General features: G+C 43.8%; 1 protein-coding gene across 1 annotated transcript; it reads right to left on the minus strand.

Moving 5' to 3' along the window:
- Positions 1–27,936: 27,936 nt before the first annotated feature.
- Positions 27,937–39,416, minus strand: LOC123121964 (uncharacterized). Its single transcript, XM_044542067.1, has 8 exons — positions 39,144–39,416; positions 38,219–38,638; positions 37,717–37,769; positions 37,165–37,572; positions 34,985–36,668; positions 34,402–34,490; positions 31,515–31,656; positions 27,937–28,788 (listed from the first exon to the last, which is right to left on the minus strand). Exons 1-8 carry the CDS (start codon positions 39,331–39,333, stop codon positions 28,181–28,183), a joined length of 3,594 nt encoding a protein of 1,197 aa, XP_044398002.1. The 5' UTR covers positions 39,334–39,416; the 3' UTR covers positions 27,937–28,180.
- Positions 39,417–72,089: the final 32,673 nt, after the last annotated feature.

Here is a 72,089-nt window from a genome sequence, read left to right on the forward strand (position 1 = left end):
AATAAATGCAAAGAAAAATAGATGAGAAAGCAATATGATAAAAGATAGACCCGGGGGCCGTAGATTTCACTAGTGGCTTCTCTCGACAAAATAGCATACAGGGGGTAAACAAACTACTCTTAGGCAATTGATAGAAGATCAAACAATCATGACGATATCCAAGGTAATGATCATTATATAGGAATCACGTCCAAGATAAGTAGACTGAAACGATTCTGCATCTACTACTATTACTCCACACACTGACCGCTATCCAGCATGCATCTAGTGTATTAAGTTCATGGGGAAATGGAGTAATGCAATAAGAATGGTGACATGATGTAGACAAGATCTATTCATGTAGGAATAGACCCCATATTGTTATTCTTAATAGCAACGATACATACGTACCTTGCTACCCCTTCTGTCACTGGGTGAGGACACCGTAAGAGCGAACCCATCACAAATCACCTCTTCCCATGGAAAGAAAAATCGATCTAGTTGGCCTAACTAAACCAAAGATTCGAAGAAGAAATACTAGGCTATAAGTAACCATGCATATAAGAGGTCAAAAGAAGACTCAAATAATATTCATGGATAGAAGTTGATCATAAACTCGATGTTCATGGGATCCCAACAAACACACCGCAAAAAGTCATTACATCAAATAGATCTCCAAGAGACCATTGTATTGAGAATCAAAAGAGAGAGAGGAAGCCATCTAGCTACTGTCTACGGACCCATAGGTCTATGGTGGACTACTACTGCATCATCAAAGAGGCACCAATGAGGATGATGAAGCCCTCCGTGATGGTGTAGATTGGATCTCGTGGTTCTGGAAATTGCGGCGATTGGAATTGTGTTTCGTCTGCTCCCCTAGTGTTTCTAGAATTTCTGAGGATTTATAGAGAAAAGAGGCGGTGGAGGAGGTCCCCATGGGCCCCACAACCCACCAGGGCATGTCTGGGCTCCTAGGCATGCCCTGGTGTCTTGTGGGTCCCACGGGCCTCCCCTGGGTGCTTGCTTGAGTCCCAAGTTGTCTTCTAGTCCAAAAAATCACCAAAAAGTTTTGCTGCATTTGGACTCCATTTTGTACTGATATTCTACGAAGTAAAAAACAACAACTGGCACTAGGCACTATGTCAATAGGTTAGTCCCAAAAAATGATATAAAGTTGCTATAATATGATTGTAAAACATCCAAGAATGATAATATAACAGCATGGAACAATCAAAAATTATAGATAGTTGGAGACGTATCACCACGTAGTTCTGATTTTGATCAACCTCTTCCTCGTAATCGCCCTCGTAAACGTCCTCCTCCTCGCAGCAGCAGGAGCCACATAAGCATCAACAGTAGGTGCAGCGGCACCAGAAGTTTGACCAAGCTCAAGGGGAACGCGCAGTGCTCATCCCACTTGATTTGGAAGGCGACATTGTTGTTGTTGGTGGTGGTGGTGGTGTCGTTGTTGTAGAGGTGCACAGGTGTAGCCGGCGGTGGTTGTGGAAGATGCGCGAGCAATTCATTAAACTTGTTATCGAGCTTTGTTTCAAACGTCTTCTCAATGTCGTATATCTTCTCCATGGCCTCTTCAAATCTATTTAGCACATCTTCCACCTGTCCACTCATCATTTGTAGAAACTTATCATGTAACTCTTTGTTCGTCATGTTCTCCCAGTCAGTCTCGTCGGCTTGTGATCCTGCCATGGTTAGCAGCAATAGAAACACACAAGGATATGATCCTACATACTACTAGGAAGTGGTGGTGGTGGTGGTAGTGGCATGTCACAAATCCATCAAGCAAATCTCAAAGTCTTACCAGTTCTTACCAAGCAGCAGGCGGTGATCCGCAATCGTTGTAGTCAAAACTCTCAAAAGCTTGGATAGAGCTATTGCCGGGTGGTGTCAAAAGCACAATGTAGATGTATGTGGAGCTGGGAAGGCTTAATATATGATAGCAAAAAGGGTCAACAATAATCAATTCAGAGATACAACATTGAATAAACGCTCAACGGCGATACTGTGCTGGTCCTAGGCTAGACCGTGCTAGAGACACGAGCCTAGAACACTAACCAAATCATGGTGCTACACGTAAACAAGGGAGGAGCACACTCTGAATCACTTTTGTTTCTTTTTTCACTTTTTTTTCTCCACAACAATTTTTTTGAAAAAGTCTACAAATGGTCTAAAAACTGCCTAGCCAGAATTTTTTCCAGACTTAGTTTTTTTTAAAACTGGAACTATTTTTCTTCTGTGGGTGGCACGAAAGTCAGGGAGTCCTAATCTGTCATGACACGCATGCTGGAAAGGCGCTGCGCGCCGTTGGCCCGCCAGATCTGGCCGAGCCCAGACTAGGTTGCTGAAGGAAATATGTTCTAGAGGCAATAATAAAGTTGTTATTTATATTTCCTTATTCATGATAAAGGTTTATTATTCATGCTAGAATTGTATTGATTGGAAACTTAAATACATGTGTGTATACATAAACAAATACCGTGTCCCTAGTGAGCCTCTACTAGACTAGCTCATTGATCAAAGATGGTTAAGGTTTCCAAACCATGAACATGAGTTGTCATTTGATAACGGGATCACATCATTACGATAATGATGTGATGGACAAGACCCATCCGTTAGCTAAGCATAATGATTGTTCAGTTTTATTACTATGCTTTCAGCTTTCTTCATGTCAAATACATATTACTTCGACTATGAGATTATGCAACTCCCGGATACCGGAGGAATACCTTGCGTGCTATCAAATGTCACAACATAATTGGTGATTATAAAGATGCTCTATAGGTATCTTCGAAGGTATTTATTGAGTTGGCATAGATCGAGATTAGGATTTGTCACTCCGAGTATCGGAGAGGTATCTCTGGGCCCTCTCGGTAATACATGTCATAATCTTGCAAACAAACAACTAAGGAGTTAGTCACGAGGTGATGTATTACGGAACGAGTAAAGAGACTTGCCGGCAACGAGATTGAACTAGCTATGAAGATACCGATGATCGAATCTCGGGCAAGAAACATACCGATGGACAAAGGGAATTACGTATGTTGTCATAACGGTTTGACCGATAAAGATCTTCATAGAATATATAGGAGGCAATATGAGCATCCAGGTTCCGCTATTGGTTATTTACCGGAGAGGTGTCTCGGTCATGTCTACATAGTTCTTGAACTCGTAGGGTCCGCACGCTTAACGTTCGATGACGATATAGTATTATACGAGTTATGTGATTTGGTGACCGAATGTTGTTTGGAGTCCGTATGAGATCACAGACATGACGAGGAGTCTCTAAATGGTCGTGACGTAAAGATTTATATATAGAACGATGGTATTAGGACAACGGGAGTGTTCCGGAGGGTACCGGGTACATATCTGGTCATCGGAAGGGGTTTCGGGCACTCCTGGCAAAAGATATGGGCCTTATGGGCCAAGAGGGGAAATGCACCAGCCACAAGGGGCTGGTGCACCCCCCATATGGGTTGGCCAAGGTGGAGAATTAAAGCTGGAAAGGGGAAAGGCAAGTGTGGATTAGGATTCCCACTTCCTTCTCTCTCCCATCCTCTTTCCTTCCCCCTCCGAAAAACATGGCATGGAGATTAGGTCCTACTTGGGGCACCCCTAGGCCTCTCCCTATCCCCTCCCACCTATATATATGAGGAGGGGGCGCCTAGCACACACCAGATAATTGCCTAGCCATGTGCGGCGCCCCCCTCCATAGTTTACACCCCGGGTCATATTCTCACGGTGCTTAGGCGAAGCCCTGCGAGGATCACTTCACCATCACTGTCACCACACCATCATGCTGACGGAACTCATCTACTACCTCGACGTCTTGCTGGATCAAGAAGACGAGGGACGTCACCGAGCTGAATGTATGCAGAACTCGGAGGTGTCATACGTTCGGTACTCGATCGGTAGAGCGCGAAGAAAGTTCGACTACATCAACCACGTTGTGAAATGCTTCCATTTATAGTCTACGAGGGTATGTAGACACACTCTCCCCCTCGTTGCTATGCATCTCCATGGATAGATCATTGCGTGTGCGTAGAATTCTTTTGTTTTCCATGCAATGTTTCCCAACAGTGGCATCATGAGCCAAGTCTATGCATAGATTATTAATACGTCTCCAACGTATCTATAATTTTTTATTTTTCCATGCTATTATATTATATGTTTTGGATGTTTTATATGCATTTATATGCTATTTTATATGATTTTTGGGACTAACATATTAACCTAGAGCCCAGTGCCAGTTTCCGTTTTTCCCTTGTTTTTGAGTTCTACAGAAAAGGAATACCAAACGGAGTCCAGTTCACCTGAAAATTACAAAGATTATTTTTGGACCAGAAAAAGCCCACGGAGCATCGGAGATGGACCAGAAGAGTCCCGAGGCCACCACGAGGGTGGAGGGCGCGCTCCCCTAACTCGTGGCTACCTTGTGGACCCCCTGACTTGTTCCCGACGCCAACACCTCTTATATATCCACAAACTTCCAGAACAGAACCAAGATCGGGAGTTCCGCCACCACAAGCCTCTATAGCCACCAAAAACCAAGCAGGACCCTGTTCCGACACCCTGTCAGAGGGGGGAATCATCACCGGGGCAATCTTCATCATCCGGGCGCTCTACATAACGAGGAGGGAGTAGTTCACCCTTGGGGTTGGGGGTATGTACCAGTAGCTATGTGTTTGATCTCTCTCTCTCGTGTTCTTGATTTGGCACGATCTTGCTGTATCGCGAGCTTTTCTATTATAGTTGGATCTTATGATGTTTCTCCCCCTCTACCTCTTGTAATGGATTGAGTTTTACCTTTGAAGTTATCTTATCGGATTGAGTCTTTAAGATTTGAGAACACTTGATGTATGTCTTGCATGTGCTTATCTGTGGTGACAATGGGACATTCACGTGATCCACTTGATGTATGTTTTGGTGGTCAACTTGCGGGTTATGTGACCTTGTGAACTTATGCATAGGGGTTGGCACACGTTGTCGTCTTAACTCTCCGGTAGAAACTCTAGGGCACTCTTTGAAGTTCTTTGTGTTGGTTTGAATAGATGAATCTGAGATTGAGTGATGCATATCGTATAATCAAACTCGCGGATACTTGTGGTGACATTGGAGTATCTAGGTGACATTAGGGTTTTGGTTGATGTGTGTCTTAAGGTGTTATTTTAGTATGAACTCTAGGGTTGTTTGTGACACTTATTGGAATATCCCAATAGATTGATCAGAAAGGATAACTTTGAGGTGGTTTCATACCCTACAATAATCTCTTCGTTTGTTCTCCGCTATTAGTGACTTTGGAGTGAATCTTTGTTGCACGTTGAGGGATTGTTATATGATCCAAATATGTTATTATTGTTGAGAGAACTTGCACTAGTGAAAGTATGAACCCTAGGCCTTGTTTCGAAGCATTGCAATACCGTTTTCACTCACTTTTGTTACTTGCTACCTTGCTGTTTTTATATTTTTAGATTACAAAAACCTATATATATATATATATATATATATATATATATATATATATATATACCATCCATATTGCACTTGTATCACCATCTCTTCGCCGAACTAGTGCACCTATACAATTTACCATTGTATTGGGTGTGTTGGGGACACAAGAGACTCTTTGTTATTTGGTTGCAGGGTTGTTTGAGAGAGACCATCTTCATCCTACGCCTCCCACAGATTGGTAAACTTTAGGTCATCCACTTGAGGGAAATTTGCTATTGTCCTACAAAACCCTGCGCTTGGAGGCCCAACACAAGTCTACAAGAAGAAGGTTGCATAGTAGACATCAAGCTCTTTTCTGGCACCGGTGCCGGGGAGGTGAGTGCTTGAAGGTATATCTTTAGATCTTGCAATTGAATCTTTTAGTTTCTTGTTTTATCACCAGTTTATTCTATAAAAGAAAACTCCAAAAAATGGAATTGGGGTTGCCTCATATGCTTCATCTTTTTAATGTCTTTCATGAAAATAAGGATTCTGATAATTGTGCTCAATTGCTAGAGGAAGAATGCGATAGAATGTTTGGCATAGAATATGTGGATGATGAGCATGATTGCAATGTTGTTAGTATGAATTCCTTGAATATCCATGATGCTAATGATATGCAAAGCTACAAGCTTGGGGATGCTATGTTTGATGAATATGATATTTTTAGTCCGATGAGCACTTTTATTATGATGATAGCATGCCTCCTATTTACGATGATTATAATTATTAAAGTGGATTTGGAGAGGTCAAGACTTTATTTAGTGATGCATCCACTATTTCGGAAGAGGTTCCAATTGATTATGAGAACAAAGTGGCTATCTAGGATGATTATTGTGATGACATGTATGCTATAAAGAATAATGATAACCATGAAACTTGTCATCTTGATTTTAATTTTTAATTGGATTATGCCTCACATGATAGTTATTTTGTTGAGTTTGCTCCCATTACTATGAATAAGAATAAATTTTCTTATGTGGAGAGTACAAAAATGTCTATGCATGTAGATCATGCAAAAAAATGCTTTATGTGATGGTTATATTTTTGAATTCATTCATGATGTTACTGAAAATTATTATGAGGGAGGAATATATGCTTGTAGGAATTGCAATAATATCAAGTTTCCTCTCTATGTGTTGAAAATCTTGAAGTTATGCTTGTTTTGCCTTCCTATGCTAGTTGGTTCTTGCTCCCATAAATTGTTTGCTCACAAAATCCCTATGCATAGGAAGTGGGTTAGACTTAAATGTGCTAGTTATATTCTTAATGATTCTCTCTTTGTGTTTCAATTCTTATCTTTTATGTGAGCATCATTGAAATCATCATGCCTAGCTAGAAAGGCATTAAAGAAAAGCGCTTGTTGGGAGACAACCCAATATTTACCCTTACTGTTTTTATGTGTTCACAAGATTATGCTACTGTATTAATCATGTTTTATAGCTTTTGTTTCAGTAAAGTGCCAAGTAAAGCCTTTGGGATAGTGTGGATGATAGTTGACTTGATTCTGTGCAAAAAACAGAAACTTTTGTGCTCCGCCTAGGAAATTTGAAAATTCACTGGAATGTGCTTTTGATCTGAATTTTTTACAAAAGATTTATATAAAAAATTCCTAAATTTTCCTATTTTTCAGAATTTTTTGGAGTTACAGAGGTACGGGAAGTTTCCAGATTGCTGCAGACTGTTCTGTTTTTGACGGATTCTGTTTTCTATGTGTTGTTTGCTTATTTTGATGAATCCATGAGTAGTATCGGAGGGTATGAACCATGGAGAAGTTGGAATACAGTAGATATAACACCAATATGAATTTAGAATGAGTTCACAACAGTACCAAAGTGGTGATTTTATTTTCTTATACTAACAGAGCTTACGAGTTTTCTGTTGAGTTTTGTGTTGTGAAGTTTTCAAGTTTTGGGTGAAGTTTCGATGGACTACGGAATAAGAAGTGGCAAGAGCCTAAGCTCGGGGATGCCCAAGGTAATATTCAAGGACAACCAAGCACCTAAGCTTGGGGATGCCCCGGATGGAATCCCCTCTTTCGTCTTCGTTCATCGATAACTTTACTTGGAGCTATATTTCTATTCGCCACGTGATATGTGTTTTGCTTGGAGCGTCATTTTATTTTATTTGTTTTGCTTGCTGTTTTAATAATATCCCAAGATCTGAAATTCTTAAATGTTAGAGAGTCTTCACATAGTTACACAATTATTCGACTACTCATTGATCTTACTTATATCTTTTGGAGTAGTTTGTCATTTTCTCTAGTGCTTCACTTATATCTTTTTAGAGCATGACGGTGGTTTTATTTTGAAGAAACTGATGAACTATCATGCTTCACTTATATTATTTTGAGAGTCTTAAACAGCATGGTAATTTGCTTTGGTTATGAATTTAGTCCTGATATGATGGGCATCCAAGAGGGGTATAATAAAAACTTGCATATAAAGTGGATTGAATACTATGAGAAGTTTGATTCCTTATGATTGTTTTGAGATATGAGGATTGTGATATTAGAGTCATTCTAGTGAGTAATTGTGAATTGTAGAAATACTTGTGTTGAAGTTTGTGATTCCCGTAGGATGCACGTATGGTGAACCGTTATGTGATGAAGTCGGAGCATGATTTATTTATTGATTGTCTTCCTTATGAGTGGCGGTCGGGGACAAGCAATGGTCTTTTCCTACCAATCTACCCTCCTAGGAGCATGCGCGTAGTACTTCGTTTCGATAACTAATAGATTTTTGCAATAAGTATGTGAGTTATTTATGACTAATGTTGAGTCCATGGATTATATGCACTCTCACCCCTCCACCATTGCTAGCCTCTCTTGAGCCGCGCAACTTTCGCCGGTACCATACACCCGCCATATACCCTCCTCAAAACAGCCACCATACCTACCTATCATGGCATTTCCATGGCCATTCCGAGATATATTGCCATGCAACTTGCCAACATTCCGTTTATTATGACAGGCTTCATCATTGTCATATTGCTTTGCCTAATCATGTATTTGACATCGTATTTGTGGCAAAGCCACCGTTCATATTTCTTTCATACATGTCACTCTTGATTCATTGCACATCCTGGTACACTATCGGAGGCATTCATATGAGTCATATTTTGTTCTAAGTATCGAGTTGTAATTCTTGAGTTGTAAGTAAATAAAAGTGTGATGATCTTCATTATTAGAGCATTGTTCCAGTGAGGAAAGGATGATGGAGACTATGATTCCCCCACAAGTCGGGATGAGACTCCGGACGAAAAATAAAATAAAAATAAAAATAAAATAGGCCAAAAAAAGAGAGGGCCCAAAAAATGAGAAAAGGAGAGAAGGGGCAATGCTACTATCCTTTTACCACACTTGTGATTCAAAGTAGCACCATGATCTTCATGATAGAGTGTCTCCTATGTTGTCACTTTCATATACTAGTGGAAATTTTTCATTATAGAACTTGGCTTGTATATTCCAATGATGGGCTTCCTCAAATTGCCCTAGTTCTTCGTGAGCAAGCGAGTTGGATGCACACCCACTTAGTTTCTTTTTGAGCTTTCATAAACTTATAGCTCTAGTGCATCTGTTGCATGGCAATCCCTACTCACTCACATTGATATCTATTGATGGGCATCTCCATAGCTCGTTGATACGCCTAGTTGATGTGAGACTATCTCCTTCTTTTTGTCTTCTCCACAACCACCATATTCTATTTCACCTATAGTGCTATGTCCATGGCTCACGCTCATGTATTGCGTGAAAGTTGACAAGGTTTGAGAACATCAAAAGTATGAAACAATTGCTTGGCTTGTCATTGGGGTTGTGCATGATTTAAATATTTTGTGTGATGAAGACAGAGCATAGCCAGAATATATGATTTTGTAGGGTTAGCTTTCTTTGGCCATGTTATTTTGAGAAGACATTATTGCTTTATTAGTATGCTTGAAGTATTATCATTTTTATGTCAATATTAAACTTTTGTTTTGAATCTTATGGATCTGAACATTCATGCCACAATAAATAAAATTACATTGATAAATATGTTAGGTAGCATTCCACATCAAAAAAACTGTTTTTATCATTTACCTACTCGAGGATGAGCATGAATTAAGCTTGGGGATGCTTGATATGTCTCCAATGTATCTATAATTTTTTATTATTCCATGCTATTGTATTATCTGTCTTGGATGTTTTATATGCATTTATGTGTTATTTTATATGATTTTTGGGACTAACCTATTAACCTAGAGCCTAGTGCCAGTTTATGTTTTTCCCTTGTTTTTGAGTTCTACAGAAAAGGAATACCAAACGGAGTCCAATTGACCTAAAAATTTACGGAGATTATTTTTGGACAGAAGAAGCCCACAGAGCATCGGAGATGGACCAGAAGAGTCCCGAGGCCACCACAAGGGTGGAGGGCGTGCCCTACCTCCCTGGGCGCGCCCCCCTACCTCGTGGCTGCCTTGTGGACCCCCTGACTTATTCCCGACACCAACACCTCTTATATATCCCCAAACTTCCAGAACATAAACAAGATTGGGAGTTCCACCGCCGCAAGCCTCTATAGCCACCAAAAAGCAAGCGGGACCCTGTTCCGGCACCCTGTCAGAGGGGGGAATCATCACCGGGGGCAATCTTCATCATCCCGGCGCTCTCCATGACAAGGAGGGAGTAGTTCACCCTTGGGGCTGAGGAATGTACCAATAGCTATGTGTTTGATCTCTCTCTCTCTCGTGTTCTTGATTTGGCATGATCTTGATGTATCGCGAGCTTTGCTATTATAGTTGGATCTTATGATGTTTCTCCCCCTCTACCTATTGTAATGGATTGAGTTTTTCCTTTGAAGTTATCTTATCGGATTGAGCCTTTATGATTTGAGAACACTTGATGTATGTCTTGCATGTGCTTATCTATGGTGACAATGGGATATTCATGTGATCCACTTGATGTATGTTTTGGTGATCAACTTGCGGGTTATGTGACCTTGTGAACTTATGCATAGGGGTTGGCACACGTTTCTGTCTTGACTCAAAGATAGAAACTTTGGGGCACTCTTTGAAGTTCTTTGTGTTGGTTTGAATAGATGAATCTGAGATTGTGTGATGCATATCGTATAATCAAACACGCGGATACTTGTGGTAACATTGGAGTATCTAGGTGACATAGGGTTTTGGTTGATGTGTGTCTTAAGGTGTTATTTTAGTACGAACTCTAGGGCTGTTTGTGACACTTATAGGAATAGCCCAATAGATCGATCAGAAAGAATAACTTTGAGGTGGTTTCATACCCTACAATAATCTCTTCGTTTGTTCTCTGCTATTAGTGACTTTGAAGTGACTCTTTGTTGCATGTTGAGGGATTGTTATATGATCCAAATATGTTATCATTGTTGAGAGAACTTGCACTAGTGAAAGTATGAACCCTAGGCCTTGTTTCAAAGCATTGCAATACCGTTTTTTCTCACTTTTGTTACTTGCTACCTTGCTTTTTTATATTTTCATATTACAAAAACCTATATCTACCATCCATATTGCACTTGTATCACCATCTCTTCGTCAAACTAGTGCACCTATACAATTTACCATTGTATTGGGTGTGTTGGGGACACAAGAGACTCTTTGTTATTTGGTTGCAGGGTTGTTTGAGAGAGACCATCTTCATCCTACGCCTCCCACAGATTGGTAAACTTTAGGTCATCCACTTGAGGGAAATTTGCTATTGTCCTACAAAACCCTGCGCTTGGAGGCCCAACACAAGTCTACAAGAAGAAGGTTGCATAGTAGACATCAAGCTCTTTTCTGGCACCGGTGCCGGGGAGGTGAGTGCTTGAAGGTATATCTTTAGATCTTGCAATTGAATCTTTTAGTTTCTTGTTTTATCACCAGTTTATTCTATAAAAGAAAACTCCAAAAAATGGAATTGGGGTTGCCTCATATGCTTCATCTTTTTAATGTCTTTCATGAAAATAAGGATTCTGATAATTGTGCTCAATTGCTAGAGGAAGAATGCGATAGAATGTTTGGCATAGAATATGTGGATGATGAGCATGATTGCAATGTTGTTAGTATGAATTCCTTGAATATCCATGATGCTAATGATATGCAAAGCTACAAGCTTGGGGATGCTATGTTTGATGAATATGATATTTTTAGTCCGATGAGCACTTTTATTATGATGATAGCATGCCTCCTATTTACGATGATTATAATTATTAAAGTGGATTTGGAGAGGTCAAGACTTTATTTAGTGATGCATCCACTATTTCGGAAGAGGTTCCAATTGATTATGAGAACAAAGTGGCTATCTAGGATGATTATTGTGATGACATGTATGCTATAAAGAATAATGATAACCATGAAACTTGTCATCTTGATTTTAATTTTTAATTGGATTATGCCTCACATGATAGTTATTTTGTTGAGTTTGCTCCCATTACTATGAATAAGAATAAATTTTCTTATGTGGAGAGTACAAAAATGTCTATGCATGTAGATCATGCAAAAAAATGCTTTATGTGATGGTTATATTTTTGAATTCATTCATGATGTTACTGAAAATTATTATGAGGGAGGAATATATGCTTGTAGGAATTGCAATAATATCAAGTTTCCTCTCTATGTGTTGAAAATCTTGAAGTTATGCTTGTTTTGCCTTCCTATGCTAGTTGGTTCTTGCTCCCATAAATTGTTTGCTCACAAAATCCCTATGCATAGGAAGTGGGTTAGACTTAAATGTGCTAGTTATATTCTTAATGATTCTCTCTTTGTGTTTCAATTCTTATCTTTTATGTGAGCATCATTGAAATCATCATGCCTAGCTAGAAAGGCATTAAAGAAAAGCGCTTGTTGGGAGACAACCCAATATTTACCCTTACTGTTTTTATGTGTTCACAAGATTATGCTACTGTATTAATCATGTTTTATAGCTTTTGTTTCAGTAAAGTGCCAAGTAAAGCCTTTGGGATAGTGTGGATGATAGTTGACTTGATTCTGTGCAAAAAACAGAAACTTTTGTGCTCCGCCTAGGAAATTTGAAAATTCACTGGAATGTGCTTTTGATCTGAATTTTTTACAAAAGATTTATATAAAAAATTCCTAAATTTTCCTATTTTTCAGAATTTTTTGGAGTTACAGAGGTACGGGAAGTTTCCAGATTGCTGCAGACTGTTCTGTTTTTGACGGATTCTGTTTTCTATGTGTTGTTTGCTTATTTTGATGAATCCATGAGTAGTATCGGAGGGTATGAACCATGGAGAAGTTGGAATACAGTAGATATAACACCAATATGAATTTAGAATGAGTTCACAACAGTACCAAAGTGGTGATTTTATTTTCTTATACTAACAGAGCTTACGAGTTTTCTGTTGAGTTTTGTGTTGTGAAGTTTTCAAGTTTTGGGTGAAGTTTCGATGGACTACGGAATAAGAAGTGGCAAGAGCCTAAGCTCGGGGATGCCCAAGGTAATATTCAAGGACAACCAAGCACCTAAGCTTGGGGATGCCCCGGATGGAATCCCCTCTTTCGTCTTCGTTCATCGATAACTTTACTTGGAGCTATATTTCTATTCGCCACGTGATATGTGTTTTGCTTGGAGCGTCATTTTATTTTATTTGTTTTGCTTGCTGTTTTAATAATATCCCAAGATCTGAAATTCTTAAATGTTAGAGAGTCTTCACATAGTTACACAATTATTCGACTACTCATTGATCTTACTTATATCTTTTGGAGTAGTTTGTCATTTTCTCTAGTGCTTCACTTATATCTTTTTAGAGCATGACGGTGGTTTTATTTTGAAGAAACTGATGAACTATCATGCTTCACTTATATTATTTTGAGAGTCTTAAACAGCATGGTAATTTGCTTTGGTTATGAATTTAGTCCTGATATGATGGGCATCCAAGAGGGGTATAATAAAAACTTGCATATAAAGTGGATTGAATACTATGAGAAGTTTGATTCCTTATGATTGTTTTGAGATATGAGGATTGTGATATTAGAGTCATTCTAGTGAGTAATTGTGAATTGTAGAAATACTTGTGTTGAAGTTTGTGATTCCCGTAGGATGCACGTATGGTGAACCGTTATGTGATGAAGTCGGAGCATGATTTATTTATTGATTGTCTTCCTTATGAGTGGCGGTCGGGGACAAGCAATGGTCTTTTCCTACCAATCTACCCTCCTAGGAGCATGCGCGTAGTACTTCGTTTCGATAACTAATAGATTTTTGCAATAAGTATGTGAGTTATTTATGACTAATGTTGAGTCCATGGATTATATGCACTCTCACCCCTCCACCATTGCTAGCCTCTCTTGAGCCGCGCAACTTTCGCCGGTACCATACACCCGCCATATACCCTCCTCAAAACAGCCACCATACCTACCTATCATGGCATTTCCATGGCCATTCCGAGATATATTGCCATGCAACTTGCCAACATTCCGTTTATTATGACAGGCTTCATCATTGTCATATTGCTTTGCCTAATCATGTATTTGACATCGTATTTGTGGCAAAGCCACCGTTCATATTTCTTTCATACATGTCACTCTTGATTCATTGCACATCCTGGTACACTATCGGAGGCATTCATATGAGTCATATTTTGTTCTAAGTATCGAGTTGTAATTCTTGAGTTGTAAGTAAATAAAAGTGTGATGATCTTCATTATTAGAGCATTGTTCCAGTGAGGAAAGGATGATGGAGACTATGATTCCCCCACAAGTCGGGATGAGACTCCGGACGAAAAATAAAATAAAAATAAAAATAAAATAGGCCAAAAAAAGAGAGGGCCCAAAAAATGAGAAAAGGAGAGAAGGGGCAATGCTACTATCCTTTTACCACACTTGTGATTCAAAGTAGCACCATGATCTTCATGATAGAGTGTCTCCTATGTTGTCACTTTCATATACTAGTGGAAATTTTTCATTATAGAACTTGGCTTGTATATTCCAATGATGGGCTTCCTCAAATTGCCCTAGTTCTTCGTGAGCAAGCGAGTTGGATGCACACCCACTTAGTTTCTTTTTGAGCTTTCATAAACTTATAGCTCTAGTGCATCTGTTGCATGGCAATCCCTACTCACTCACATTGATATCTATTGATGGGCATCTCCATAGCTCGTTGATACGCCTAGTTGATGTGAGACTATCTCCTTCTTTTTGTCTTCTCCACAACCACCATATTCTATTTCACCTATAGTGCTATGTCCATGGCTCACGCTCATGTATTGCGTGAAAGTTGACAAGGTTTGAGAACATCAAAAGTATGAAACAATTGCTTGGCTTGTCATTGGGGTTGTGCATGATTTAAATATTTTGTGTGATGAAGACAGAGCATAGCCAGAATATATGATTTTGTAGGGTTAGCTTTCTTTGGCCATGTTATTTTGAGAAGACATTATTGCTTTATTAGTATGCTTGAAGTATTATCATTTTTATGTCAATATTAAACTTTTGTTTTGAATCTTATGGATCTGAACATTCATGCCACAATAAATAAAATTACATTGATAAATATGTTAGGTAGCATTCCACATCAAAAAAACTGTTTTTATCATTTACCTACTCGAGGATGAGCATGAATTAAGCTTGGGGATGCTTGATATGTCTCCAATGTATCTATAATTTTTTATTATTCCATGCTATTGTATTATCTGTCTTGGATGTTTTATATGCATTTATGTGTTATTTTATATGATTTTTGGGACTAACCTATTAACCTAGAGCCTAGTGCCAGTTTATGTTTTTCCCTTGTTTTTGAGTTCTACAGAAAAGGAATACCAAACGGAGTCCAATTGACCTAAAAATTTACGGAGATTATTTTTGGACAGAAGAAGCCCACAGAGCATCGGAGATGGACCAGAAGAGTCCCGAGGCCACCACAAGGGTGGAGGGCGTGCCCTACCTCCCTGGGCGCGCCCCCCTACCTCGTGGCTGCCTTGTGGACCCCCTGACTTATTCCCGACACCAACACCTCTTATATATCCCCAAACTTCCAGAACATAAACAAGATTGGGAGTTCCACCGCCGCAAGCCTCTATAGCCACCAAAAAGCAAGCGGGACCCTGTTCCGGCACCCTGTCAGAGGGGGGAATCATCACCGGGGGCAATCTTCATCATCCCGGCGCTCTCCATGACAAGGAGGGAGTAGTTCACCCTTGGGGCTGAGGAATGTACCAATAGCTATGTGTTTGATCTCTCTCTCTCTCGTGTTCTTGATTTGGCATGATCTTGATGTATCGCGAGCTTTGCTATTATAGTTGGATCTTATGATGTTTCTCCCCCTCTACCTATTGTAATGGATTGAGTTTTTCCTTTGAAGTTATCTTATCGGATTGAGCCTTTATGATTTGAGAACACTTGATGTATGTCTTGCATGTGCTTATCTATGGTGACAATGGGATATTCATGTGATCCACTTGATGTATGTTTTGGTGATCAACTTGCGGGTTATGTGACCTTGTGAACTTATGCATAGGGGTTGGCACACGTTTCTGTCTTGACTCAAAGATAGAAACTTTGGGGCACTCTTTGAAGTTCTTTGTGTTGGTTTGAATAGATGAATCTGAGATTGTGTGATGCATATCGTATAATCAAACACGCGGATACTTGTGGTAACATTGGAGTATCTAGGTGACATAGGGTTTTGGTTGATGTGTGTCTTAAGGTGTTATTTTAGTACGAACTCTAGGGCTGTTTGTGACACTTATAGGAATAGCCCAATAGATCGATCAGAAAGAATAACTTTGAGGTGGTTTCATACCCTACAATAATCTCTTCGTTTGTTCTCTGCTATTAGTGACTTTGAAGTGACTCTTTGTTGCATGTTGAGGGATTGTTATATGATCCAAATATGTTATCATTGTTGAGAGAACTTGCACTAGTGAAAGTATGAACCCTAGGCCTTGTTTCAAAGCATTGCAATACCGTTTTTTCTCACTTTTGTTACTTGCTACCTTGCTTTTTTATATTTTCATATTACAAAAACCTATATCTACCATCCATATTGCACTTGTATCACCATCTCTTCGTCAAACTAGTGCACCTATACAATTTACCATTGTATTGGGTGTGTTGGGGACACAAGAGACTCTTTGTTATTTGGTTGCAGGGTTCTTTTGATGCAGACCATCTTCATCCTATGCCTCCAACGGATTGATAAACCTTAGGTCATCCACTTGAGGGAAATTTGCTACTGTCCTACAAAACTCTGCGCTTGGAGGCCCAACACGAATCTACAAGAAGAAGGTTGCGTAGTAGACATCAATTATATGCACGAGTAGAACACAAAGAGTTGTGGGCAGTGATAGTCATATTGCTTACCACCAACATCTTATTTTGATTCGGCGGTATTGTGGGATGAAGCAGCCCGGACCAACCTTACATGTCCACGCACATGAGAATGTTCCACCGACAGACATGCAACTAGTTTTGCATAAAGGTGGCTAGCGGGTGTTTGTTTCTCCTACTTCAGTAGAATCGAATTTGACTGCGGCCGGTCCTTGAAGAAGGTTAAAACAACAAACTTGAAGAAACACCGTTGTGGATTGATGCGTACGTAAGAACGGTTCTTGCTAGAAGCCCGTAGCAGCCACGTAAAACTTGCAACAACAAAGTAGAGGAAGTCTAACTTGTTTTTGCAGGGCATGTTGTGATGTGATATGGTCAAGACATGATGTGATATATGTTATTGTATGAGATGATCATTTTTTCTAAAAGTTATCGGCAACCGGCAGGAGCCTTATGGTTGTCTCTTTATTGTATGAAATGCAAACGTCATGTAATTGCTTTACTTCATCACTATGCGTTAGCGATAGTTGTAGAAGCAATGGTTGGCGAGACGACCACGATGCAACGATGGAGATCAAGGTGTCGAGCCGGTGACGATGGAGATCATGATGATGCTTTGGAGATGGAGATCAAAAGCACAAGATGGTGATGGTCATATCATGTCACATATTTTGATTGCATGTGATGTTTATCTTTTATGCATCCTATTTTGCTTAGTACGGCGGTAGCACTATAAGATGATCTCTTAACTAAATTTCAAGGTAAAAGTGTTCTCCCTGAGTATGCACATTGCTACAGTTCGTCGTTTTGAGACACCACATGATGATCGGGTGTGACAGACTCTGCGTTCACATACAACGGGTGCAAGACAGTTTTGCACATGCGGAATACTTGGGTTAAACTTGACGAGCCTAGCATGTATAGACATGACCTCGGAACACTGGAGACCGAAAGGTCGAACGTGAATCATATACTAGATATGATCAACATAGAGATGTCCACCATTGATGACTACCCCATCTCACATGATGACCAGACATTGGTTAGTTGATTTGGATCACGTATAACTTAGATGACTTGAGGGATGTCTATTTAAATGGGAGTTCTTAAGTAATTTGATTAATTGAACTTAATTTATCATGAACTTAGTCCTGATAGTATTTGCAAATCAATGTTGTAGATCAATAGCTCGCGATATAGTTCCCCTATATTTTTGATATGTTCCTAGAGAAAACTAAGTTGAAAGATGATAGTAGCAATGATGCGAACTAGGTCCGTGATCTAAGGATTATCCTCATTGCTACACAGAAGTATTATGTCCTTGATGCACCGCTAGGTGACAGACCTATTGCAGGAGCAGATGCAGACATTATGAACATTTGGCAAGCTCGATATGATGACTACATAGTTTAGTGTGCCATGCTTTACGGCTTAGAACCGGGACTTCAAAAACACTTTGAACACCACAGAGCATATGAGATGTTCCAAGAGCTGAAATTGGTATTTCAGACTCATGCCCGTGTCAGGAGGTATGAGACCTCTAACAAGTACTTTGACTACAAGATAGAAGAGAATAGCTCAACTGGTGAGCATGTGCTCAGAATGTCTGGGTACTACAATCACTTGAATCAAGTGGGAGTTAATCTTCCAGATAAGATAGTGATTGACAAAATTCTCTAGTCATTGTCACCAAGCTACTAGAACTTTGTGATAAACTATAATATGCAAGGGATGACGAAAATGATTCCCGAGCTCTTCGCAATGCTGAAATCGGCGAAGGTAGAAATCAAGAAAGAGCATCAAGTGTTGATGATTAACAAGACCACTGGTTTCAAGAAAAAGGGAAAGGGAAAGAAAGGAAACTTCAAGAAGAATGGCAAGCAAGTTGTCGCTCCCATGATGAATCCCAAAGCTGGACACAAGCCTAAAACTGAGTGCATCTACTACAAAGGAAATGGTCACTGGAAGTAGAACTACCCAAAATACTTAGCGGATAAGAAGGATGGCAAAGTAAACAAAGGTACATTTGATATACATGTTATTGATGTGTACCTTACTAGTCTTCATAGTAGCCCTTGGGTATTTGATACTGGTTCAGTTATTAAGATTAGTAACTCGAAACAGGAGTTGCAGAATAAACAGAGACTAGTTAATGGCGAGATGATGATGTGTGTTGGAAGTGATTCCAAGGTTGTTATGATCACCATCGCACACTTCCTCTACCTTCAGGATTAGTGTTGAACCTAAATAAATGTTATTTGGTGTTTGCGTTGAGCATGAATATGATTAGATCATGTTTATTGCAATACGATTATTCATTTAAGTCAGAGAATAATTGTTGTTCTGTTTACATGTATAAAACCTTCTATGGTCATACACTCAATGTGAATGGTTTATTGAATCTCGATCGTAGTCATACACATATTCATAATATTGATGCCAAAAGATGCAAAGTTGATAATGATAGTGCAACATACTTGTGGCACTCCCGTTTAGGTCATATTGGTATAAAGCGCATGAAGAAACTCCATGCAGATGGACTTTTGGAATCACTTGATTATGAATCATTTGATACTTGCGAACCATGCCTCATGGGCAAGATGACTAAAACTCCGTTCTCCGGAACAATGGAGCGAGCTAATGACTTATTGGAAATAATACATACCGATGTATGAGGTCTGATGAGTATTAAAGAACGCGGTGGATATCATTATTTTCTAACCTTCACAGATTATTTGAATAGGTATGGGTATATCTACTTGATGAAACACAAGTCTGAAACATTTGAAAAGTTCAAAGAATTTCAGAGTGAAGTGGAGAATCATCGCAACAAGAAAATAAAGTTTCTACGATCTGATCATGGAGGCGAATATTTGAGTTACAAGTTTGGCCTTCATTTTAAACAATGTGGAATTGTTTCACAACTCACGCCACCTGGAATACCACGGCGTAATGGTGTGTCCGAACGTCATAACCCTACTTTATTAGATACTAGGAAAAATGCTCGTGCGTTTCAATGGAGGAAAGAAAATTAGTATGCACACATATTTCAATATTACACAAAACCAAATGAAGCATCTAGTTAGTTTTATTCTCGACATGAATGGTGTAAAGAAGGGAAAGCATGTGAAGAAACACATAAGAGTTATTACATAATATAATAAAAATGTCGTATAATTTTTAGACCGTGCATCATATATGCTTCTATCGTGTATATGCTAACCGTGAAGTCGTTGTTGTATAGATGTACTAACTTTCTCTTCTGTTCTGGCATATGTTGGGTTCTCCATCACAATTTATTCTTTGCATGGTGTGTTGCGCTTCAATCCACGGTTAGATGTGATTTGTCTTACTCTAGCTTTCTTTTGCTCTGGTTGCATATTTGCATATTTCTGCTTTCTCTTGCGCATTTTTTTGTCTTTTGTGCTAGCTCCATATTTACATATTTCTTTCTCCCTTTTGTACATTTCCTTTGCAATTGGGTTGAATCCTTCATTGTTTTGTTTTGCTGATAGGCTTGGCGTCGTTTTTTCAATTTTTCCTGCTTTTCTTCATTGGTCATCCGTGCATACCACTCTTTATATCTTTTATTTCTTTGTTCCTTGGCATCCAGGACTGGAGATAGCGACCCAAATTTCTTCAATGCATGTGAGTTTTGTATATGGTATCAATATGTTGTGTTTATTAAAAAGAAGAAACTGATTATATTTTCCATCATATTATAGAACATATGTAGTTACTTGTAAGTTACTTTAATTACATTGGACATTAACATTAGAATGTATGTGTTGTTTCTACATCAAAAATTGCTTTTGGAGGCCGAGCTCCATGGAGGCCTCCATTTGCTAAATCCAAAATTCATATTTTTGCTTTACAGAAAATTCTAAAAAAATATGCATCTACATGGAGGCATAATTACCCAATCTATTTTTTTCATTTATTATATCCTTTTGTTTAAATAATATACTTTTTAGTGCGGTATCCCTAAACAAAATTTGAAATAAGCATGCATGAGTCAACTGGATGTGTTGATAGAGCATTAGGTTTTTTTAATGCAATTTAGGAAACAAAATAATTATATTGAAGTAAGAGCACTGATATACACACAATATTTGTCATCCGACTTCACTACGTTGTTGAAGGTCGGCCCATAGATACATAGTAATGAAGCATATCACACTGACAACGGACAATAAAAATGTCCTACACACAACACTTTTATATTAAAGTAAAACAAATTTACCTCGATGCAACTGTTCCTCCATACCACCTCCAGGGACCTTAAGCATGTCATCTTCTTTTTGATCCAGAACAACAGCTTCATTGAGATCAGACTCTTTGACCATGACTTCTAGAATATTTTTTCCGGACGGAGGGAGTATTTGCTTCTGTGTATAAATTGTCCAGCCATATGTGATGCTAACCTATGTATATATATATTGTGTAATCCTAATTGAGCTATGGATGATGTTTGTTCTTTTTTCGGCTTTCACGTCGTAGTTGAGTCCATGAAGGACACAAACCAGGCAAGAATTCATGCTCGCCTTCCTTCGGTCGCTCTCGTATTGCGGTGCCTAGCTATTCGGACGTCGCCTTCCTCCCTTGCCGATGTCCATTGCTCTTGCCTGAGACAGGATGAGCTGCTCCAAGGTCATCAGGCTAAGCTCCTCCTCCAGCCATGGGAGGGACACCGACAATGTACCCTCCTTCCGCCACAGTGCGCCAAGCTCCGCAGTGACCCGGAGGATCTTGGCCTCATCCTTTGCCTAGCATCCTGGTGTTCTGGCCCTTTTGAAGGCGCAGCCAACATTTCGGCGTCGGGTTCCCTCTCATGAATCCTGTGTGTGCATGAGCTGATCGGTTCTTCTCTCTCTCTCTCTTTGATTCACACCATAATGAATAACCCGCTTAATTAGCTCATTAAGCTCATGCGTGCGTTTGCTCCCGTCATTTTCTCATGTCGCCTCATGAATGCTTGCTTTTCCTCTTGCTATTTTCGCACGTCTCGGGTGCCACATGAGTGTAGTTTCCTAGAGGTATATTAACTGGTCTAGGTGGATGTGAAAGACTGAGGTGGTACTTTTAAATACATGAAGCCATTGATGCGACTCAGACATAGGAAGGTATTTAGCAAGGGCCAGGATGGATTAAACGTTGTGTATGCTTCTTGGGCCAAGGCCTAGCCGGACGTACAAGTATTGGGAGGGAACAAAACGTTTTATTAACAACGTATGGGCAGGATATATAGAGATATATTAGTACCACCTCGAATATATAGAAAATAATATGAGCGACGTGGACGGACGTCGGACGAAAAACGGATGAAATTGCGGTGGTAAGAAGCAATGGCCGCTTTATTATTAGGGAAAGATGGTGCGATCTATGATGTCTCTTACCGATTTACCACTATCGTTTTGCTGTTATGCATTAGAGACAGTTGCATTCACGTTAAATAGGGCACCGTCTAAGTCCGTTGAGACGACACCGTATGAACTATGGTTTGGCAAAAAAAACTAAGTTGTCGTTTCCTAAAGTTTTGGGTTGCGACACTTATGTCAAAAGGCTTCACCCTGATAAGCTCGAAGCCAAATCGGAGAAGTGTGTCTTCATGGATACTCTAAGGAAACAATTGGGTACACCTTCTACCACAGATCCGAAGGCAAGATTTTTGTTGCCAAGAATGGAACCTTTCTATAGAAGGAGTTTCTCTCGAAAGAAGTGAGTGGGAGGAAAGTAGAACTTGATGAGGTAATCATACCTTCTCTCGAATTGGAAAGTAGCACATCAGTGAAATCCGTTCCCGTGATGCCTACACCAACTAGAGACGAAGAAAATGATAATGATCATGAAACTTCATATCAAGTTGTTACTGAACCTCATTGGTCATCTAGAGCACGATCCGCACCAGAGTGGTACGATAATCCTGGAAGTCATGTTACTAGACTATGGCGAACCTACAAATTATGAAGAAGCTATGATGATCCCAGATTTCGACAAATGACTTGAGGCCATGAAATCTGAGATAGGATCCATGTATGAGAACAAAGTGTGGACTTTGGTGGACTTGCCCGATGATCGACAAGCCATAGAGAATAAATGGATCTTCAAGAAGAAGACTGACGTTGATGGTAATGTTACTATCTACAAAGCTCGACTTGTTGCAAAAGGTTTTCAAAAAGTTCAAGGGGTTGACTACGCTGAGACCTTCTCACCGGTAGCGATGCTTAAGTCTGTCTGAATCATGTTAGCAGTTGCCGCATTTTATGATTATGAAATCTGGCAAATGGACGTCAAAACTACATTCCTCAATGGATTTCATAAAGAAGAGTTGTATATGATACAACCAGAATGTTTTGTCGATCCTAAAGGTGCTAACAAAGTGTGCAAGCTCCAACGATCCATCTATGGACTGGTGCAAGCATCTTGGAGTTGGAATATACGCTTTGATGAGGTGATCAAAGCATATGGTTTTATACAGACTTTCGGTGAAGCCTGTATTTACAAGAAAGTGAGTGGGAGCTCTGTAAGCATTTCTGATATTATGTGTGGATGACATATTGTTGATTGGAAATGATATAGAATTTCTGGATAGCATAAAAGGATACTTGAATAAGAATCTTTCAATGAAAGACCTCGGTGAAGCTGCTTACATATTGGGCATCAAGATCTATAGAGATAGATTAAGACGCTTGATAAGACTTTCAATGAGTACATACCTTGACAAGATTTTGAAGCAGTTCAAAATGGATCAGTCAAAGAAGGAGTTCTTGCCTATATTGTAAGGTGTGAAGTTGAGTAAAGACTCAAAACCCAACCACGACAGAAGATAAAGAGAGAATGAAAGTCATTCTTTATGCCTCAGCCATAGGTTCTATAAAGTATGCCATGTTGTGTACCAAACCTGTTGTGTACCTTGCCATGAGTTTGGCAAGGGGGTACAATAGTGATCCAGGAGTAGATCACTAGACAGCGGTCAAAATTTTCCTTAGTTACCTTAAAGAGGACTAAGGATATGTTTCTCAGTTATGGAGGTTATAAAGAGTTCGTCGTAAAGAGTTACGTTGATGCAAGCTTTGACACTGATGTCGATGACTCTAAGTCTCAATCTGGATACGTATTGAAAGTGGGAGCAATTAGTTAGAGTAGCTCCATGCAGAGCATTGTAGACATAGAAATTTGCGAAATACATATGGATCTGAATGTGGCAGACCCATTGGCTAAACCTCTCTCACAAGCAAAACATGATCACACCTTAGTACTCTTTGGGTGTTAATCACATAGCGATGTGAACTAGATTGTTGACTCCAGTAAACACTTTGGGTATTGGTCACATGATGATGTGAACTATGGGTGTTAATCACATGATGATGTGAACTAGATTATTGGCTCTAGTGCAAGTGGGAGACTGAAGGAAATATTTCCTAAAGGCAACAATAAAGTTGTTATTTTATATTTCCTTATTCATGATAAAGGTTTATTATTCATGCTAGAATTTTATTGATTGGAAACTTAAATACATGTGTGGATACATAAACAAATATCGTGTCCCTAGTGAGCCTCTACTAGACTAGCTCGTTGATCAAAGATGGTTAAGGTTTCCTAACCATGGACATGAGTTGTCATTTGTTAACGGGATCACATAATTAGGAGAACGATGTGATGGACAAGACCCATCCATTATCTTAGCATAATGATCATTCAGTCTTATTGCTATTGCTTTATTCATGTCAAATACATATTCCTTCGACTATGAGATTATGCAACTCACGGATACCGGAGGAATACCTTGTGTGTATCAAACGTCACAACATAACTAGGTGATTATAAAGATGTTCTACAGGTATCTCCGAAGGTGTTTGTTGAGTTGGCATAGATCGAGATTAGGATTTGTCACTCCAAGTATCGGAGAGGTATCTCTGGGCCCTCTTGGTAATACACATCATAAGCTTGCAAGCAAACGACTAAGGAGTTAGTCATGAGGTGATGTATTACGGAACAAGTAAAGAGACTTGCCGATAACGAGATTGAACTAGGTATGAAGATACCAACGATCGAATCTCGGGCAAGCAACATATCGATGGACAAAGGGAATTACGTATGTTGTCATAACGGTTCGAATGATAAAGATCTTCATACAATATGTAGGAGCCAATACGAGCATCCAGGTTCTGTTATTGCTTATTGACCGGAGAGGTGTCTCAATCATGTCCACATAGTTCTCAAACTCGTAGGGTCCGCATGCTTAACGTTTGATGACGATATAATATTATATGAGTTATGTGATTTAGTGACCAAATGTTGTTCGGAGTCCCGGATGAGATTACGGACATGACGAGGAGTCTCGAAATGGTCGAGAGGTAAATATTGATATATAGGACGATAGTATTCCGACATCGGAAGTGCTCTGGAGGGTACCGGGTACATATCGGGTCACCGGAAAGGGTTCCGGACACCCCCGGCAAAAGATATGGGCCTTATGGGCCAAGAGGGGAAACGCACCAGCCACAAGGGGTTGGTGCGTCCCCCATATGGGCCGGTCAAGGTGGAGAAGGAAAGGGGGAAAGGGGAAAGGCAAGTGTGGATTAGGATTCCCACTTCCTTCTCTCTCCCCTCCTCTTTCCTTCCCCCTCCGACAAACATGGCAGGGGGTGCGGCCAAGGGCAAGATCCCAAGTAGGATTCGGTCCTACTTGGGGCGCCCCTAGGCCTCTCCCCTCTCCCTCACACCTATATATATGAGGAGGGGGCGCCTAGCACACACCAGACAATTGCCTAGCTATGTGCGGCGCCCCCCTCCACAGTTTACACCCCTGGTCATATTCTCATGGTGCTTAGGCGAAGCCCTACGAGGATCACTTCACCATCACTGTCACCACGTTGTCATGCTGACGGAACTCATCTACTACCTCGACGTCTTGCTGGATCAAGAAGACGAGGGACGTCACCGAGCTGAACGTGTACAGAACTCAGAGGTGTCGTACGTTCGGTACTCGATCGGTAGAGCGCGAAGAAAGTTTGACTACATCAACCGCGTTGTGAACGCTTCCGCTTACGGTCTACGAGGGTACGTAGACACACTCTCCCCCTCGTTGCTATGCATTTCCATGGATAGATCACTGCGTGTGCGTAGAAATTTTTTGTTTTCCATGCAACGTTTCCCAACAGTTGCCACCGCAGCCACGAGCGTGAGCCACCCCGTGAAGCCCACCACGCCGCCACCAGGCCCTCACTACCTCGTTGCCGCGTCTCCGCGCCCCTCACCAGCGCGAAGCACCATCGGACGTCGTCAACCCGCGCTAACTACCTCCGAGTGGGATGAAGTCCGGCGGTGGCGAGGGAGGGAGGGGAGGCTCGAAGTCGGCAGCTAGGGTCCCCCCCCCCCGGTCGCCAGGAGCGACGCGGGAAGGGGAAGGGAGAGAGGGTGCTGCGGTTTCAGACCTACCTTACCTAATTAGGTTGGATGCCATGCATTCTAGTCCACCATAAACTATGCACCACCTCATTATCCTTACCTTTTCATAGACTAGTGGGCCAACTTATCTTGGTAAGTGGTAACCCTCCACCTACCAACCCCAACCCCCTTTAACAGTGTCCTTGATCTTTTATGAAGGACTCCTAGCTTATATACACCCCAAATGGGTGGATGCTCATTCATCTAACAAAGTAGGCATTTGGAATAGTCCTGGCCATGGGAAGCCCGGCCCGACCCGGCCCGTCCCGACGCTGCCCCCGAACCGGGCTCGGGCCTAGTTTTTGAGCCCGAAGGCCGGGCCGGCCCGGGCCCGGGCCCGTCATTTTTGCAGTTTTCTGAAGGTCGGGCCGGGCTCGGGCCCAGAAACACAGGCCCGATGGCCGGGCCGGGCTGAGCCCGGGCCTGGGTTTTTTGTGTCGGGCTTGGTTAGGCACGGCCCAAAGCCCGGCCGGGCCCGAGGTTTGGCCAGGTATAATTTAGAACCATGCCCTTGCAAACCTAAACGGGGTGAAGGGTGATAAGGCTTTTAAGAAGCATTTGTGCATGACTACTCACCTTAGTTCGGCCACTTTCTTGACTTTGACTACTTGGGCTACATCAATTCATCGCCATGGCCAGCACCGGCAAGCACACAACCGATGCGATCATCATGTATGTCCTGACCACCGTTTTTTTAACGCAGAACAAACGCAAACGCTCATATATACGTGCATACACTTATCATATAAACGCACATACGCATACCCTGCTCTTGAGCACCTCCGAGAGACCGAGCCGGTATACCATCTTGAGATTTACGAAGTCACCGTAGGCATCGTAGTCGACGGAAATGTCTCCTCCCACTCAACGTGCATCGCCGGAAATCCTGAAATAAATCCAGAAAAATATGAGCACCGGGAGTTGAAAGCTGATGGGCTGGGGATACCACCGTCCTCCTAACAGTCCAACCACAGGTTTGTTCATCAGACAACCGTTTTGTTGGTTCATGCATTTGTTGTTCATGTCAATTTCAAAGATGTGCTAGTTCAGTATTCGATGCGTACCCGTGTATCTACTTTTTGGCATGTCAACGATATCGCTATCATGCTTTCTATCAGAGTTAAATTAATTCAAAAATTGCTAATTATTCTATTGAACCAAGCCGATTGTTCTGTTTGTCAATTATAAGTCGAGCATCTTCATGTAACTTAGCCAAGTTCAATCTCCTTTCCTTGTCGGTTTGGTTTGCTTGTACTAGAAGACAACCAATATTTGATCATCTTTGTGTACTCATCTTGTCTTGAGTTCTCTTTACCTCTCTTTAGCTTGATCTTGTGCTATCTTAAAACGGTCTTGTTTTATACTCCCTCCATCACAAAATAAGTGACTCAACTTTGTACTGAAGTTAGTACAAAGTTGAGTCATTTATTTTGGGATAGAGGGAGTACTACTTGAATCCCGACCTGACTTCAAGAAGACAAACAGCAGTAACTAGGGGGAAGTAAATCATCAGTGGAGAAATTGGCGTGCGGATAAAACCATCACGAACGGGGCCTTCTCGTCTACTACCTACCTCTGCTGAAGGGCAGCTCTGCTGGACGTGTGCCTAAAATTAACAGCATGCCACTGATGCTTTCCATGCTACAGTATTTGTTTTGCTAGAGATTGCTGGCATGGCATAAATAGCAAACTTCTAAATTCCAAACAAGAGTATGATCTACAAAATCATAAATGCAATGCTTTCCCTTATCCATCCAACTAACTGTGCACCAATGTGCCGAAACTAATTTAGCTCAAAACAACCAGGAATATATCAAAAATTTCTTTAGCCTCGACACGGGCGTTAAAACACAATGTCACTAACTCACTATGCCTCTGAATGACCTACTGATCCAGGAGAAACTGCAGTATGATGCCATATTGGAGTGTCAGCAGATATGTGCAAAACGGACTAAAAAGGAATCTTCTAACTGTCCGGCCAGTCCAAGTGCCTGATCGGCCCTGCACTAACATGCCACGCTCCTTCAGATAGCTCGTCAAACAGTTGGCTGTAACCCCAACCAGCGTAGCCGAGGAAAAACCACAGGTCCTCGGCAGATTGCTCGCCCGCCCTGATCCCCGCAATTACCTGGCTTGTAGCAATTATGTTTCCATAATAGAGGTCGGGTATGACTTGCGTGTACCCCTCCAGGGCGGCTCTGGACAAACTCACAAGGTGGTAACCCTGCACCACAACAGGTCCGCCGTAGAAGAGAGGGGCAAGTTTGATAGGCTCCAGGGAGCTGTCCAGGTTCTTTAAGGCATCCCAGCTTAACCTTTTGTTGATGATTAGTCCATGAAATCCCTCGTGAGAATCAGCCGATACGATGAGCACTCGAGCATTATCGAATGGAACTGCGGCACCAAGCTTTTCGGTGGCGTCGAGGATGGACCCCGTGACAATATGCACCTTGCGCTTTTCAGGTTGACTTGGCAGATCGGAACCAACACTGCTGCCGCTCTTGTCCTTCATGTAAAACCGGACCGTCTGTGGTGCTTCATGTTGCATTACCATCCTCTTCTTTCGCAGAAATCCTGTTTGCCAGAAAGAGCAAGGGTTTAGAATGTTTATTATATACCACAACATTACCAAGCAATACATTCATAATAACTTTCTTATTATCTTTGGTGTGATAGTTGGGGATGCATGAGTCAGCTGTGAAACAGTCAAGTAATACATTATAGGCAATGTTCCCTCAAATTTTGTTTGAGCAGAACTTTCTTGTTGTGGCACTCTACAAAGCATGGACACGGCCAAAACAGCCGAATTGCCGTTAGTTCGGCGGGACACGGCGATACGGCTGGATACGCCAGGATTCGTGTATGCCCCAGTATCCCCTGATTTCCGAATTAGAAAAAAAAAGTTCACGGCGTTAGGGACACGGGAAGCCCAATAATAGTCTCGGCCAAATACAGCGCCACAAAAGTAACACTGCTCCACGCTCCAACGAACGCGCCACCGCTGCCTGGACTCGACGCTACTGCCGCCTGGACTCGGCCTCCCGACGGCAACCACGCTCGAGCGGGTAACCCAGCAGCCTCTCCTCAACCTCTTCATATATTTCCTCAATTTCTTGATGCTGAGTTGCTGCTGCTTCCTTCCCCATGTGCCCATGCCATTGTTGTTTGCTGTTGAGCTGCCGCTCACTTGAATGCTGGTGTTGCTGTTTTGATTGTTGCTTGCTGTCAAATTGTTCCAAATCGGCCGGGCGAGTTAACTGCTACTCGGAGGGTGCCCGGTACGAAAAACCCCTGAGCGCTGGTTTCTCGACCAGCCAGTTAATCGGGCTGTCAGACCGATTTATCGGCTGTCAGAAGGAGAAATCGGCCCGCAGCGATTAACTAGGCTGCCACTTTGGCCTATTTAGAGCCCAAAATATCCACCCCGTCCGCATCTCACAGCCGCGCCCGCATCTAGGGTTAGGGAAATTGGGGCCCCCACGCGTCCTCTCCTCTCCCGCTCACGGATGAGCAGTCGCCGGCGCCACCTCGACCACCAAGCAATGCAAGGACTCGTCGCCGATCATAACCGACACATGGACGGACAAGAAAAGGATCATAATGAACTTGTGTGTGCATTGCAAATTGGGGACTGACTTTCTTGAATCAAAAGAGGCATCAACTGATGCACACACGAGTCTATACATCTTCAAGTATGTGGATGAATGCATTGCAAAACTTGGTATGAAGCTGAATCTTAACTACTGCATTACTCCCATTGTTTCTTTCATTGCTTTGCATCAATATTCTTTCACTCATTGCTGGTATCATTCATTGCTTTGTAGGTGCTGATAATGTTGTGCAAGTAGTCACGGATAACGCTTCCAACAACATGGGAGCAAAGGCATTGCTCAAAGACTCGAGACCAAAGATCTTTTGGACCTCATGTGCAACTCACACCCTCAACTTAACACCGTAAAACTTCTCCTTGTTGTTATGTAGCGTAGGATTGCATATTTAGAAATTTAGTACATTGAATGGTGTAGTACGTTAAATGGTGCTATATGGCCTAGGATATATAGATATGGCTCTAGTTAACCTACCAATAAATGAGTTACCGATAAATTCAGTTACATGGTCGATTTGTCGATTAATCCCTACTCGGCACCCGACCGAGATGGTGATATCCCGAACAGCTGTCAAGGAGCATGGCGTTTGGGAGCGCCATTGCCTGTGCCAATTGTCTGTGGGTGAGAGTGAAAGGCAGCCTGGTCTCTACTCTCTAATAGACTAATAGCATTTGCCATTTGATGTACCGTTCTTATTTTTAACTCTATGTATATTACATGGCATTTTTTTATATATATACTTGCCGTATCCACGAATGGCTGTTTTTCGAAAATGCCGTATCTTGTGTCCCCGTATGCGTAGTCGCCGTGTCCGTGTCTACGCCCGGATGTTTTTTTTTTTTTTGAGGGAAACCTTAAAATGAGCCTCCAATACCTCATATGTTCAGGATTCGGGGCAAAATTTTCAGTTCACCTTAAGCAAAAAGGACGGTAGGTGGGAGGAAAGTTTCACGTCAACTGCCACCGCCGCCGCCGCTAGCTCCTGATTCCAGCCGTCCCCGCCGCCGCCGACTAGCCGGCTGACGTTCCCCGCCCTTCCTCACCTCATTCTCAACGGCCATCATGCCCCTCGAGCTCTCGGGTGGCTGCGGCAACTCCACCATGGATGCGGGCTTGAGGTCGCAGCCGGGGCCTCACGGACATCGCGCCCCTCGCCGCGCGTCCTTGCACTCTTTACTGCACGACCAGCGCGCCCCCAGATGGCCAGCAGAAGTTCGTCGTACTCTTGCAGCTAGCTCAACACGATGGGCAGCGAGGCGGCCGCCCGGGGACTTGGCTCTTCGGCGCAAGCGGTCGTCGCGGAGCGGCGGAAGCAGTAGCGGCTGGGGATGGCTGCTTATGCGGGTGATTTTGGGAAGAAGATGACCATGGAAAAAAAGGAAAAAAAAAACACCGATGGACGGAATATTCGTTTTTTACTGTAGAAATTTGTGGTATCTGTTCTACCGCAGCCTGTGCGGTATCGTGATACAGTTTTGGGTTTCCTTTGTAGTGGTTTTCCGGTACCATGATATAAGGGATCAGCTAGAGATGCTCAAAGATATTAGTAATCTGCACTTCTGCAGTTGTATGCTTGGACAGCAAATGAACACAGGAGGGTGAAAACTCTTGTGAACAGTAGACAAACATAGATTACAGTACTTCGCGGATCCCAAATTCTTACGTACGAGTAGACGCTGCTTTTGCACCAACCTTTATATTCCGACATATGGCGAGAATTGCTCGCATGCGACTCCAAAAATTCAATTAAATTACCCACAGAAATTCCTCCTCCATATGATATTGCGCTTTTGTTCTCTGCCGGGAAAAGCAACACCGTAGGATAAAGCTCCTCCTGTGAGCATATGGAAATTATATCAATATTAGTCAAGTAAGCACTCAATACCAAAAAAAATGGCCATGTCATGCAAGGCAACAATTCAAGCGGGCTTGACGGGAAAAGGTTTCCTAAAATATCCACTTAAACCTGGGTTGTTGAAAAAACACCGATAGCCATATAACATACCTATGGAACTCTGAGGAATGTTGGGTGTGATATTGTAATGATCTGGATCATTGCAAAGGTAGCAGGGGGGGGGGGGAGGCTAAACCGATCTCTAGCTCTGTTTTCGTAGCTAATCTTTATTTGATTGTTGCCTGGTGCTATGGGTTTGGACATACCAGTGGAAATCTAGTACCGCAAAAAAAATGTATTCAAACATTTTAATACAGAACAGTTGTCTTGTGTTAAATGAATTGAAATTCCTGGTCAGCATTCTGCTAACAACATTATGTCCATAAACTGAACAGGCGGAGGGAGTTAAAATATCCCATTATTTCATCTAGCTCTTTCAAAAGGGATTGGAGTATGGGCCAGAAAGGAAGATTTGAATTTTGCACGAACCAAATGCCAAGTTGGACCTATCATATGTAGATTACAAAATATGCTAATTAGATTGGCCATCTCTGTATTTTAGTTACAGCTCACACCGCTGCTTAACAGAACTGTAGATATCAGAGTGAATCTAATGGTTGAATGACGAGGTCTTTTCAGACAGACCAGAAGCTAATGTACTTTCTGCATGATTATTACCAGTGCAAGTGTTAGAGTACGTAATGGACCTAATGGGCCCATTAGTCTTAGGGTTAATTAGAGATAAGGGTCGCTTGCTTAGGGGTTAAGTAAGCCTTGCTTGGGAGTCAAGTAAACCGCTCTATATAAAGAGAGGAGATGTATCAATCTAATCAAGCAAGAATTAAGAAGGAAATCCCTTCCCTCTTGCCCGGCCGTGGGTAGAAAGGCCCCCGGCCGGCCCTCTCGCGCCCTCCTTCTAGCAGCGCCATAACAATTTGGTATCAGCTAGCTTCGGTTCGATCATGGCTTCACCGCCGCCAAGCCCGTCTCTTCCGCTGCTGGTCACCTTGTCGCCTTCGGCGACCACCACGACCGTCACTCCGCTCCTGCCCGCGCCAGGATCCTCTGTCGCGCCCGCCCCCACCGTCCTCACCTGGGAGGAGGTGTCCGGGGTGCTGCGGGACCTAACCCAGGCGGTCCAGGAGATCCACCTGTTCTTGGCCGGGTCCTACGGGCCGCACCCGGTTGCGCCACCCATCGTCGCCCCCGCGCCGCCGTGGCTGCCGTGGCAGCCGCCGCACCAGGCGGCCTTCGCCGCGCTCGTCGGGTCGCTGCAGCCGCCATCCATCGCCACCACCGCCCAGCCCTGGCTGCAGTGGCAGCCGCCGCTCCTGGCGGCCTCCGCCGTGCCCGGCGCTCCGCCGCAGCAGCCGCTGCCGCTGCCTGACGCGACAGCTCAGCAGCCGCCGGTCAGCTCCGCCGCCCAGTATGGGATGCCCTACGACGGGAGTGCGACGACCTCGTTCCCATCAGCGCCGCCGCCATCCCAAGGCGTCCACATCCAGCAGATCAAGTCCCTGCCATCGCCGTCACCGCTTCCGTCTTGGATCGCTACCCGCCACGTGTCGGCGGCGGTGAGGCTGCAGGCTGCTGCGCGCGGCCTCCTAGCGCGTCGGCGTGTGCGGGAGATGCGTGGTCTGCAGCTGCCGCTCCTCCAAGTTGCCCTTCGCTGTGCAAAGGACCTCGATCTCGTCCGCTGCGTCGGGGATCTTGGGCATGCAGTTTCCCCCACGGGCGGCTGGCATGCTGTTTTCCCCGTGGGCAGCGCCTCAAAGTCTGCGACATCGGCGGTTGGGGGGCGCACCCCTCCTTGTCATTCTCCATCGCAAGCCCTCCACTCTTCCATGTGCGGTGCAGACCAACAGCCATACACATGCAGTCCTTTTGTCCAGGTGGTGTCCATGGGATCCAGGTGGTTGTACACGTGCACGTCCAAAATAAAGCGTCCTAGTCTATTTCAGGTTGAGAGTATAACACAAGCCAAGATGTAAAAGGCTTGTTTTTTGGTGTTAGGTTTGTGTTGCGTCTAGTCATGATTATAAGTTGGTTAGGCTGCAGCTCGAGGACAAGCTGCATGTCCAGGTGGGGTGTAGTGTTAGAGTACGTAATGGACCTAATGGGCCCATTAGTCTTAGGGTTAATTAGAGATAAGGGTCGCTTGCTTAGGGGTTAAGTAAGCCTTGCTTGGGAGTCAAGTAAACCTCTCTATATAAAGAGAGGAGATGGATCAATCTAATCAAGCAAGAATTAAGAAGGAAATCCCTTCCCTCTTGCCCGGACGTGGGTAGAAAGGCCCCCGGCCGGCCCTCTCACGCCCTCCTTCTAGCAGCGCCATAACAGCAAGCACCTTTATGACAAGCTATGAGGTCACCTATTCTCTTCAACTTGAGCACATGCCCTGGCTGGATGCCTTCACTAAGTGTGCAACAGTGCTACTACTCTAGCTAACTAACTAACAGTTTAAAGAATTTACTAAGCACCATGCTCCCCATACTCTAGACTACTAGCTAATACAACATATTCCAAGCCAAAGCATGGTAACACAATGCGGAGAACTCATTACCGGCGCTAAAAATAGGGCTGTGTTTTTACCTTACGACAAAAAACTGGGCTCATAAGAGAGTTCTTTTTGTAAACTTGGAAAAGTTAAATAGACAGAATATGCAATCGGTTATTCATTACTACCTTGCCTGCTGATTTTAGTAAATGATGGCAATCGTTTGCTGTGCAGTCCATCATGTAAATAGTTGGAAGGCCCAAGTCTCCGCCATTCTCTGCATACAATATAATGATCTTTTTTGTGACAATAAATAAATAGCATTTGAAATGTAAGTAATAAAGATACATTCTTAGCAATGAACCGGCTATAATAAAATGTTTTCTGTACAATGGTGTTCCATTAATGTTCATATACTTTGCCAGTCTGCTTTATAAGTTGTACCTTGTATTAGTGTCCTTAAAAAGAAGTCATAAAGCATCATGGTCCACTGGGTTAAGGCATTACTTTCGTTATAGAAAATGCAAATTGTGCAGGACAATTCCAGTCTTTTCTTGCTTTTAACTCTGTGAGGTATGATTCATAACACCTAGGAGCCTAAGATAAGATTATATTTTCTAGTCACCAGCATAAATGGATATATGTAGAGAATGACTAGCATTACATCCCAAAAAGTAAGTGCACTGAGATAGAAGGAAATGTTTGCACAGTTCAAAAGACAAAGGGGCAATGTAGGTTCTCCGCTTTCAACTGATAGGTTCAGGTTAGTACCTTCGGTCTGCAAACCTTGAGCCTTCGCAAACTGAGAATTCAAACTCATATAACTTTTGAATGATCGGTGCAATTCACGGACAACAAGCTCTGTTCTCTGGCAAAACCCACACCAAGAGTTGCTGAACAACACCAGCACATCCTTCTTCCAAGCAACACCAAGAGTTGCAGTATTCAAAAATGGCGTTTCATTTTTTGAATCACAACCTTCAAATCCAAAGACCAAGCGACAAAAACTACTTGCTGTCAACAGAGGGATAGAATTTGCCTCATGGAAATCTTGATTGACCAAAGGCGGCCTTGGAAGCTCCTTTGAACTTACGACAGATGAGGCTGAACGATAATACGGAGAAAGACTTCGATTCACAAAACTATCAAAAAAAATTGCCAAGGAAGGGTAGCTAAATTCACTTTCCTGAGGAAAGACATAATGCTTTTGTTGAACTGGATCAATTATTACCAGGGATGGCATTCTTGATCCACCAGTTAAAGTTCTCAGAAGCCTATGACCACCATCAGAAAAGAAGAATGAACCAACAAAGTGGTTATCTGATATACTTGAAGTTACCTGCTCCGTATATTCAGTGTTGTCACTTACAAGGATGCTGGAAGAGCTAAATGTTGCACGTGGAGAATATTTGCTGTCACTTTTTTCTGATCCTTCATCTATATTAAACAAATCATCCTCAGAAATGAAATTTTCAATTCTTTCAGATTCTTGACTCAGGACTGAAAATACATCTTGCTGATTTGGCGATCCTGATTTCTCTTTGTTAGAGTTCGCTTTTCTGCCATCAGGTTCCAAAATGTCCAGAACTTCTGTAACAATTTTCTCATCTCTGTTCTTTTGTAACTTGCCATGAACTTCATTGCTGCTATGCACATCAATGGAGGCTTCTTCCTGAAGATCAGGGCTTACATCAGAGGCCTCGACGGCTTGTTGTTCCTCCATTTCTGTCTCACTACAATGAAGATCATTATCATTGATACCACAGTGGTGTGCAGGAGTTTTCTCAAGTATACTCGGTGTTTGTCCATCATCAATATATTCAACTTTTGTTGCCTTGTTGTTTTCATGCACAGAAACTTCAGCGATACCATCATTGACACTGTCTGAGCTGGCAAATAAATCATCCATTCTTTGACTTTCTTGAATTGACACGGAATCCACCACTTGGACTTCAGGATCGTCAGACAGCAACTTTAGATCATCATCTTTTGCTACAAAACTTATCCTTGTTTTCTTTGACCTATGTGCTGATCTTGTTTTGTGAATCAGTTTTGTTAGAATTTCATATAAAGGACTGTTAGTACTACCTTCGCTAGCACTTCTGTATGAAATACTTTCCCCATCTCTAACAACCATTACTGACATTTTCTCCCCTAAATCCATATACTTCGAGGCCAAATCATGCAACCTAGCTGTCCCAGAGTGGCCATCTGACTTACTTGTGCTCAGTGCAGAAGGATCCGCTTTTGTGCGCATTCTGGAGTTACCACTAGTTAGATCACCAGAAATGACATAAGGTGGATAATTTTTCTGAGCATACTCCCGTAGTAACTTGAGAGATAACTTGCTTTCATCTCTAATTTTTAAGGAATCAGATAATCTATCGATAAATAGAATAGCTGAGGGCCTATTTGCAGGAAAGGTAACCTCGCCGCCACTCGCATCAGTATCAATCTACAAATATAACATGTAACTCCAAACGTCATGGCATGATGCATGTAAAATTAGAAGCATTGGATATTTGGATAGGCCATGAGAAAAATAATGTAGCAGAAATTCATAAAAGACAATGCCTTTTTACCAGATAAAACAAGATATTCTGTATAGAGATCAACAAATTACATACTCTTACTATTAATTATGAATAAACTGGATTGTTCTCTTTATCTTTAGCTTAAGAACATTTTTTGTGAGATATATTTGCAATAAAATAGAACCTGGTTCAAAGGATTTGATTGGTAAGAATAGATAAACAAAGGAGATATATGCAAAGTAACAAGAATACAACAAACACATGATTCTGACATGCATTCTCCTCCTTTATTACCTACTACTAATTGAGAATCACACCGAGAATGCATGGAGAGAATAGCTATCTTCGTCTCAGAGTAATATTTTGTCATGTTCTTTTGGTAAATTTATAACGTACATGAAACGGACTTTCACTGACCTCTTTAACGTCAAGATTATGATAGGATTGCAGCAGGCTTCTTAGGTCATCCTCCTCTTTTGCTATAACTGAACAAGATGTGCATCCCAGATAATGAACACTGAGGAACCATGTCTCTGAATTGCTTGCATTGGCAATATCCAATGAAGATAATGGCAATTTTTCAGTTACAAGGCCAAATCTAACTTTCTCCGGAGGAAGAAAGTGTTCTCTTGACAGGGCAGTAAGCTTTGCATAGAAGCTTTCAAACTGTTGGAACTTTTGCACTGTGCACAACTTACTATTTTCATCAGTTGATATTGTAATTTGATCTGAGACGCTTTGATTTGCTGTGGTAAATCCACCTTTCCAAGTAGAACCAGTAAGCTGACTCCCACCTCCAAAGGTCAGTTCATCATCTTCTATAACCTGTTTGTCATCTCAAATAAGTACATTTTCAGGGACCTGTCATATATGCTCAACCGTCATAGTTCAGACAGACAGGAGTTCTCTCAAAAAAATATATCAGGAATATTAACCAGAGATAAATGTGACTTTCTTTGCTAAACTTACAAGCTCTAGACGCCCATCTGATTGTCTGGTCACTGTCTTCCCAGAAACGTCAACTGTATGATATCAATGAGTATAGCATCCAAATGTCAGAATCGAGTTGACATGATTTATCATCCATTCAGAAGTTCTATGATGATCATGGAACATGAAATAGAAGGATTAAGGTAGATAAGTTTGAAAGAATAAGGCAGACCACCTAAAACTATGTCATCCTGAGTTTCCGATTATGGATATTTTACCAACTTACACCATATGTTCTTGTGAGATCTTGAACCATTTATTAATCATTAACGTTGGTCAAGATGGAAACCTAAATTTAAGGTGTTTCTTCCCGTAAAGTTCTAAAAAAATGCATGCTCGCTTTGAGAGAAAGGGAGAGAGACAAAGAGCTATTCATGAATCATAGTAACCAACCTCAATTTTAACAAGTGCCTCGTCACAAAGCAGAAAACAATACAAAATGTTGGATGAATAGAGGACAGATGACACAGAGTTGACTAACCATTCTCTGCGTGAGTTTTTGATGGAGTGACCCCACTGCTTCTGTTGCTTCTGCCACTAGCCAATCGAGTAAACCAACCACAGAACTCAGACAGAAGTACAGCTTTGTCAGTTGATTGAATAAACTCCTCCACATCATCTTTTGTATGCAAAGCCACAAAAGGGGCCTCCTCATGCTTAAGTGACATGATATGTCGTACTGAATACAATATATCACGTGCACGAAGCTTTCCTTGATATTTGAACTGTATGGATTGTTGGTAGTATATGAACTTTGTTCCTTCAGTTGCGCCAATAGCATCCGACAGCAACTTCTCAGAATTTCTGTACACGACCATCAACTTAAGGCGACCTAGCTCCATCTCCTCGGTTGCGACCAGCTGCTGTATTTCCGCCATCAGTGATCTTGACTCACCATACCCTATAAATGATCATAAGAAATAACAGTTACAATGAGTTGGGTCTCAATCTCATGCACACATTCTCATTTTCTGGAGCATGTGGTGCTTACCCCAATGCATGGTAATGGCTATGGAACAAACCTTGTACGTATTTGGACATAATAATGTCGAAAACGTGAAATTGTGGAAAATTCATCGTAGTTTAAGAAGCGGCTCCAAGTCAATTTGGTCAGATAAAAAATAAACAGACAGACTGCTTAAAATTGTCCAGGATCGTGTCATCGTGCAGTGTTTAGGAGTAAGAAATCGCACAGTTTGCCTTGCCATATCGGCTGCATCAAGTACTTCGTTGGCGCAATGGATTTTAGTGATTGCTTACTTATCCTTCTTCAGAACTTCCTAGATTTCGAATGCAACATGGACAGAAATTTCCCGACTGTTTGATTCAACAACTTGACCTTGGCAACTACTCATGCAGTCAGAAACCAGAGCTTTCAGCTAGACAGGATAGGTCGGAGGGCTCACATGGCATGGTGACGACGAGGAGGATGTGGGGGTGGAGCCGGATCTGGGAGGAGAAGTTGGCCCTAGTCAAGACCTGCCACTCTGGGCGGCCAGCGGTGGCGCCGAAGCTCGACGCCGCCTTTGACTGTGGCGCGACGAGGAGGAAGGAGATAAGGAGGTGCGGCCATGCCGCAGCGAAAAGACGGCGCATGGAGGCCGCCGTCCTCCGCTCCTCGCGGCCGGCAAGAGGATTTTTCTTTTTTTCTTTGAAAGGGGGAGGAGGAAGTTTGGCGACACCGAGCGTATGATAAATTTTTTTTTTTTGGGGATCAACTGAGAGCCTTTATTCAACAAAAGAGCTCCTAGCATCATCAGCCAACAGGCTGGTGAGTAGGAAGGTAGATCTAGAACCAGTCCAACTTTCGGTGACCATCAACGAGCAAGCATGCTTCGCGCAAAGATGGGCCGGCACATTGGCTGATCTGTTTACATGTTGAATAACAAAAGAAGAAAAAGAGGAAGCTAGCTCTTCAATTTCTAACAATAACGGTGCCACTATAGAAAGACTATCGTGGCGAGTGTTCCAGAGGTGGACGACCTCCAGGCAGTCTGTCTCCATTATCACATGTGAAAAACCCCGTAGAGTAGCAAAGATAACACCATCACGAATTGCCAAAGTCTCACCGATGAATGGATCCGCTTATGGAGTGGGGCTGGTCCAAATTGGTTATATGAATAGAAGCTATGGTATTATGAACAGGATAATGAATGGACCACCGTCACACGCAAGAAAGGTATGTCTTCGCAACCTATACCCATTCGTCGAGTATACCAACACATTCATGAGCAGATGCCCTCCCATGAACATGGCCACAATGATCCATCATCTGATTCGCATGTTGCACACGTATTAACTGGTGCCAATTCAGTTCCTATGAGATCTAATCAACCTGTCCAAAGCTACGATCGTGTAACACGGGCGTCTGTTGCACATCAACCGGAGATCCCCATGCATAACGGATCACCGATGACTAAGCCCAACGGCATTTCAAATTTGGTCTCGAATGCAAGGCCTCTTAATGGGTCAGGCACATCTAACACTATATTGCAGCCCAACGCAGTGGAATGTGGAATGTCTATGCCCCATTTACCTAATCGCTATATTTCTGCGGTAAATGCTTAGGAGTTGGGCACACCAGGATCTCGTGTAACAACAAAACCAGATGTCGCACATGTTTTGGATACAATCATATCTCCAGGTTCTGTTACAGCAAGAAAACAATCAGCCAGATATATCGGGTCAAGCAGTCAACAGTTATTCAGCACAATATATCTACTAAAAAAACCCAGCCCCCTCGCCTTCCTCTGGTCCCCCACAAGCTCTGCTCCACCTGACGCCTACGCACCAGACCTCATGGCGTGCTACCCTTGCAACCCCCTACCTCACCTTCCTCCCGGTACCACCATTTGTTGGGTAACGCGATAATTTCAAAAAAAAATCCTACGATCACGCAAGATCTATCTATGTGATGCATAGCAACGAGAGGGGAGAGTGTGTCCACGTACCCTCGTAGACCGAAAGCAGAAGCGTTTAGTTAATGCGGTTGATGTAGTCAAACGTCTTCACGATCCAACCGATCCAAGCACCAAACGTACAGCACCTTCGCGTTCAGCAGACGTTCAGCTCAGAGACGTCCCTCGTACTCTTGATCCAGTTGAGGCCGAGGGAGAGTTTCGTCAGCACGACGGCGTGGTGACGGTGATGATGAAGTTACCGGCGCAGGGCTTCGCCTAAGCACTACGACGATATGACCGAGGTGTGTAAATATGGAGGGGGGCACCGCACACGGCTAAACAATTGTCAACTTGTGTGTCTATGGGGTGCCCCCTTCCTCGTATATAAAGGAGTGGATGAGGGAGCGGCCGGCCCTCTTTATGGCGCACCCTAGGGGAGTCCTACTCCCACCGGGAGTAGGATTCCCCCTTTTCCATAGTTGGAGTAGAAGAGGAAGGAAGGAGGAGAGAGGGAGGAAGGAAAGGGGGGCCGACCCCCCACCCAATTCGGATTGGGCTTGGGGGGGCTCCTTGGCCACCTCCTCCTCTCTCCCACTAAGGCCCATACACTCCCCGGGGGGGTCCGGTAACCCCCCGGTACTCCGGTAAATGCCGAACTCATCCGGAACCATTCCGATGTCCAAACATAGTCGTCCAATATATCAATCTTCATGTCTCGGCCATTTCGAGACTCATCGTCATGTCCGTGATCACATCCGGAACTCTGAACTACCTTCGGTACATCAAAACACATAAACTCGTAATACCAATCGTCATTGAACGTTAAGCGTGCGGACCCTACGGGTTCGAGAACTATGTAGACATGACCGAGACACGTCTCCGGTGAATAACCAATAGCGGAACTTGGATGCTCATATTGGTTCCTACATATTCTATGAAGATCTTTATCGATCAAACCGCATAACAACATACGTTGTTCCCTTTGTCATCGGTATGTTACTTGCCCGAGATTCGATCGTTGGTATCTCAATACCTAGTTCAATCTCGTTGCCGGCAAGTCTCTTTACTCATTCTGTAATACTTCATCCCACAACTAACTCATTAGTCACATTGCTTGCAAGGCTTATAGTGATGAGTATTACCGAGAGGGCCCAAAGATACCTCTCCGAAACACGGAGTGACAAATCCTAATCTCGATCTATGCCAACCCAACAAACACCTTCGGAGACACCTATAGAGCACCTTTATAATCACCCTTTTACTTTGTGATGTTTGGTAGCACACAAAGTGTTCATGCGGTATTCGGGAGTTGCATAATCTCAGAGTCTGAGGAACTTGTATAAGTCATGAAGAAAGCAGTAGCAATGAAACTAACACGATCATAATGCTAAGCTAACGGATGGGTCATGTCCATCACATCATTCTCCTAATGATGTGATCCCGTTCATCAAATGACAACACATGTCTATGGTTAGGAAACATAACCATCTTTGATTAACGAGCTAGTCAAGTAGAGGCATACTAGGGACTATAGGTTTTGGCTATGTATTCACACATGTACTAAGTTTTCGGTTAATACAATTCTAGCATGAATAATAAACATTTACCATGAATTAAGGAAATAAATAATAACTTTATTATTGCCTCTAGGGCATATTTCTTTCAGTCTCCCACTTGTACTAGAGTCAATAATCTAGATTACATAGTAATGATTCTAACACCCATGGAGCTGTGGTGTTGATCATGTTTTGCTCGTGAGCTAGAGAGGCTTAGTCAACGGGTCTGTAACATTCAGATCCGTGTGTATCTTGCAAATCTCTATGTCCCCTTCCGACACTTGATGACGGATGGAATTTAAGCTTCTCTTGATGTGCTTGGTTCTCTTGTGAAATCTAGATTCCTTTGCCAAGGCAATTGCACCAGTACTGTCACAAAAGATTTTCATTGGACCCGATGCACTAGGTATGATACCTAGATCGGATATTAACTCCTTCATCCAAACTCCTTCATTTGCTGCTTTCGAAGCAGCAATGTACTCCGCTTCACACGTAGATCCCGCCACGATGCTCTGCTTGGAACTGCACCAACTGACAGCTCCTCCATTCAATAAAAATACGTATCCGGTTTGCGACTTAGAGTCATCCAGATCAGTGTCAAAGCTTGCATCAACGTAATCGTTTACGACGAGCTCTTTTTCACCTCCATAAACGAGAAACATATTCTTAGTCCTTTTCAAGTATTTCAGGATGTTCTTGACTGTTGTCTAGTGCTCCACTCCGGGATTACTTTGGTACCTCCCCGCTATGCTTATAGCAAGACATACATCAGGTCTGGTACACAGCATTGCATACATGATAGAACCTATGGCTGAAGCATAGGGAATGACTTTCATTTTCTCTCTATCTTCTGCGGTGGTTGGGCTTTGAGTCTGACTCAACTTCACACCTTATAACACAGGCAAGAACCCTTTCTTTGACTGATCCATTTTGAACTTCTTCAAAACTTTATCAAGGTATGTGCTTTGTGAAAGTCCAATTAGGCGTCTTGATCTATCTCTATAGATCTTGATGCCCAATATGTAAGCAGCTTCTCCAAGGTCTTCCATAGAAAAACTCTTATTCAGCTATCCCTTTATGTTATCCATAAATTCTATATCATTTCCAATCAACAATATGACATCTACATATAAGATCAGAAATGCTACAGAGCTCCCACTCACTTTCTTGTAAATACAGGCTTCTCTAAAAGTCTGTATAAAACCATATGCTTTGATCACACTATCAAAGCGTTTATTCCAACTCCGAGAGGCTTGCACTAGTCCATAAATGGATCGCTGGAGCTTGCACACCTTGCTAGCACCCTTTGGATCGACAAAACCTTCTGGTTGCATCATATACAACTCTTCTTCCAGAAATCCATTCAGGAATGCAGTTTTGACATCCATTTGCAAAATTTCATAATCATAAAATGCAGCAATTGCTAACATGATTCGGACACACTTAAGCATCGCTACGGGTGAGAATGTCTCATCGTAGTCAACTCCTTGAACTTGTCAAAAACCTTTTGCAACAAGTCAAGCTTTGTAAATAATAACATTATCGTCCATGTCGGTCTTCTTCTTAAAGATCCATTTGTTTTCTATGGCTTGCCTATCATCGAGAAAGTCCACCAAAGTCCATACTTTGTTCTCATACATGGATCCCATCTCAGATTTCATGGCCTCAAGCCATTTCCCGGAATCTGGGCTCATCATCGCTTCCTCATAGTTCGTAGGTTCATCATACCACTCTGGTGCGGATCTTACTCTGGAAGACCTACGAGATTCGGTAGTAACTTGATCTGAAACTTCATGATCATCATCATTAGCTTCCTCAGTAATTGGTGTAGGAATCACTAAAACTGACTTCTGTGATGAACTACTTTCCAATAAGGGAGAAGGTACAGTTACCTCATCAAGTTCTACTTTCCTCCCACTCACTTCTTTCGAGAGAAACTCCTTCTCTAGAAAGGATCCATTCTTAGCAACAAAGATTTTGCCTTCGGATCTATGATAGAAGGTGTACCCAATAGTTTCCTTTGGGTATCCTATGAACGCACTTCTCTGATTTGGGTTCGAGCTTATCAGGTTGAAGCTTTTTCACATAAGCATTGCAGCCCCAAACTTTAAGAAACGACAACTTTGGTTTCTTGCCAAACCACAGTTCATAAGGCGTCGTCTCAACGGATTTTGATGGTGCCCTATTTAAAGTGAATGCATCCATCTCTAGAGCATAACCCCAAAAGGATAGTGGTAAATCAGTAAGAGACATCATAGATCGCACCGTATCTAATAAAGTGCGGTTACAACATTCGGACACACCATTTCGCTGTGGTGTTCCAGGTGGTGTTAGTTGTGAAACTATCCCATGTTATTTCAAATGAAGACCAAACTCGTAACTTAAAAATTCTCCTCCACGATCAGATTGTAGAAAATTTATTTTCTTGTTACGATGATTTTCCACTTCACTCTGAAATTCTTTGAACTTTTCAAATGTTTCAGACTTATGCTTCATTAAGTAGATATAACCATATCTGCTCAAATCATCTGTGAAGGTAAGAAAATAACGATACCCACCACGAGCATCAACACTCATTGAACCGCATACATCGGTATGTATTACTTCCAACAAGTTAGTAGCTCGTTCCATTGTTCCATAGAACAGAGTTTTAGTAATCTTGCCCATAAGGCACGGTTCGCAAGCACCAAGTGATCCATAATGAAGTGATTCCAAAAGTCCATCAGTATGGAGTTTCTTCATGCGCTTTACACCGATATGACCCAAACGGCAGTGCCACAAATAAGTTGCACTATCATTATTAAACTTCAATCTTTTGGCTTCAACACTATGAATATGTGTATCACTACTATCGAGATTCAACAAAAATAGACCACTCAGCGGGGGTGCATGACCATAAAAGATATTACTCATATAAATAGAACAACCATTGTTCTCTGATTTAAATGAATAACCGTCTCGCATCAAACAAGATCCAGATATAATGTTCATGCTCAACGTTGGCACCAAATAACAATTATTTAGGTCTAAAACTAATCCCGATGGTAGATGTAGAGGTAGCGTGCCGACCGCGATCACATCGACTTTGGAACCATTTCCCACGCGCATCGTCACCTCGTCCTTAGCCAATCTTCGCTTAATCCATAGCGCCTATTTCGAGTTGCAAATATGAGCAACAGAACCAGTATCAAATACCCAGGCGCTACTGCGAGCATTAGTTAAGTACACATCAGTAACATGTATATCAAATATACCTTTCACTTTGCCATCCTTCTTGTCCGCCAAATACTTGGGGCAGTTCCGCTTCCAGTGACCAGTCCCTTCGCAGTAGAAGCACTCAGTTTCAGGCTTAGGTCCAGACTTGGGTTTCTTCTCTTGAGCAGCAACCTTTTTGCCATTCTTCTTGAAGTTCCCCTTCTTCCCTTTGCCCTTTTTATTGAAACTAGTGGTCTTGTTGTCCATCAACACTTGATGCTCCTTTTTGATTTCTACCTCCACGACCTTTAGCATCGTGAAGAGCTCGGGAACAGTCTTGTTCATCCCTTACATATTATAGTTCATCACAAAGCCTTTATAGCTTGGTGGCAGTGATTGAAGAACTCTGTCAATGAAACAATCAACTGGAAGATCAACTCCTAGTCCTAGCTGAGTCAAGTGATTATGATACCCAGATATTTTGAGTATGTGTTCACTGACAGAACTATTCTCCTCTATTTTGCAGCTGTAGAACTTGTTGGAGACTTCATATCTCTCAACTCGGGCATTTGCTTGAAATATTAACTTCAACTCTTGGAACATCTCATATGCTCCATGACGTTCGAAACGTCTTTGAAGTCCCGATCTAAGCCGTAAAGCATGGCAAACTGAACTATCGAGTAGTCATCAGCTTTGCTATGCCAGACGTTCTTAACATCATCGGTAGCATCTGCAGCAGGCCTGGCACCTAGCGGTGCTTCTAGGACGTAATTCTTCTGTGCAGCAATGAGGATAATCCTCAAGTTACGGACTCAGTCCGTGTAGTTGCTGCCATCATCTTTCAACTTAGCTTTCTCTAGGAACGCATTAAAATTCAAAGGAACGGTAGCACGGGCCATTGATCTACAACAACATAGACATGCAAAATACTATCAGGTACTAAGTTCATGATAAATTAAAGTTCAATTAATCATATTACTTAAGAACTCCCACTTAGATAGACATCCCTCTAATCATCTAAGTGATCACGTGATCCAAATCAACTAAACCATGTCCGATCATCACGTGAGATGGAGTAGTTTTCAATGGTGAACATCACTATGTTGATCATATCTACTGTATGAATCACGCTCGACCTTTCGGTCTCAGTGTTTCGAGGTCGTATCTGCATATGCTAGGCTCGTCAAGTTTAACCCGAGTATTCTGCGTGTGCAAAACTGGTTTGCATCCGTTGTATGTGAACGTAGAGCTTACCACACCCGATCATCACGTGGTGTCTCGGCACGACGAACTGTTGCAATGGTGCATACTCAGGGAGAACACTTGTACCTTGAAATTTAGTAAGGGATCATCTTATAACCAACATTCTAAGCAAAATAAGATGCGTAAGGGATAAACATCACATGCAATCAAAATATGTGGCATGGTATGGCCATCATCATCTTGTGCTCATGATCTCCATCACCGAAGCATCGTCATGATCTCCAACGTCACCGGTGCGACACCTTGATTGTGACACTCCAAAATTTTTTTATTTGGTTTTTATCAAAAACTTTGTGGTTTTTGAGGAGAGGCCATTTAAAATTTTTCTTTTTCAGAAAAACCTTCCACTTAAAAACTTCCTTTGCTTTGGCAAGGATTTTATTTTTTCAAACTTTGGTCTTTGATCTTTTGAAACTTCTTCTCTATTGGTTCCCTCTCAAAATTCATTTTTGGGAGTTTAATCATTTTTTTTAAAAAATGAAACTCTATGAAAATTTGGGGATTTTCATATCTTGGAACCACCCTTGACTTGGCATTTTTGCCCATGTGGTAAAACCCCTCCAAAACCTCCCCTACACCTTGTGATCAACCTAAGTTCTCTGTCCCAACTAATCCAAACAAGTTTTGGATTTTATTCTAATTATTTTTCCCTCTCAAAACAAATCTGAAAATTATTTGGAGCCTGAGGGATTTTCAAAGCAAGTACTCTTTTTCATTTGAGTTTTGACCTCAAACCAACTCTCCTGGATAGTCCTTTGTACCCACAACCCAGAACCATCTTGATCCACTCCTCCTCTTTTCAAATTTTTCAAAATTCAGTCTCTGCAAGTTTGGACCAGATTTGCCAAATTTGATGAAATTCGTATCTACACTCCTCCAAAAATTCCACCAAAATTCAGGCAACCTATTTGAGCAATGAGAAGCCACTCCACCAAAAATCAGCTCAAGGAAAAATCTCCAGAGGCCAAAAACATTCTGTCGAACACCTGAGCTGCACTATTCCTTTGCAAATTCAGTAAATTCAGAGATTCAGTTATCTTTCTTCCTTCGTCAGATTCGGTCACGCGGCCACAGTGCGCCCTGGCGCGTTGCACGCAGCCTCTTCTCCCTGGCCAGCACCCCGCACGCACGCTTGGCCGATTCCTGGCGTCGGTAGCAGCGAGCCTCGCCGGCGTTGGGAGCTTCTGCGGTGGCTGCACCTCCCGTGGCGGCCAACAAGGGCCCGAGCCCTCTCGCCACGCCACCCGGCGCCGCCCAACACCCCCTAGCTCTCCGCGTGTCCCTGCCGTGCCAGCGCACGCCCGTGGCACCGTCGCCGTGGCCCGGCAAGCACGGAACGTGCTCCCTGCCGCCGACGGGCCGCGCCACCCCCGTTCCGTCGAGCTCACCCTTAGCACCAAGTCCCAGCCCGTTTAGCGCCTAAATGGGACCGGTGGACCTCAACGGCGATGCCCAAGCCCCTAATCCTCCTACACATCCCCGGCACCGCCGTAATCACTCGCCGGAGATCCCCGTTCACGGCAACCGCCTCGGGCTGCCTATAAAAAGGGCCCCCGAGCTCACCCTCGTGCACGCCTCATCCCCACTCCTCACTAACACCACGCCAGGCCACTCGGAGGACCTCGAGGAGGTCTCCTCCCCCAACTCCGGCCGCCCCGATCCGCCTCGGCCGCCACCTCGATTCGCTCCGGTGAGGCCATCTCCGGCGCCCAAACCCCGTCCGTTACCCTCTCTAGCTACCAGGAGCCTAACCCCCTCTTCAATTTGACCTCTGCAGCCCTCTCCGACGAGCCCCTCGACCACCCGAGCCGCCGTCCGCCGGAGCAAAGCTCGCCGTCGACGTGGTACTCGCCGGCGACCACCACCACCACCAACCGACGCGGAATGGCGCCCTGAGCATGGAGGTACCCTCCGATCCCCCTGCCTCGCCATGGATCGCCGCCGGTGACCACCGCGGCTCTCGGGCGCCGACGAGCTCCGTTTGCCTTTTTTTTTGAAATTCAAACCTGACGCGTGGGACCCCACCATTAGCCTCTCTGCTCTCTCTGTTGAAGCGTTTTCTGGAAGCGCCTTCGGGCAAAGTACGTTTTCCCTTTGGGCTGGCGTAGTTCCTACCGAAGCGCTTTCTGTTTTTATAAGCTAGCCCCTGGAAATCTTCTGTTTCATTACAAATGAGTCCCTGGGCAAAAACCCTTATAACTTTTAAGCAGAAAAGTATTTTTGATTGATTCTTTTTCTGTTCTCTTTAAAATTTTGTCTAGTTTTTTATCATATTTATTTGAAAATTATTTGGTATACTTTCTGTGCACTCCTTGGTATTTACGATAGCGCATATATTTTCTTTATACCGTAGATACTGAAGGAGGTGACGGAGCCGCGAACTTCACCGAGCTAGGCTCCGACTACTCTGAACCAGGCAAGCATGTTTGAACTTTTGATATGATGAGTGTCTTGGCATGTTTTGCATTTAGTTAGTTTTATGGCATGTTGAGAAGCATATCGATGAACGTTATTTTATGCGATAATGAGGTAAGTGAGTTCGATGATCCATAAGTGGATGGATGTGAGTATGAATGGCCATGTGTTGGCATGAGGATGGGTAAGATGGCAGTGTCGTAGCATGCCAGTCTTATGCCAGACTATGTGACTTCAGTGTCAAACCGTATCGGTCCAGTTCCTCTCATTTCCTTCCCTGTACTACCACATGTTTTCTGCAAGGAATATGGTTTAGTAAGTTGCAAACCGCTTTTCTGGTACACACCAAAAGGAGAGGCCGTGATGATGGTTCCATGGCCCTGGATTAAAGCCAGTCATCCAGTCAGGGGGCATGGATGTTTCCGGTTGGGACCGAGAGGGGGGCACCCCTTAGAGCGCGCGTATATAAATTTGATCCCATGCTATTCGAGATTGTGATCTCACCGTCTCAAAAGTTTTTCTTGGACGATGTCTAGGGTGATTCCTAGCATCGAGAGGTAGGATGGGTGTGTACTGGTTAGCTATGTTTTCTTCCGAAATACCGTAAACGGAACTAGTCCTTCGTGACTACGGAAATCCGTTGGTTGTGGGAATAATTTTGTACAAACTCTGCAGAGTCATATATTCCTCCAAATCATCTATTCCATGTCCTAGATCGATATTATCTTATCCTAATCAAATGTCAGTTTTGATGACAGAGACTCCGGTGATTCACATGAGTGCTAATTCCGGTTAAATGAATATTCCTGTGGATGGACTAACCCATTTATTCTTATGAATTAAATGTTTATTATGAGTATTATTTACCTGTGAATAAAAGCCCTTTATGTGATGTCGCCCCGACGTCCGACTGTGGCATTTCTTTTAAAGCCCTTTATGTGATGTCGCCCCGACGTCCGACTGTGGCATTTCTTTTAAAGCCCTTTCTGTGATGTCGCCCCGACGTCTGACTGTGGCATTTCTTTTAAAGCCCTTTTTGTGATGTCGCCCCGACGTCCGACTGTGGCATTTCTTTTAAAACCCTTTCTGTGACGTCGCCCCGACGTCCGACTGTGGTATTTCTTTTAAAACCCTTTATGTGGCGTCGCTAAGATGCCCGACTGTGGCATCATTTTCCGTTGTTTATTTGTTCACCTTTCGAGGCGTCGCTTCAGACACCCGATCGGTAGTTATTTATGTTCTGTTGGGATTTCAGGCGGACTACCGCCGTTTCCCTTTTACTTACCTTGTTATGCTAATTTTTGAATGTACATTGGTGAATTTATTCATGACGCATCCATGCATGCATTTGTTATATCTTACGTCCGAACTGTCTTGCGAGTACTTTCAAAGTACTCACTGGCTTGTTGATTTGGCCAGATGCCGACGAAGGCGATCTCATGGATGAAGAGTTTGATAGCGAGTCCGACACCTAGAGGAGTCCCAGTCAGTCTCGTGCGACCCTGGATTTGGTCACTGTTTTATATCCGCTTCCGCTACCAAATAAATTCATCGAGCCTCACCTCGACGCTCGATGAGATGATAGACTTAGAGTCTTGTATTTCTCTCCCCGCTGTGTTTTTCCACCACCGCCCTATCCTCGAGTCAGTAGTATGCCTCCACACCACTGTGTCATGTCCGCCATTATGTATAATTATTGGCGTGCTTGTAATAATTTGGTTGAGCAACCGTAGTTCGACCCTGTAATATATTCTATGCTACTGGCTTATTGTATCAAGAAATTGTCTACCAGTGAGGAGGATTTCTCTCATACTGGACTCAAAAGATTGGTTTCTCAATAAATATTTTTATTGGAAAACCGGTCGTGACAAGCTTGGTACCAGAGCCAGGCTGACTGTAGGAAGCCACTAGGTGCGATCGCTAATTGGTTATTAGCATGATAGAGCTAAATTATATTTTTGCAATTGTAGTCATTTTCTGTCAGTCAGCATAAATTTATGATCTGACCATGCAGAATTTTTGCCTACTTTTGTAGATGGCCGACAACAGCTGCGAGTCTCAGACCTTCGCCAACGTGCCCGATGGGTTCGTCAAGCTTCTTTCCTTCATCGTTCAGGTCGCGATGGGGCCATCCGTGCGCCCAGTCTTCACACTCTGCCAGCACCGAGTCAACGACAGTCTGACCATGCACCAGGCCGCGGTGCAGTTCAAGGGAGGGCGTGGTGAGTTACGCCGCTTCCGGTTCGTGGGAAGAGCCATGCCTACGGAGAGGCATGCTATGCAGATGGCAGCCCGTGAGGCGATAGCTCGTCTCAGGGATGTCCTTCCCGTGATGAAGACTCGTCGTTACCGTTATCTTCCGTGCCATGTGCCTTACACCTGTCACTACGCATACTCCTGCCCCAGAGGAGAACGAGACGAGGCTTTTGAGATGCTCATTGAGTATCTCCGGGCCCTGGAGGCAGCCTTCGACAACCTGGTGGACGACTTCGTAGCTACCCGCATGGACTCAGTTCATGGCTGTGCTGCCAACAGGAGGGAGCTCCTACCCATCGCACCGCCACTGACTTTGGTCTCGTCCTCAGCATCTTATACGCCTACTCGTCGCCTGCCTTCTACCGAAGAATTCAACCAAGTCATTGCACCCACTTCAGCGTGCACTGCACCACCCTTCGCGCCCACTCCTGTACGTGTTGCTCCGCCCCTGGCAACCGCTCCGTCCACTCTGCGCAACACTACACGTATGGAGCCCATTAGCGAGGAGGAAGTCGAGTCCCCAACCTCGCTACGCCTCGCCCTCGGCAGGGCAAAGGAGGTCGTCAACATCTCTGCCTGAGTACGCTTAGCTGCCATGTATTGTACCGCTTTGTAAGATATGTACATAGGTTGTGAGAAGTAGCCTGTTTGCGCATCATGTAGGATCTGGAGAAGTGCACTAGCCTAAATAACATGTCAGGATTATGTACGCATATCCTGAGTGATGTATTGTATAATTACCGCCCGCGTGTAAGATATGTAATGAGCAGTCCTTCTCCGTGCGCAAGTCAATTTGTTTTTCTTAAGTAAGCTGAGTTATTTAATTCTATTTGCCAGCTTTATGCATTTATGGTTTTGTTTTGTGACTCTTTCCGCTTTTCTTATGAGTTTTACAAAAATATATCCCCAGAGTGAAAAATGTCTCGTCCTTGGACACGCTCCATGCCAACTCCACCAGAGGAAAATTATGATGCACCACCCAACAACGAGTTCACTCAAGGACAGTCAAACCAACAGGGCAGTGAATCGGCACTTTCACAAATGTGCCGCCTTTATGAGCAGAGTCAGCAACAACATCGTGAGATGATGAACCAAGTCATCAACATGGGGAATCATCATGGACAGTATTAGCAGCATTCCAAGTTATCTGAGCTATAGAAGACACGTCCTCAAACATTTTCTCACACAGACAAGTCTCTTGAAGCCGAGGACTGGCTTCGAGATATGGAGAGGAAATTAATTATTGCAAAATGTTTAGATCTCGAGAAAGTACTATATGCTCCACACTATCTCACAGGAGCAGCCGCATCGTGGTGGGAGAATTTTCTGCACATGCATCCCAACGAAAATGACATAACCTGGGATGATTTCAAGGAAGGTTTCCGTGGTGCACATATTCCTAAGAGTATTATGAAAATCAAGAAGAGAGAATTCGATGACCTCAAACAAAGGAACATGACAGTGTCAGATTACAACAGTCAATTTACCCTATTGTCCCGCTACGCCAATGAAGAGCGTATGACTGAAATCAAGAAGATGGAGAAATTCCTTGACGGTCTGGCGCCCGCGCTTAAATGCCAACTGGTCGTGCACACTTTTCCTGATTTTAAAACACTGGTGGACAAAGCCATTACTCTGGAAAATGAGAGACGCAGTCTGGAAGATATCCGCAAGCGAAAAAGGGACCAGACTAATCATGCTCGCAATCACCGAAGCAAGACAGATTTTCAAAAGGGTGGGACACACAAATCCTCATCCAATGTCTCACGCCCAATCAGGAATTTTCATGCAAGGGACAAGGAATTCACCTATCGCCCCGGCGTTACTTGTTACGCTTGTGGAGAAGAAGGGCACTATGCCAAACAGTGCCCCAAGCCAAGGAATTCAACCCCAAAGCCGAACAACGGGGCAATAATTCCAGCGCCCAAGCGAAACAATTTCAATCCCAACAATAACCACAGGAAGGGTCATCTGAACCATGTAACCAAAGAGGAGGCACAAAATGCTCCGGATATCGTACTCGGTACGTTTCCTGTCAACACAATACCTGCAATGGTTTTGTTTGATTCTGGAGCCTCTCACTCTTTCATTTCGAAAAGTTTTGCTTTGCAAAATAATTTTTCGATGCTTCCTTTGGAGAAATCCATGACCATCAAGTCCCCTGGGATTCAGCAAGTTACTCAGAATTACTGTCAGAATGTGGTCATTGAGTTCGAAGGATTGGAGTTTCACGCAAATCTTATTGTATTGGAAAATAAAGGACTCGATGTCATCCTAGGGATGGACTGGCTAACCACCAATAAGGGTTTTATCGACTGTTTCAACAGGACCGTAATTCTCACACACCACCAAGGGAAGACAATAAGAGTATCAGCCAAGGAAGGAAAAATACCCCGGCAACCGAGATTAAATAAGGTGGACGTTTCTGAGCTAAACAAGGTTCCAGTAGTGTGTGAATTTCCAGATGTATTCCCTGAAGAGCTGCCAGGCATGCCACCAGACCGAGAAATAGAATTCCGCATTGAACTAGCACCAGGAACCACCCCCATATACAAGAAACCATACAGAATGGCACCATCCGAGTTGATCGAGTTGAAGAAGCAAATAAAGGAATTACTGGAAAAAGGATACATTCGAGCCAGCTCCTCACCTTGGGGATCACCAATTTTATTTGCCAAAAAGAAGGATGGAACGCTGAGATTGTGTATTGACTATCGAGCACTTAACATGGTCACAGTCAAAAACAAATACCCGATGCCAAGGATAAACGATTTGTTTGATCAACTTGCTCAGGCCAAGGTATTCTCAAAAATTGACTTAAGGTCAGGATACCATCAATTGAAGGTACGAACGGAAGATATCCCCAAAACAGCCTTCACCTCCAGATATGGACTGTACGAGTTCACAGTGATGCCATTTGGATTAACTAACGCCCCAGCATATTTTGTTCACCTCATGAACAAAGTATTTATGAAGTTTATGGACAAGTTCGTCGTGGTATTCATCAACGATATTCTGGTATACTCCAAGACACCAGAAGAGCACGCAGAACATCTCAGGATTGTGCTAGGAGAGCTAAGAAAACACCAATTGTATGCCAAGTTCAGCAAGTGCGAATTTTGGCTAAGACAAGTAGGCTTTCTAGGCCACGTACTGACTCAAGACGGTATCGCAGTGGACCCAGAGAAAGTCAAGGCCATACTTGGCTGGAAGTCACCAGCCAGCGTAACGGACATACGGAGTTTCTTGGGAATGGCAGGATATTACTGCAGATTTATTGAAGGATTTTCCACCATAGCCAAGCCTATGACACAGTTGCTCAAGAAAGATAAGAAGTTTGAATGGACAGAAGCCTGCGAGAAAAGTTTCCAAGAGCTAAAGCGGAAGTTAACAACAGCACCGGTATTAATTGTACCCGACATACACAAGAATTTTGAAGTATATTGTGACGCGTCCAGAAAGGGTCTCGGATGCGTGTTGATGCAAGAAGGCAAGGTTGTCGCCTACGCTTCAAGGCAACTTCGCAAGCATGAGGAAAATTATCCCACTCATGACTTAGAAATGGCAGCAGTTATTCATGCACTCAAGGAATGGAGGCATTTCTTACTTGGGAATCGATGTGAAATATATACGGATCACAAAAGTCTCAAATATATTTTCACGCAGCCAGAACTAAATTTACGGCAACGACGCTGGTTGGAACTGGTGAAGGATTATGATGTTGGTATCCATTACCATCTAGGAAAAGCAAATGTAGTGGCTGATGCTCTTAGTCGGAACCCCAGCTCCGACGGAAACAATCTGCACAGCTTGAGGCCCGAATTCCAACAAGAATTGGCCAAGCTCAACTTGATAATGGTAGCAGAAGGCACCATATCAAACTTGGAATTACAACCCAACCTTGTGGAAAAAATTAAAGAAGCTCAGCCCGGTCACCCCAGCATTGAAGGAATTAAAAGAAAGTTGAGTATGGGCAAGGCCTCGGAATTCGTAATAGACAATGAAGGAATATTATGGTACGGAGAAAGGCTATGCGTGCCAAGCATAGAAGACCTTAAACAACAAATTTTAGCTGAAGCACACACCACTCCATATTCAATTCACCCTGGAGGAACCAAAATGTATAAAGATATTCAGGAAAGATTTTGGTGGCACGGTATGAAGAGGGACATAGCCGCCTTCATTGCATGTTGCGACTCATGTCAACACATAAAAGCTGAGCATCAGAGACCAGCCGGACTACTGCAACCTAACAAAATACCTGAGTGGAAATGGGATGAAATAGGGATGGATTTTATTGTCGGACTACCTCGGTCACGACACGGGAATGATGCCATATGGGTCATCACTGACAGGTTGACCAAAGTGGCACACTTTATTCCAACGAAGACAACCTACACCACTCAGAGGCTTGCCAGGATTTATCTTTCCCGCATAGTTTGTCTGCACGGTGTCCCGAAGACTATAATATCCGACAGAGGCACTCAGTTCGTCTCAAGATTTTGGGAGCATTTACAACAGGCTCTGGGAACCCAACTAGCCTTCAGTACCGCATACCACCCACAGACTGATGGACAGACTGAACGCGTAAACCAAATTTTAGAAGACATGCTGAGAGCATGTGTCCTCACTTATGGAACCAGTTGGGAAGAAAGCCTGCCATACGCTGAGTTCGCGTATAACAATAGCTACCAGGCCAGCCTACAAATGGCACCATTTGAGGCTTTATACGGACGAAGATGTCGTACCCCGTTAAATTGGTCAGAGACCGGAGACAGCCGCATCTTCGGACCAGATATGCTCAGAGAAGCCGAGGAAAAGGTCAAGCTAATCAGAGACCGACTTAAGACCGCTCAAAGTTGACAGAAGAGTTATTATGATCAGAAACATCGTAGGGTCAGCTTCGAACCCGGTGAGTTCGTATACCTGAGAGTGTCCCCGATGAGAGGATTGCAACGGTTTAAGATTAAAGGAAAGTTAGCACCAAGATTCATTGGACCATTCTGCATAGTGGCACGAAGAGGCATTGTAGCCTACCAGCTAGACTTACCCGAAGACTTGTCCGACATTCACGACGTGTTCCACGTCTCTCAATTAAGGAAGTGCGTAAGCAACCCAGAGAAACAAGTATCCCATGAAAACATTGACGTGCAGCCAGACCTCACTTATCGGGAACGTCCCGTAAGAATATTAGAGGAGTCTGAAAGGAGGACCCGACAGAAGACCATCAAGTTTTTCAAAGTCCAGTGGAGCAATCACACCGACAGTGAAGCAACTTGGGAAAGCGAGGATTTTCTTCGGACAGAGCATCCACACCTATTTAAGGATCAGCTGAAATCTCGGGGACGAGATTTTTCCTAAGGGGGTAGGTGTTGTGACACTCCAAAATTTTTTTATTTGGTTTTTATCAAAAACTTTGTGGTTTTTGAGGAGAGGCCATTTAAAATTTTTCTTTTTCAGAAAAACCTTCCACTTAAAAACTTCCTTTGCTTTGGCAAGGATTTTATTTTTTCAAACTTTGGTGTTTGATCTTTTGAAACTTCTTCTCTGTTGGTTCCCTCTCAAAATTCATTTTTGGGAGTTTAATCATTTTTTTTAAATGAAACTCTATGAAAATTTGGGGATTTTCATATCTTGGAACCACCCTTGACTTGGCATTTTTGCCCATGTGGTAAAACCCCTCCAAAACCTCCCCTACACCTTGTGATCAACCTAAGTTCTCTGTCCCAACTAATCCAAACAAGTTTTGGATTTTATTCTAATTATTTTTCCCTCTCAAAACAAATCTGAAAATTATTTGGAGCCTGAGGGATTTTCAAAGCAAGTACTCTTTTTCATTTGAGTTTTGACCTCAAACCAACTCTCCTGGATAGTCCTTTGTACCCACAACCCAGAACCATCTTGATCCACTCCTCCTCTTTTCAAATTTTTCAAAATTCAGTCTCTGCAAGTTTGGACCAGATTTGCCAAATTTGATGAAATTCATATCTACACTCCTCCAAAAATTCCACCAAAATTCAGGCAACCTATTTGAGCAATGAGAAGCCACTCCACCAAAAATCAGCTCAAGGAAAAATCTCCAGAGGCCAAAAACATTCTGTCGAACACCTGAGCTGCACTATTCCTTTGCAAATTCAGTAAATTCAGAGATTCAGTTATCTTTCTTCCTTCGTCAGATTCGGTCACGCGGCCATAGTGCGCCCTGGCGCGTTGCACGCAGCCTCTTCTCCCTGGCCAGCACCCCGCACGCATGCTTGGCCGATTCCTGGCGTCGGTAGCAGCGAGCCTCGCCGGCGTTGGGAGCTTCTGCGGTGGCTGCACCTCCCGTGGCGGCCAACAAGGGCCCGAGCCCTCTCGCCACGCCACCCGGCGCCGCCCAACACCCCCTAGCTCTCCGCGTGTCCCTGCCGTGCCAGCGCACGCCCGTGGCACCGTCGACGTGGCCCGGCAAGCACGGAACGTGCTCCCTGCCGCCGACGGGCCGCGCCACCCCCGTTCCGTCGAGCTCACCCTTAGCACCAAGTCCCAGCCCGTTTAGCGCCTAAATGGGACCGGTGGACCTCAACGGCGATGCCCAAGCCCCTAATCCTCCTGCACATCCCCGGCACCGCCGTAATCACTCGCCGGAGATCCCCGTTCACGGCAACCGCCTCGGGCTGCCTATAAAAAGGGCCCCCGAGCTCACCCTCGTGCACGCCTCATCCCCACTCCTCACTAACACCACGCCAGGCCACTCGGAGGACCTCGAGGAGGTCTCCTCCCCCAACTCTGGCCGCCCCGATCCGCCTCGGCCGCCACCTCGATTCGCTCCGGTGAGGCCATCTCCGGCACCCAAACCCCGTCCGCTACCCTCTCTAGCTACCAGGAGCCTAACCCCCTCTTCAATTTGACCTCTGCAGCCCTCTCCGACGAGCCCCTCGACCACCCGAGCCGCCGTCCGCCGGAGCAAAGCTCGCCGTCGACGTGGTACTCGCCAGCGACCACCACCACCACCAACCGACGCGGAATGGCGCCCTGAGCACGGAGGTACCCTCCGATCCCCCTGCCTCGCCATGGATCGCCGCCGGCGACCACCACGGCTCTCGGGCGCCGACGAGCTCCGTTTGCCTTTTTTTTGAAATTCAAACCTGACGCGTGGGACCCCACCGTCAGCCTCTCTGCTCTCTCTGTTGAAGCGTTTTCTGGAAGCGCCTTCGGGCAAAGTACGTTTTCCCTTTGGGCTGGCGTAGTCCCTACCAAAGCGCTTTCTGTTTTTATAAGCTAGCCCCTGGAAATCTTCTGTTTCATTACAAATGAGTCCCTGGGCAAAAACCCTTATAACTTTTAAGCAGAAAAGTATTTTTGATTGATTCTTTTTCTGTTCTCTTTAAAATTTTGTCTAGTTTTTTATCATATTTATTTGAAAATTATTTGGTATACTTTCTGTGCACTCCTTGGTATTTACGATAGCGCATATATCTTCTTTATACCGTAGATACTGAAGGAGGTGACGGAGCCGCGAACTTCACCGAGCTAGGCTCCGACTACTCTGAACCAGGCAAGCATGTTTGAACTTTTGATATGATGAGTGTCTTGGCATGTTTTGCATTTAGTTAGTTTTATGGCATGTTGAGAAGCATATCGATGAATGTTATTTTATGCGATAAAGAGGTAAGTGAGTTCGATGATCCATAAGTGGATGGATGTGAGTATGAATGGCCATGTGTTGGCATGAGGATGGGTAAGATGGCAGTGTCGTAGCATGCCAGTCTTATGCCAGACTATGTGACTTCAGTGTCAAACCGTATCGGTCCAGTTCCTCTCATTTCCTTCCCTGTACTACCACATGTTTTCCGCAAGGAATATGGTTTAGTAAGTTGCAAACCGCTTTTCTGGTACACACCAAAAGGAGAGGCCGTGATGATGGTTCCATGGCCCTGGATTAAAGCCAGTCATCCGGTCAGGGGGCATGGGTGTTTCCGGTTGGGACTGAGAGGGGGGCACCCCTTAGAGCGCGCGTATATAAATTTGATCCCATGCTATTCGAGATTGTGATCTCCCCGTCTCAAAAGTTTTTCTTGGACGATGTCTAGGGTGATTCCTAGCATCGAGAGGTAGGATGGGTGTGTACTGGTTAGCTGTGTTTTCTTCCGAAATACCGTAAACGGAACTAGTCCTTCGTGACTACGGAAATCCGTTGGCTGTGGGAATAATTTTGTACAAACTCTGCAGAGTCATATATTCCTCCAAATCATCTATTCCATGTCCTAGATCGATATTATCTTATCCTAATCAAATGTCAGTTTTGATGACAGAGACTCCGGTGATTCGCATGAGTGCTAATTCCGGTTAAATGAATATTCTTGTGGATGGACTAACCCATTTATTCTTATGAATTAAATGTTTATTATGAGTATTATTTACCTGTGAATAAAAGCCCTTTCTGTGATGTCGCCCCGACGTCCGACTGTGGCATTTCTTTTAAAGCCCTTTATGTGATGTCGCCCCGACGTCCGACTGTGGCATTTCTTTTAAAGCCCTTTATGTGATGTCGCCCCGACGTCCGACTGTGGCATTTCTTTTAAAGCCCTTTCTGTGATGTCGCCCCGATGTCCGACTGTGGCATTTCTTTTAAAGCCCTTTTTGTGATGTCGCCCCGACGTCCGACTGTGGCATTTCTTTTACAACCCTTTCTGTGACGTCGCCCCGACGTCCGACTATGGTATTTCTTTTAAAACCCTTTATGTGGCGTCCATGCATGTTATATCTTACCTTGTTATGCTAATTTTTGAATGTACATTGGTGAATTTATTCACGACGCATCCATGCATGCATTTGTTATATCTTAGGTCCGAACTGTCTTGCGAGTACTTTCAAAGTACTCACTAGCTTGTTGATTTGGCCAGATGCTGACGAAGGCGATCTCATGGATGAAGAGTTTGATAGCGAGTCCGACACCTAGAGGAGTCCCAGTCAGTCTCGTGCGACCCTGGATTTGGTCACTGTTTTATATCCGCTTCCGCTACCAAATAAATTCATCGAGCCTCACCTCGACGCTCGATGAGATGATAGACTTAGAGTCTTGTATTTCTCTCCCCGCTATGTTTTTCCACCACCGCCCTATCCTCGAGTCAGTAGTATGCCTCCACACCACTGTGTCATGTCCGCCATTATGTATAATTATTGGCATGCTTGTAATAATTTGGTTGAGCAACCGTAGTTCGACCCTGTAATATATTCTATGCTACTGGCTTATTGTATCAAGAAATTGTCTACCAGTGAGGAGGATTTCTCTCCTACTGGACTCGAAAGATTGGTTTCTCAATAAATATTTTTATTGGAAAACCGGTCGTGACATTGATCTCCATCGTAGCATCGTTGTCGCCTCGCCACCTATTGTTACTACGACTATCGCTACCAGTTAGTGATAAAGTAAAACAATTACATGCCGATTGCATTGCAAACAATAAAGCGACAACCATATGGCTCCTGCCTGTTGCCGATAACTTTGTTACAAAACATGATCATCTTATACAACATTTTATATCACATCATGCTTGACCATATCACATCATAGCAAGCCCTGTAAAAACAAGTTAGACATCCTCTACTTTGTTATTGCAAGTTTTACGTGGCTGCTACGGGCTTCTAGCAAGAACCGTTCTTACCTACGCATCAAAACCACAACGATTTTTCATCAAGTGTGTTGTTTTAACCTTCAACAAGGACCGGGCGTAGCCACACTCGATTCAACTAAATTTGGGGAAACAGACACTCACCAGCCACCTATGTGCAAAGCACGTCGGTAGAACCAGTCTCGCGTAAGCGTATGCGTAATGTTGGTCTGAGTCGCTTCATCCAACAATACCGCAGAATCAAAGTATGACATGCTGGTAAGCAGTATGACTATTATCGCCCACAACTCCTTGTGTTCTACTTGTGCATATAACATCTACGCATAGGCCTGGCTCGGATTTCACTGTTGGGTAACGCGGTAATTGCAAAAAAAGTCCTACGATCACGCAAGATCTATCTATGTGATGCATAGCAACGAGAGGGGAGAGTGTGTCCACGTACCCTCGTAGACCAAAAGCGGAAGCGTTTAATTAATGCGGTTGATGTAGTCGAACGTCTTCGCGATCCAACAGAGCCAAGCACCGAACGTACGGCACCTACGCGTTCAGCTCGGAGACGTCCCTCGTACTCTTGATCCGGTTGAGGCCGAGGGAGAGTTTCGTCAGCATGACGGCGTGGTGACGGTGATGATGAAGTTACCGGCGCAGGGCTTCACCTAAGCACTACGACGATATGACCGAGGTGTGTAACTGTGGAGGGGGCACCGCACATGGCTAAACAAATGTCAACTTGTGTGTCTATGGGGTGCCCCCTTCCCCGTATATAAATGAGTGGTGGAGGGAGGGGCCGTCCCTCTCTATGGCGCGCCCTAGGGGAGTCCTACTCCCACCGGGAGTAGGATTCTCCCTTTTCCCTAGCTGGAGTAGGAGAGGAAGGAAGGAGGAGAGAGGGAGGAAGGAAAGGGGGCCGGCCCCCCACCCAATTCGGATTGGGCTTGGGGGGAGCCCCCTCCTTGGCCTCCTCCTCCTCTCTCCCACTAAGGCCCAATAAGGCTCATACACTCCCCGGGGTGTTCCGGTAACCCCCCGGTACTCCGGTAAATGTCCGAACTCATCCGTAACCATTCCGATGTCCAAACATAGTCGTCCAATATATCAATCTTCATGTCTCGACCATTTTGAGACTCCTCTTCGTGTCCGTTATCACATCCAGAACTCCGAACTACCTTCGGTATATCAAAACACATAAACTCATAATACCAATCGTCATCAAACGTTAAGCGTGCGGACCCTACGGGTTCGAGAACTATGTAGACATGACCGAGACACGTCTCCGGTCAATAACCAATAGCGGAACCTAGATGCTCATATTGGTTCCTACATATTCTACGAAGATCTTTATCGGTCAAACCGCATAACAACATACGTTGTTCCCTTTGTCATCGGTATGTTACTTGCCCGAGATTCGATCGTCGGTATCTCAATACCTAGTTCAATCTCGTTGCCGGCAAGTCTCTTTACTCGTTCCGTAATACTTCATCCCACAACTAACTCATTAATCACATTGCTTGCAAGGCTTATAGTGATGAGTATTACCGAGAGGGCCCAGAGATACATCTCCAAAACACGGAGTGACAAATCCTAATCTCAATCTATGCCAACCCAACAAACACCTTCGGAGACACCTGTAGAGCACCTTTATAATCACCCTTTTACGTTGTGACGTTTGGTAGCACACAAAGTGTTCCTTCGATATTCAGGAGTTGCATAATCTCATAATCTGAGGAACTTGTATAAGTCATGAAGAAAGCAGTAGCAATTGAACTAACACGATCATAATGCTAAGCTAACGGATGAGTCATGTCCGTCACATCATTCTCCTAATGATGTGATCCAGTTCATCAAATGACAACACATGTCTACGGTTAGGAAACATAACCATCTTTGATTAACAAGCTAGTCAAGTAGAGGCATACTAGGGACTATAGGTTTTGTCTATGTATTCACACATGTATTAAGTTTCCGGTTAATACAATTCTAGCATGAATAATAAACATTATCATGAATTAAGGAAATAAATAATAACTTTATTATTGCCTTTAGGCATATTTCCTTCACCATCGTACCACCTGGACCGCTGTGTGCCCGACGCGGCTACATGGTTTCTCAGGGGAGAGCTCCACATGGTCTGTGGTGAGGGGGCTGGTCCCTCCTACGGTCTCATCGGAGGAGTTCCACGGCGCCAATGCGTTGATCACCAGCTCCTTAGAAGGACATGGATGGCATATCAACTACACCTCCCGATGCGGTGTGGGTACTGTCCTCATCCAGTTCACTACAACATGCTCTAGGGACACTGCTATCAGTCAGAGCCCGTTTCAGATTGGCGACTCTATGCTGAGGATCACTAGGCATGACCATGGAATTAATTACCACAACATGACATTCACCCATGATGTTTGGATCTTGATGATGAATTATCCACTAGAATGCTGGGATGTTGGAGTTATTTGCCGCACTGTTACACCATATGGCTGTTTTCTGATGTGGAACAAAGATCCTAGAGATAAAACTAGAATTGTGTTTAAAATTAGGGTAATTAATGTTGATGCTTTGCCTATCAGTATTGTTGTGCTACGCAATCTAGATGGTGTCGGCTATGGTGACTCGTGGACCAGCCCAACATATATTCTGTCTAGAGAGTTAATTGGACAGGAAGGAGGAGATGAAGATCATATGCCTCCTAATGGAGGTAATACTCACCCTCTGTCGCATGTCCATGGGGGATTTTGGCATGATGAGGTACTTTGCAACATTCCTATGGACCAAGTTGTCATTAACCCATACAACCAGTACCTTGGTTTTGGTGTAAAAACCGGCAGACCTCGGGGTAGGGGTACCGAGCTGTGGATCTCGGATAGGTGGTAATAGGTACAAGGAGACAATGTTTACCCAGGTTCGGGCCCTCTTGATGGAGGTAAAACCCTATGTCATGCTCTTTGTTTATATTGATCTGGGTGTGCCAGGTACATAGTTAATCTACCTCGAGATCGGGAGATGTGTTATAACTCTAGGGCTAGGTGAATGAGATTGTGTTAATGTCCCCTCTATGGCTAAACCCTTTGGCTTATATACATGTCAGGTAGGTTATCTAGGGTTACAGGGTTGGTATCCTGGCGTGAGGGCGGCAGAAGAAGTCTTGGAGTATACGACAAGTCTTCGGTAGATGCAGTCTTGATCTGGCCTCCAGTGTGCAGCCTCCGGAGTCCATCTCGAGAAGGATAAGGTCCCATCAGGACAACCCAAAGAGCATGGGTCGACTAGGTTGGTACCCCCTAGTCTAGGACACCGTCAGTAGGCCCCGAACTGCTCTTCTATGCAGATGACGATTCCTTTGAAGATAACCTTGGATCTAAAGTCCTTGGCTTGACAGACGAGTTCCCCTCCGTGACTTCAAGACTCCCAGACCACTCTTTAAAGGAGTAGCAATTTAAAAACGAGATTTAGCCTAACTCATATTACATCTGAAGAAGTGGGATAACTTAGCCTCGAAGGCCGACCACCTAGGAGTGAATAGTGCCAGCTAGCCTGGCAACTTTATCGAAGTGGCACACCCCATGATGGGTCAGGCAGTTACTGCTTACCCCAAATCATGACTCGAGGCAGCCTTTTTACTGGCACGTCCCATCAAGGGGGAGATCGTGCCCGTTTTCTTAGGGATATCATCAAGATTTTGTTTTTCCCTATGCACATACCGACATCTTTGCGGGAGAGGCATTTTTATCGGTGCGACAAGGGGGACTATTGGCCTTTCAGCATCCTATAAGAAAAAAGGGAACATCAAGCAATCACGCTCTCATTTCCCCCCGCCTGCTGCCTCGTCGAGCTCCAGCGCCCAGATCCAATCTCATATTCTTCCTTAGCGAATCCAAACTCCCTCCACCAGCCATGGACGATACCCTCAAAGGGCACTGGGGTGGTTCCATCATGACGATGGCACCATCCTGGAGTTGCGCAACGCGGGTTACCTCCCCACCAACATTGTCGCCCGCGCTCCCGACGCCAAACAGCAAATACCCGATCCCAATTGATTGCTTGTATCTGCATTGGTATTTCTCCGAAGAGGAAGGGATGATGCAGCACAACAAAGGTAACTATTTCCCTCAGTTATGAAACCAAGGTTATCAATCCAGTAGGAGAATCAATCAACACTATGTAAAGAACACCTGCACACAAACAATAAATACTTGCAATCCAACGCGTAATGGGGTTGTTAGTCCCTCAACGGTATTGAGATACATCAAATTGTATGAGATTTGATAAATAGATCTAACTAAAACACAAAATAAAATTAAAAAGTTGCAGCAAGGTATTTTTGGTTTTAATATGATAGGAAATAGACCCGAGGGTCGTAGTTTTTACTAGAGGCTTCTCTCAAGAAAATAGCATACGGTGGGTAAACAAACTATTGTTGGGCAATATACAAAAGCAAATAATTATGACGATATCCAAGGCAATGATCATGTATATAGGCATCACATCCAAGATTAGTAGAACGAAACGACCCTGCATCTACTACTATTACTCCACACATCAATCGCTATCAAGCATGCATCTAGTGTATTAAGTTCATGGAAAAACGAAGTAATGCATTAAGAACAATGACATGATGTAGACAAGATAAACTCAAGTATGAATAAACCCCATCTTGTTACCCTTAATAGCAACAATACATGCGTGTCATGTCTCTTTCGGTCACTAAGATTGAGCATCGCAAGATCGAACCCATCACAAAGCACCTCTTCCCATGGCAAGATAAATCAATCTAGTTGGCCAAACCAATAAATTGGAGAAGAAATATGAAGCTATAACAATCATGCATAAAAGAGTTCAAAGAAGACTCAAATAATATTCATGGATAGAACTAATCATAAACTCACAATTCATCGGATCCCAACAAACACACCACAAAAGAGTTACATCAAATAGATCTCCAAGAACATCGAGGAGAACATTGTATTGAAGATCAAAAATAGAGAAGAAGTCATCTGGCTACTAACTATAGACCCGTAGGTCTATAGTAAACTGCTCACGCATCATCGGAGGGGCAATAAGGATGATGAAGAACCCCTCTGTGATTTTTGCCCCCTCCGGTAGAGTGCCGGAATAGGCCTCTAGATTGGTTCTCGTGGTTCTGGAACTTGTGGCGGCGGAGAAAGTATTTCGATGACCCCCCCTAGAGTTTCTGGGATTTTAGAGTATTTATAGAGGTGGAAGTAGTTCAAGGGGGTGCCCGAGGCTACACTACCCACCAGGGCGCGCCCTGGTGCCTAGTGGCCCCCTCGAGCCTCCTCTCATGTGCTCCAGAAGCTTCCAGGGTCCATTATCACCAGAAAAATATCTCCAAAATGTTTCATGGCAATTGGATTTCATTTGATATTGATATTCTGCGAAGTAAACAACAAGCAAAAAATAACAACTGGCACTGGGCACTATGTTAATAGGTTAGTCCCAAAAAATGATATAAAGTTGCTAGTAAATGTATATAAAACATCCAAGAATGATACTTTAATAGCATGGAACAATAAAAAAAATATAGATACATTGGAGACGTATCACCAATCAAGGGGAGCGGGTAGTCTTCGTCCCCCACCTTATCCGAGGCTTAGGGTTCCGGCTGCACCTGTTAGTGTGCAGGGTAATGTTTTACTACGGGCTTGACTTCCACCACATGGCCCCGAACTCCATTCTCCACCTCGCCTCCTTCATCACGGTCTGTGAGCCCTTCCTCCGCGTCGAGCCGCACTTTGGCCTATGGCTGAAGATCTTCGGCATCAAAGTGAAGTCCAGTGGCTCCGATCTGGCAGAGTGCGGAGGGGTCATGGTCAGCAAGAACCAGAACGCCGACTAGTTTAAAGGTATGTTCATCGAGACGGTCAAGGAGTGGCAGCGGGAGTGGTTCTATATCACCAAGCCACTCGCCCCGGGCCAAGCCAAAGTCATGTGTTTTCGGCCGGGCCCCCAAAGAAGCTCAAGTCCTGGAGGGAGAAGGGCGTCATCTGGGGGAACCCAGACGAGGTGGAGGCGCTGGTCAAGAAGATCAAGTGGTGGTCCACCCAGAAGAACCTCCAACTCCCCGTCGTCGTCAATGTCATGCTCCACCTGTCGTGGGAACGGATATAACAGTAGAGATGGGGGATACGTAGGAGAGGGCAGAGTCTAGCTACGACGAGGTTATACACTCGAATTTACGAGTTCAGGCCCCTCTCGGAGGAGGCAACAGCCCTACGTCTTGGTGACGCGGAGGCTTTGTTGATTGGAGTGTTATGTTACAGGGGGTGCGAACCCTTGTGCCAGAGGGGAGGGGTGGCTTATATAGAGTACATTGACCCCTCGCAGTCCTCAGTTACGCAAGGGTTCAATGAGAAAGTAAAGTCACGAAACATTACTAGTAACGCCCATGTCTAATGATCTTTAATGCGACGAAGTGAACGCCCGGCCGTTGCTGGGGTGGCTCTAGATCTTTTGTCCTTCGAATGAATTCTTGTACTCCGAGTGAATAATGACGGTCGAGTGGAAGTGGGGTATCCGAGTGGATCTTCTGTCGAGTGCGTTGCACTCTGTGATGATTCTAGTCGGTATCTTCTTTCTATCTTTATAGGCCCTGGCCTCTTGTGTAGTGTTCTTGGGTAGGGCATGCAGGTCAGGTCTAGGACCCTACCCTAGGTATATGTCATCGTCATTAGCCCCCAAATGGATCGAGGTTCGAGTGAAGAAGGATTGAAGCTGATTTCGGCCTGACTCAACGTCTCGGAGACAGTTTTTAGGGGTCTGAAAATATGTGAGCTGTTAAATCCTCCGTCAGTCGCCTTGATCGATTATGGCTGCTTGAGTATCCGAGTGAAACAAATAGCAAAGCATCGACCAGACTGGATTTGGATATCTCTGACGCATTCAATTGATTTACTGGACCCGGATTCTTCGGGATTTCGAAATTTGGAGAAGTGTGTGGGCCGGCCGCAGCGCCGTAAGTGGAGCAAGTGGGGATGGACTCCTCGATCTTTGCTCCACCTTTTTCGCCACGTATTGGGCTGGCGCCAGTCGTGGGATGCATTGAGATTGCCCACAAGTCAGCCACTCAAACACATGGGTATAAAAGTCGATGCTGCCGAGGCGTGCAACATTGTCCTCCACTTTTCCCCTTTCTTCCTTGTTTGTCTGCTTCTCCCACCTTAGTGCAGCGCCGCTCTGCTCGTTCCCGCCGGCCACCGTGGAGATGGTGAAGGACAAGATGAAGGCATTGGAGCACACCAAGAAGGTTGCAAAGGGCAAGAAGGGGTCGAGCTCGTGGTCCGCTCTGCCGCTGGGCCGGATCCAAGGCGATTGGATCCCCTCGTCGATCATGACGGATGATTTGGAGGGGCTCGTCATCGACGACATGCTGGCTCCCGGATCTTGGAGGTTGCCGAAAGGGGAGTTCGAGCCTGCGCCGCGCGACAGCGAGCGGGTTCTTCTTTTGACCCATGTGGAAAGAGGTTTCTCTCTGCCTCCACACCCATTCTTCTGCAGTTTCTTGAACTTCTTTGGCGCACAAATCCACCATTTTCCGCTGAACACCATATCATATCTTGCTGCATTTGTTTCAATATGCGAAAACTTCCTGGGGTGCCATCCTCATTGGGGCCTGTTCAAACATATTTTCACCTGTCGATCCCAGTCGGTTAAGAAATCCAACCCTAGTGACGAGAAAACCCACGTGATCCAGATGTGTGGGGGTTTAGGTGTTCAGATGAGGGCTAGGAGTGCTTTCCCTTCCATGACTTTTCCCGAGTCAGTTAGGGGGTGGTAGTCGACTTGGTTCTACCGCAAAGACGTTCCGACTCCTGGTGCATCGACTGGTCTTCCCCCTTTCTCTCTGGAGAGACTTCGTGCTTCCCGTTCGTTGACCGTGGAAGAGGAGGAGAAGGGAGAGGTGGAAATCTTGGTTGATGTAGTCGTCGAGTTGATCAGGGGTGGAGTGACGGGCCTGGATTTGCTAGAGGTGTTTCTCAGTCGGTGCATCCAGCCTCTGCAAGCACGAGACCATCCCATGTGGCTGTACTCGGGTGTAGACGACACTACCAGGACACATCCGTAAGAGCTCAGCGAGGATACCGTGGCTCAATGGCTCAGGAGCATCACCGGAGCCCGAGATAACCCACGAGGGGCCAAGCGAATTCTGCCTTTTGATGCTGAGCATCCTCCAGGGGAGCTGAGTGATGACCCACAAGTATATGGGGTCAATTGTAGCCTTTTCGATAAGTAAGAGTGTCGAACCCAATGAGGAGCAGAAGGAAATGACAAGTGGTTTTCAGCAAGGTAATGTCTGCAAGTGCTAAAATTGTAAGTAGCGGAGTAGTTTGATTGTAAGATAATTTGTAATGAGCAAGTAACGATAGTAGTAACAAAAATGCAGCAAGGTAGCCCAATCCTTTTGAGGCAAAGGACAGGCCAAAACGGTATCTTATGATAAGCAAAGTGTTCTTGAGGGTACACGGGAATTTCATCTAGTCACTTTCATCAAGTTGGCTTAATTCGTGTTTGCTACTTTGATAATTTGGTATGTGGGTGGACCTGTGCTTAGGTCCTGTTCTTACTTGAACAAACCTCGTACTTATGATTAACCCTCTCGCAAGCGTTCGCAACTACGAAAAAAAATATTAAGAATAAATTCTAACCATAGCATTAAACTTTTGGATCCAATCGGTCCCTTACGGAATAGCACATAAAGTGGGGTTTAAGCTTCTGTCACTCTCGCAACCCACCTTATAATAACTACTCCACAATGCATTCCCTTAGGCCCAAATATGGTGAAGTGTCATGTAGTCGACGTTCACATCACACCACTAAGAGAATGACAACATACATATCATCAAAATATCGAACACATATCAAGTTCACATGATTACTTGCAACATGATTTCTCGAGTGACCTCAAGAACAAAAGTGAATACTCACAAATGATAATCATCCTCAAGATCAGAGGGGTATTAAATAGCATAATGGATCTGAACATATAATCTTCCACCAAATAAACCATATAGTAATCAACTACAAGATGTAATCAACACTACTAGTCACCCACAAGCACCAATCTATAGTTTTGGTACAAATATTAAACACAAGAGATGAACTAGGGTTTGAGAGCAGTTGGTGTTGTTGAATGTTGATGAAGATATCCCTCCCCAAGATCGGAGAGTTGTTGGTGATGATGATGACGATGATTTCATCCTCCGGGAGGGGAGTTCCCCCGGCGGAATCACTCTGCCGGAGGGCAAAAGTACTCCTACCCAAGTTCCGCCTCAAGGCGTCGGCGCTTATTCCCAAAAGTCCTCTCTTTATTTTATTTTCTAGGTCAAAATGACTTATATACCAGAAGATGGGCACCTGAGGTGGGCCGAGGAGGGCATCACCCACCAGGGCGCGCCTGGGCCTCCTGGCGCGCCCAGGTGGGTTGTGCCCACCTGGTGGCCCCCCTCTGGTACTTATTTGCTCCAATAGTTCTTAAATGTTCCATAAAAAATCCTCAGGAAGTTTCAACTCATTTGGAGTTGTGCAGAATAGCTAGCTTGAGGTAGCTTTTTTCAGGTCTAGATTTCCAGCTGCCAGAATTCTCCTTGATACGTCTCCCAACGTATCTATAATTTTTTATTGTTCTATGCTATTATAATATCCATCTTAGATATTTTATATGCATTTATATGCTATTTTACATAATTTTTGGGACTAACCTATTAACCTAGAGCTCAGTGCTAGTTTCTGTTTTTCCTTGTTTTTGAGTTTTATAGAAAAGGAATACCAAACAGAGTCCAATTGACGTGCCAATTTTTGATGATTTTTTATGGACCAAAAGAAGCCCTCGAAGTAAAAGAGTTGGGCCAAAAAAGTTCCGAGCTATCCACGAGGGTGGAGGGCGCGCCCTACCCCCTGGGCGCGCCCCCTGCCTCGTGGATGACTCGGACACCCCGCTGACGTGAGACCGACGCCAAAAATTCCTATAAATATAGAAACCTCCCAAAAGAAACCTAGATCGGGAGTTTCACCGCGCAAGCCTCTGTAGCCACCAAACCCTGCCGGAGGGGGAAATCATCACCGTTGGCCATCTTCATCATCCCGATGCTCTCCATGACGAGGAGGGGGTAGTTCACCCTCGGGGCTTAGGGTATGTACCAGTAGCTATGTGTTTGATCTCTCTCTCTCTCTCTCTCGTGTTCTTGATATGGCACGATCTTGATGTACTACGAGCTTTGCTATTATAGTTAGTTCTTATGATGTTTCTCCCCCTCTAGTCTCTTGTAATGGATTGAGTTTTCCCTTTGAAGTTATCTTATCGGATTGAGTCTTTAAGGATTTGAGAACACATGATGTATATCTTGCGTGGGATACCGATGGTGACAATGGGTATTCTATTGATTCACTTGATGTATGTTTTGGTGATCAACTTGCGGGTTTCGTGACCTTGGAAATCTATGCATATGGGTTGGCACACGTTTTCGTCTTGACTCTCTGGTAGAAACTTTGGGGCACTCTTTGAAGTTCTTTGTGTTGGTTGAATAGATGAATCTGAGATTGTGTGATGCATATCGTATAATCATACCCATGGATACTTGAGGTGACATTGGAGTATCTAGGTGACATTAGGGTTTTGGTTGATTTGTTTCTTAAGGTGTTATTTTACTACGAACTCTAGGTCTTTTGTGACACTTACAGGAATAGCCCAATGGATTGATCGGAAAGAATAACTTTGAGGAAGTTTCGTACCCTACAATAATCTCTTCGTTTGTTCTCTGCTATTAGTGACTTTGGAGTGACTCTTTGTTGCATGTTGAGGGATAGTTATATGATCCTATTATGTTATTATTGTTGAGAGAACTTGCACTAGTGAAAGTATGAACCCTAGACCTTGTTTCCTAGCATTGCAATACTGTTTACGCTCACTTTTATCGCTTGGTACCTTTCTGTCTTTATATTTTCAAATTATAAAAACCTATATCTACCATCCATATTGCACTTGTATCACCATCTCTTCGCCGAACTAGTGCACCTATACAATTTACCATTGTATTGGGTGTGTTGGGGACACAAGAGACTCTTTGTTATTTGGTTGCAGGGTTGCTTGAGAGAGACCATCTTCAACCTACGCCTCCCACGGATTGATAAACCTTAGGTCATCC

Source organism: Triticum aestivum, chromosome 1B (genome assembly GCF_018294505.1).
Source record: "Triticum aestivum cultivar Chinese Spring chromosome 1B, IWGSC CS RefSeq v2.1, whole genome shotgun sequence".
Lineage (NCBI taxonomy): Eukaryota > Viridiplantae > Streptophyta > Magnoliopsida > Poales > Poaceae > Triticum > Triticum aestivum.

Coding starts and splice junctions, on each gene's coding strand:
- LOC123121964 (XM_044542067.1), bottom strand. CDS start 39,333: ATGCGCCGTCTTTTCGCTGCGGCATGGCCGCACCTCCTTATCTCCTTC. Junction 37,573..37,716: donor CAGATGGGCGTCTAGAGCTT/GTAAGTTTAGCA, acceptor GATGACAAACAG/GTTATAGAAGATGATGAACT. Junction 36,669..37,164: donor ATAATCTTGACGTTAAAGAG/GTCAGTGAAAGT, acceptor TTATATTTGTAG/ATTGATACTGATGCGAGTGG.